Source organism: Hylobates moloch, unplaced genomic scaffold, assembly GCF_009828535.3.
Source record: "Hylobates moloch isolate HMO894 unplaced genomic scaffold, HMol_V3 SCAFFOLD_6, whole genome shotgun sequence".
In the NCBI taxonomy this organism is placed as follows: domain Eukaryota; kingdom Metazoa; phylum Chordata; class Mammalia; order Primates; family Hylobatidae; genus Hylobates; species Hylobates moloch.
The window spans coordinates 58,944,517-59,016,605 of NW_026652281.1; positions in this window are offsets into that span (position 1 = coordinate 58,944,517).

Here is a 72,089-nt window from a genome sequence, read left to right on the forward strand (position 1 = left end):
ATATTGGAAGAATAGCTCCTCAATTTTTATGCTATTCATAATGTAATGAACACAAACGAGGCACTGAAATTTAACCTGCCAGGTTAACATTTTCTCCACCATTTTCTTAAGAGTTTGTACAATCAACAAAACAATAATTCAATCCCCAATTATTAACATTTAGTAATTTTCATGGTGTAAACGCTACCACCATGGCTGATTCAAACTACTGATGTGGCATCAATGGATAAGGAATTATGAAGACATACACAATAATACATCATTGTTCAGTATGTCCACTATGATATAGTCAATGTAAATAATCGCAAAGGCAAAGGTAACAGTAAAAAGCAGTAAATGAATTAGGAAATAATGTATTTAAATACATCTTTTTCTTTCAATATAATTTATTTAATTGTAAGCTTGCATTACAAATATATATATATATATATTTTTTTTTTTTTTTTTGAGACGGAGTCTCGCTCTCTCACCCAGGCTGGAGTGCAGTGGCGCGATCTCAGCTCACTGCAAGCTCCGCCTCCTGGGTTCACGCCATTCTCCTGCCTCAGCCTCTCCGAGTAGCTGGGACTACAGGCGCCCGCCACCACGCCCGGCCAATTTTTTGTATTTTTAGTAGAGATGGGGTTTCACCGTGGTCTTGATCTCCTGACCTCGTGATCCACCCGCCTCGGCCTCCCAAAGTGCTGGGATTACAAGCGTGAGCCACCGCGCCCGGCCACAAATATTTTTAATAATGGCCTTGAGGGCAGATCACTTAAGCCCAGAAATTAGAGACCAGCCTGGGAAACATAGGGAGATCCTGTCTCTATAAAAAATGCAAAAATTAGCCAGGCATGGTGATGCATGCCTGCAGTCCCAACTATTTGGGAGGCTGAGGTAGGAGGATCAATTGAGCCCAGGAGGTCAAGGTTGCAGTGAGCCATAATTGTGTCACTGCACTCCAGCCTGGGTGACACAGCAAGATGTGCCTCAAATGATGATTGATGATGATGATGATGATGATGGTGGCCTTCAACAACTGGCTTGCAAAATTAGTGAAAATTTAACAATTAGCTCTGATGAGTTGGTGAAAGTTTGCTCCAGCACATCTTTTGATATTCCCCTGGGCTATTCCCAACAAATATCTTGTTTTCTAAAATGTTCACTCTGATTTTGTTGCTTGGGCCTCCTAAACTCTCTTACTCATGGAAATAATATTATTGATTATGGCTAGGTGGAAACAGGCCCTAAATAAAACTTTGCATTTGTAATAATTAAAATTCTTTGTAAAAGAACATTTAAACTTGAAGTCCATTTAATTGCAAAAGAATAAACATGAAGGAGAGTTTAATTAGGCTCAGTGACAACTTCGAAGGCTGTGGAATGTGCTCAGAAGTCGCCTTTGAATCACCACAAACATCTCTTTCACTTTTATTCTTTTCTAGTTAAACAGACTTCAAGTTTAAATGTCTTGCTTACTAAAATGGGCAAACATTTTATAGTGATTCCAAAGGTGACTTCTGAGCACAATCCACAACTTTTGAAGTTGATGTCACTGCTTCTAATTAAATCTAATTACACTGAAGAAACTGCTATGAGATAGGAAAAGGGAAGGCTGTATATTAAAAGCTAAATGTGAATTATCTCAATTTGGAAAAGTATGCTTAATATTTGCTCAGTTGTCAATATTCCCTCTAAAACTACCCACATCCAGGGGATCTTCTTTCACTTTTATGCTCTCTTAAAGAAGAAATGCTCTCAGACTACCTTGTCCTATGCAAATTGACTTTTTTTTTTTTTATTTTAATTTTTCCAGGCTTTTTGACCACGGTAGAGTAAACAGTACCTTCTGTACAGGGGTAAGAATTTTAGAAATCGTTACTAAATAGATTTTTTAATACTGATGTCTTGCCAAATCAGAAGACAAATAGTGTGAAATAGCTTTTAATGTTTATCTAAGTTGAGTCCTTAATCACAAAGCTTTAGCTTAGCATGAGCTTTTAGTTTACACTGAATGAGGAAGAAAGGTTTTAGTTTTTGCAGCATATATATTTCTAGTGCTTCTTTCTGATTTTATGGGCAATTCTGTCTTCATGCTTTCTTAATCTTGAAGCTTTTTCAAAGGCAACATACTGTGCCAAATATACAGCGATTATGTAATGTGGACAAAAATCCAGTGGGAAATGTGTAGAGCAGATCAAAATCATTCCACTTAAGACCTTTTACAGTCATTTGATCTAATGATGTTCACTAAAGTTTGATGTACTAAAAGGCAACCACTGTGTGAACATAAGGTTTGCGTCAACATGTGACTTCTCAGTGAAACCGAGATCATTGTGGTCTTTTGAAGACAGTTTTACATACAAAATAATAATATCTATACAGTCCCATGGCACACTTTATGAATCATTAAATTTTATGCCACTTCCTATGAAAAATTTTTCTCATGTCAACTGGTCATCAAAGCAGTGTCTTATATGCATGGGAAGCAAAATGGGGAATTTTACTGATTACCCAAATTGAAAGTATAGCTCATATAAATTTTTGGAGAAAAAGTAAATTGTTATCTAGTTTACTACTTTGATTGACACAGCCACAGATCAAAACTGTTCCATAAACTTATTTAAGCTAGAAAATACTTCCTCATTTCTTTTCATGTTCTACTCTTCAGTTACTTTTTTTCAAGGTTTACCAATACTGTGCACTTCAGGATTCAACTATACATGAGTAACTCTACTATAAGCTCAGACATGTAAAGAGCTTGGAAATCACCACTCCTGTTCTTACAATAAGGAAGAGCTGAACAAACAGAAATGCAATGACTTTTCTTGAGAGAACTGAGATTACAGGGTAAATTTCTACCTAGATATCTGGAAAGACAGCCAAATCCAGAGATTCACAGTATTCCAGGAAAGATTTGCTTACCTGGAGTAGAAGTCTCTGGAGCTCACAAAATGGTAGGAGCACTTCAATGGTAATTTTGCCACATTGCAAAGGCTGAATGGACTAGCATGAGAGTGTAAAATTCCTGGGGTCACAGACTTAGGGAGGCCCCACAATTTTGTTGGCTTTAACTCCAGGAATCCCACCAGATTCTCACAGCAAAGAGCCAACAGAGATACTTCAGCCAGAAGCAGGAGTTAAAGCTTCAAGGAAATAGGTTAGGAATGCTACAGCTGGAGAAGCAGAGAAGAGGCCGAGGGGAAACCTATACCACTGGCAAAACACTTACCAAAGTCATAGCCCTAAAACACAGGCCCACTGAAAGAGTAGTGTTTAATTGTAAGATTACAGAATTTTTCACCTCTTGCATTCCTTTGCACAGCAACAGGACTCTGGTATAACAACGGTGGACCATAGCTGAAAGAGCTTCAAGATGTCCACTGTCTTTGAGGAGGAACATTTAAGGATGTCCAAAGTCAACAGGAGAGAAACATCAAGGACACTAGAGGAATTTAAAGCTTCTGGCACATATTAGCTACAGCAAATATAAACACGGACCAACTCTTAGCGAAATTAACATAAATCCTTACTCTATAAGTCTAATTATGAAAGTTCTTATTATCCAATATATCAACATCAAGTTTTCAGCAAAAAAGTTACAAGGTATACTAAAAGATAAGAAGACACATAGTCTGAAGAGACAAAGCAAGCATTATCAGAACAGTCTCAGACATGACATTCCATGTTAAAATAAGACAGGAATTTAAAATAACAAATATGATTAGGGATTCAATAGAAAAAGTAGACAACGTGCAAAAATAGATGGGTAATGTAAGTAGAAACAAGAAAATTTAAAGAAAAAAACAAAAAGGAATAGTGGAAATTAAAAATGATAAAACAAATAAAGAATGTCTTTAATGACCCTGAGAGTGACATCAGCAAGAGGATGAGATGAGAGACCAGCACGCATCTCCTCACAGAAATATCAGTTTGAACAGCTTCCACCCACACATGGAAATAACTTCACAAGAGCTAAGAAATTCAGGTGAGAGATTACAGCACCTGACAGGTGCACATAAATAAGAAAAAGATGCTTTGAAGAAGGCAGAAAGGACAGTTTCACATTACCCTCATTATCCCTTCCCCTAGCTCAGTAAATATGGTATAGAAAGAGATACCCTGTGCTTGGAGGAAGGAGTACAAACTGATCACCTGATTTTGCTGTGAACCCCAGCACCAGACTGGTCCCTGAAACTCCAGGCTATAGGCCACTCCCTATAGACCCAGTCCCCAGGCCTGACCCAGCACAGGCTATAGGCTGGCCCAGGGCTGGATAGGCCTCATGAAGCCAGAACCCATACCTGCTCCCACAGACTCAGGCTCCAGGCCACACACCATGGACCCAGGCTCTAGGCATGCAATGGTGCCAGACCTGCCCTTGTACACCCAGGTTTTAGGCCCATGACAGCACCAGAACAACCCTATGGCCTCAGGTTCCAGGCCTACCCTAGCACTAGGCTAGCTCCTGAGAACCCAAGCTCCAGGCCAGCCACCATGGCCCCAGGCTTCAGGCTTGCTGCAGTCATTCTACATCAGCCCCAGTAGACCCAGGACCCATGCCTGCCCCCATAAACTCAGACTCCTAACAACCTCAGCATCAGGCCTGAGCAGACCCAGGCTCCAGGCCCACCCCCATATTTCTGGGCTACAGGTCCACCAGCATGGACCCAGACTTCAGGCCCATTCCGTGTTCCCAGGCAATAAGCCACATACATCTGTGGGCCACAGATCAAAGCTCCAGGCCCACCCCAGTGCCAGGATGGCACCTGTGTAGCCCCAGGCTCCAGCCCAGCCCGCATGAAACCAAGACCCAGGCCCTCCCCTACAGACTCGGGATCCAGGTCAGTTCGGCATCAAGCTAGCACCTGCAGAACCAGTTCTTAGTCCTACCCTATGGTCCCAGGCACCAGATCTGCCCCGTGGACTCAGACTCCAGGCCCACCCCAGTGTGAGGATGGCCCACTGGGACCCAGGTTTCAGGCCTACAGCAGTGCAAGGATAGCTTTGATAGCTCCAGGTTCTAAAGGAGTCCCTAAAGACCCAGGACCCAGGCTTGCCCCTATGAGCTCAGTCTCCAGGACTGCCTCAGTGGGTGCCAACACCAAACTGGCACACATGCCCCAGGCTCAGCCATATAGAACCAGATACCATGCCTGCATATATGCACCAAGGCTCCAGGCCTGGCCTCACCCTCATCACCATGCCCATCCTAGTGGACTCCAGCAGGAGGCCTGCACCTGCAGACTCAGGCTGTATTTCAGCCAAGCTCTAGACCCACACCACTGGACCCAAATGCTAGGCCTATCCCCAAAGATCAAGGCCCTGGGATAGTCTTTGTGGACCTGGAAGCCAGACCCTCCAGCCCACTGACCCAGGCACCAGGAAGCCTCCCTCCCCTGCACCAAGGACTTCAGAAGCAAGCATGTATGTACCCCATTGGCTGTCCTACCTAGTATCTCTAGAAGGGTGAAATGATGAAGGGCTTTCCATGCCAAAGCTGGTCTGTAAACACTAGAAGTGCCTACTTCTTCAAATGTGCAGATCCCAGTGCAAAGCCAGAAGGATCACAAGTACTCAGAAAAACATGACACCCATTAAAGGAACAAAATAAAGCACATGTATAGTCCCTAAAGAAAGAAGAGACCTACAAACTGTGGAATAAATAATTCAAAACAATCATCTTTAAGAAGTTCAGTTAGGCTGGGTATAATAGTTCACACTTGTAATCTCAGCACTTTGAAAGGCCAAGGCAGGAGAATCACTTGAGCCTAAGAGTTCAAGTCCAGCCTGGGCAGCATAGAAAGATCCCATTTCTTAAAATAAAATAAAAAAATAAAAAAAAAATTTTAATTAGCCAGGTATGGTGATGCTTGCCTGTATTCCCTATAGTGCCTATAGCTACTCAGGAAGCTGAGGTGAAATGATCGCTTGAGCCCAGAAGTTTGAGGCTACAGTGAACCATGATTGAGCCACTGCACTCCAGCTTGGATGACAAAGCAAGACCTTAACTTAAAAAAAAAAAAAAAAAAAGAGCTAAAAGAGAATACAGAAAGACAACTAAGTAAAATCAGAAGAAAACCAATACATCAATACATGAACTCATGAGTTCAACAAAGAAACCACAAAAAGAAACTAAACAGAAATACTGGAGCTAAAGAACACAATGACCGAGTCAAAACTTTCCATAGACTTCTTCAACAGTAGACCCAATCAAGCAGAAAAAAGAATCAGCAACCTTGAAGATAAGTCATTTGAAATTACCAAATGAATAATAATAACTAATTTTAAAAGAAGTAAAAAACAACCTACAAGGTTTATGGAACACCATAATACAAACCATTTTATGCATTATGGCCACGTCAGAAGAGGAAGAGAAAGAGAGAGGAGAAGAAAGCTTATTTATAAAAATAATGACAGAGGCCGGGCGCGGTGGCTCACGCTTGTAATCCCAGCACTTTGGGAGGCCGAGGCGGGCGGATCACGAGGTCAGGAGATCGAGACCACGGTGAAACCCCGTCTCTACTAAAAAAAAATACAAAAAATTAGCCGGGCGTGGTGGCGGGCACCTGTAGTCCCAGCTACTCGGAGAGGCTGAGGCAGGAGAATGGCGTGAACCCGGGAGGCGAAGCTTGCAGTGAGCCGAGATCGTGCCACTGCACTCCTGCCTGGGCGACAGAGCAAGACTCTGTCTCAAAAAAAAAAAAATAATAATAATAATAATAATGACAGAATATTTCTCAAATCTGAAAGGAAAGATTGTCATCCAGATCCATAAAACCTAAAGAATCCCAAATACATTAAACCTAAAGAGATCCTCACCGAGACATATTATAATAAAATTCTCAAAAGTCTCAGATCTAAGGGAGAATTTTGAAAATAGCAACAGAAAAGTAATCACATTCAAAAGAACCCTTATAAGAATATGAGCAGATGTCTCAGCAGAAACTTTACAGGCTAGTTTTGAGTGGGATGATATATTCAAACTACTGAAAGAAAAAAAGGGCCAAAAAAGAATACTCTACATGGCAAAACTGTGCGTCAGAAATGCGAGATAGACTTTCCCAGTCAAACAAAAGCTGTGGAATTTTATTACCACTAGACCTCCCTTACAGGAAATGCTAAAGGGTGTTCTTTAAGAATGAAACCATTGCTAACTAGCAGCATGAAAACATATGAAAGTTTGAAACTCGCTGTAAAGACTATAGTCAGAGTCTATACCCTAATACTGTAATGATGGCATGTAAATCACTTTTAACTCTAGTATAAAAGTTTAATTGAAAAAGTATTAAAAATATAGCTATAATAATGTGTTAATGGGTTTACAATAGAAAAAGATGCAAATTGTGACATCAATAAAATAAAAAATGAGATGAGAAGAAATAAAAGTGTAGATATTTTGGATATGGTTGAAGTCAATATCAGCTAAAAATAGACTGTAATAATTCTAAAATATTAAAATGTTTTATGTAAGGTTTATGGTAACCACAAAGAAAAACATATATAAGATATACAAAAGATAAACAGAAAGGAATCAAAGTATATCACTACAAACAAATCATCAGTCACAAAGAAAATCAGTAAGAAGAAAGAAATTTTTTAAAACTGCAAAACAGTGAAAAAACAATGAACAAAATGGGAATAATAAGTCTTTACCTATCAATAACTACTATACATGTAAATGGAGTAGATTATCCAATCAAAAGACATAGAGGGGCTGAATGAATACAAAACCAAAAACCAACTACATGCTACCTAAGAGACTCACTTTAAGAACACACATAGGCTAAAACTGAAGGGATGGAAAAAGATATTCCGTATAAATGATAATCAAAAGAGCAGGGGTGGGAATACTTATATCAGACAAAATTGAATTTAAGTCAAAATCCATCAAAAGACACAAAAAAGTCATTAATAATTATAAGGGATTCAATTTGTCAAGAGTATAGTTGCATATATATGACACAAGTGTATATATATATATATAATTGAGTATATGACAATTATATATGCACCCAAAAACAAAGCACTTCAATTTATAAAGTAAATATTAACAAAACTAAAAGGAAATGTAGACAGCAATACGATGATAGCAGGGGACTTCAATATGCTGTTTTCAACAATAGATAGACCATCCAGACAAAAAAAATATATATATATATACATATATATATATATATATATATAAGGAAACAGAGACTTGACAACATCATAGACCAAATGAACCTAACAAGTGAATACATAACATTCCATCCAATAGCAACAGAATAGATATTCTTCTCAAGCACACATGAAGCACTTCCCAGGCTAGATCATACATTAGGCCACAAAACAAGTCTTAACAGATTTAAGAAGATTGAAATTATATCAGTTATATTTTCCTACCACAATGATATAAAAATGAAATCAATAACAAGAAATAAATTAGAAAATTCACAAATATGTGCAAATCAAATAACATGCTACTGAACAACCAATGGGTCAAAGAAGAATTCAAAAGGTAGTCAAATAATATCCTGGAAAAACAAAAATGGAAATATAACAAGAGCAGTTCTGAGAAAGAAGTTTATAGTGATAAGTGCCTACATTAAGAAAAGACAATGATCTCAAATAAACAACTTAACTTTACACCTCCAGAAACTAGGAAAAGAAGGAAAAAGTAAGTCCAAAGTTAGCAAAAGGAAGAAAGTAGTAATAATCAGAGTGGAAATAAGTGAAATAGATACAAGAAAAAATAGAAAAGATCAATAAAATTAAAAGTTGGTTTTTTGAAAAGATAAACAACATTGACAAATTTTTAGCTAACTTAAGAAAAAAGAGAAGACTCAAATATGATTATAAATGACAGAGGAGACATTATGACTGCTACTACAGAAATGCAAAGGATCATAAGACTACTATGAACAATTATACACCAATAGGATAATTTAGAAGAAATGAATAAATTTCTAGACACATAACTTCCCAAGACTGAATCATAAAGAAATAGACAATCTGAACAGACCAATAACAAAAAACGAGATTGAGTCAGTAAAAGTCCCCCATCAAAGAAATCCCAGGACCTGATGGCTTTACTGCTGAATTCTACCAAAAAGGGACAATTTAACTTCTTCCTTTATGATTTGGGTCTTCCAATACTATGTTGAATAGACTCGGCAAGATAGGGCATCTTTGTCTTGTAGGATTCCTTCTTAAAGAAGAACTAATACTAATTCTTCTCAAACTCTTCCAAAAGAGTCAAAAAGAGGGAATACTTCCAAACTTATTTTACAAGATCAGGATCACCCTGATGCCAAAGCCAGACAAGGACATTATAAGAAAAGGAAGTTACAGGGCAATATTCCTGATGAACATAGACGCAGAAATCTTCAACAAATTGTTAATAATAGCAAACCCAATTCAAAAGGAACAGTCATCATAATCAAGTTGGATTTACCGCAGAGATGCAACAATGTCTTGACATAAACAAATATATCACATTAATAAAATAAAGAACAGAAACCAAATGATCATCTCAATAGACATATTTGACAAAATTCAACATCTTTTCTTGATTAAAAAAAGCTCTCAACAAATTTGGTATAGAAAAAATGTATCTCCACATAATCAAGGTCATATATTAAAAGCCCACAGCTAACCTATTCAGTGGTGAAAACTGAAAGCTTTTCCTTTAAGATCAGGAGTCCTCTAAGACAAGGATGCTCTCTCTTGCCAAGTCTATTCAACACAGTACTAGAAGACCTAGCCAGATCAATTAGGGAAGAGAAAGAAATAAAAGTCACACAAATCATAAAGGAAGAAGTTAAACTGTCCCTGTTTATAAAAGACATAATCCTATATATAGAAAGCCCTAAAGACCCCACAAGAAAATCTGTTAAGATTAATAAATAAATTTAGTAAAATTGCAGAACACAAAATCAACATACACAAATCATTTCATTTCTGTACACTAACAAGAAACCATAAGGAAAAAAATTAAAGAAATAGTCCCATTTATAATAGCATCAACAATACTTAGGAATAAATTTATCCAAAGAGATGAAAGGTCTATAAAGTGAAAACTGTAAAATATTGATGAAAGAAGTTGAAGAAGACACAGATAAACGGAAGCATATCCCATTTTCACATTTTAAAAATTAGTATTTTTAAATGTTCATATCACTCAACACTATCCACATATTAAGTGCAATCCCTATAACAATTCCAATGGTATTTTTACAGAAATAGAAAATAAAATTCTAAACTTCATATGGAACCACGAAATACCTCTAATAGCCATACCAATCTTGAGCAAGGATAACGAAGATGGAGACATCACAATACCTGATTTCAAAATATGCTACAAAAGCTCTAATGATCAAAATGGTATAGTTCTGGCATAAAAACAGACTTGCAACAAATGGAATAGAATAGAGATACCAGATATAAATCCACACTATATTTAGCCAATTGATGTTCAACAAAGGCCTCAAGAATACTTAATGGAGAAATGATAATCTCTTCAATAACTGGTGTTGGGAAAAACTGGATATCAACATGCAGAACAATGAAATTGGACTCTTGTCTCACACTATATACAAAAACACATAGAAATAAAGACTTAAATGTAAGATCTGAAATTAAAATTAACGGAAAAAACAGGGAAAAAATATTCTTGATGTTGAACTGGACCATAATTGTAAATGGGAGTTCACTCATGATTTGTCTCTGTTTGTCTGTTTTTGGTGTATAGGAACGCTTGTGATTTTAGCACATTGATTTTGTATCCTGAGACTTTGCTGAAGTTGCTTATCAGCTTAAGGAGATTTTGGGCTGAGACGATGGGGTTTTCTAAATATACAATCATTTCATCTGAAAACAGGGACAATTTGACTTCCTCTTTTCCTAATTGAATACCCTTTCTTTCTTTCTCCTGCCTGACTGCCCTAGCCAGAACTTCCAACACTATGTTGAATAGGAGTGGTGAGAGAGGGCATCCCTGTCTTGTGCCAGTTTATAAAGGGAATGCTTCCAGTTTTTGCTCATTCAGTATGATACTGGCTGTGGGTTTGTCATAAATAGCTCTTATTATTTTGAGATACGTTCCATCAATACCTAGTTTATTGAGAGTTTTTAGCATGAAGGGCTGTTGAATTTTGTTGAAGGTCTTTTCTGCATCTATTGAGATAATCATGTGATTTTTGTCTTTGGTTCTGTTTATGCGGTGGATTACATTTCTTGATTTGCATATGCTGAACCAGCCTTGCATCCCAGGAATGAAGCCAACTCGATCTTGGTAGATAAGCTTTTTGATGGGCTGCTGGATTCGGTTTGCCAGTATTTTATTGAGGATTTTTGCATCAATGTTCATCAGGGATATTGGTCTAAAATTCTCTTTTTTTGTTGTGTCTCTGCCAGGCTTTGGTATCAGGATGATGCTGGCCTCATAAAATGAGTTAGGGAGGATTCCCTCTTTTTCTATTGATTGGAATAGTTTCAGAAGGAATAGTACCAGCACCTCTTTGTACCTCTGGTAGAATTCAGCTGTGAATCCATCTGGTCCTGGACCTTTTTTTGGTTGGTAGGCTCTTCATTATTGCCTCAATTTCAGAGCCTGTTATTGGTCTATTCAGGGATTCAACTTCTTCCTGGTTTAGTCTTGGGAGGGTGTATGTGTCCAGGAATTCATCCATTTCTTCTAGATTTTCTAGTTTATTTGCAAAGAGATGTTTATAGTATTCTCTGATGGTAGTTTGTACTTCTGTGGGATCAGTGGTGATATCCCCTTTATCATTTTTTTACTGCATCTATTCTATTCTTCTTTCTTTTCTTCTTTATTAGTCTTGCTAGCGGTCTATCAATTTTGTTGATCTTTTCAAAAAACCAGCTCCTGGATTCATTGATATTTTGAAGGGTTTTTTGTGTCTCTATCTCCTTCAGTTCTGCTCTGATCTTAGTTATTTCTTGCCTTCTGCTAGCTTTTGAATGTGTTTGCTCTTGCTTCTCTAGTTCTTTTGATTGTGATGTTAGGGTTAATTTTAGATCTTTCCTGCTTTCTCTTGTGGGCATTAATGCTATAAATTTTCCTCTACACACTGCTTTAAATGTGTCCCAGAGATTCTGGTATGTTGTGTCTTTGTTCTCACTGGTTTCAAAGAACATCTTTATTTCTGCCTTCACTTCGTTATTTATCAAGTAGTCATTCAGGAGCAGGTTGTTCAGTTTCAATGTAGCTGTGCGGTTTTGAGTGAGTTTCTTATCCTGAGTTCTAATTTGATTGCACTGTGGTCTGAGAGACAGTTTATGTTTTCTGTTGTTCTACATTTGCTGAGGAGTGCTTTACTTCCAACTATGTGGTCAATTTTGGAATAAGTGCGATGTGGTGCTGAGAAGAATGTATATTCTGTTGATTTGGGGTGGAGACTTCTGTAGTTGTCTATTAGGTCTGCTTGGTGCAGAGCTGAGTTCAATTCCTGGATACCCTTTTTAACATTCTGTCTCATTGATCTGTCTAATGTTGACAGTGGGGTGCTAAAGTCTCCCATTATTATTGTGTGAGAGTCTAAGTCTCTTTGTAGGTCTCTAAGGATTTGCTTTATGAATCTAGGTGCTCCTGTATTGCGTGCATATATATTTAGGATAGTTAGCTCTTCTTGTTGAATTGATTCCTTTACCATTATGTAATGGCCTTCTTTGTCTCTTTTGACTTTTGTTGGTTTAAAGTCTTTTTTATGAGAGACTAGGATTGCAACCCCTGCTTTTTTTTGTTTTCCATTTGCTTGGTAGATCTTCCTCCATCCCTTTACTTTGAGCCTATGTGTGTCTCTGCACGTGAGATGGGTCTCCTGAATACAGCACACTGATGGGTCTTGACTCTTTATCCAATTTGCCAGTCTGTGTCTTTTGATTGGAGCATTTAGACCATTTACATTTAAGGTTAATATTGTTATGTGTGAATCTGATCCTGTCATTATGATGTTAGCTGGTTATTTTGCTCAGTAGTTGGTGCAGTTTCTTCCTAGCATCGATGGTCTTTACAATTTGGCACGTTTTTGCAGTGGCTGGTACCAGTTGTTCCGTTCCATGTTTAATGCTTCCTGCAGGAGCTCTTATAAGGCAGGCCTGGTGGTGATAAAATCTCTCAGCATTTGCTTGTCTGTAAAAGATTTTATTTCTCCTTCACTTATGAAGCTTAGTTTGGCTGGATAAGAAATTGTGGGTTGAAAATTCTTTTCTTTAAGAATGTTGAATATTGGCCCCCACTCTCTTCTCACTTGTAGAGTTTCTGCTGAGAGATCCGCTGTTAGTCTGATGGGCTTCCCTTTGTGGGCAATCTAACCTTTCTCTCTGGCTGCCCTTAACATTTTTCCTTGGTGAATCTAATAATTATGTGTCTTGGGGTTGCTCTTCTCAAGCAGTATCTTTGTGGCATTGTCTGTATTTCCTGAATTTGAATGTTGGCCTGCCTTGCTAGGTTGGGGAGGTTCTCCTGGATAATATCCTGAAGAGTGTTTTCCAGCTTGGTTCCATTCTCCCTGTCACTTTCAGGTACACCAATCAAACATAGATTTGGTCTTTTCACATAGTCCCATATTTCTTGGAGGCTTTGTTTGTTTCTTTCTACTCTTTTTTCTCTAAACTTCTCTTCTTGCTTGATTTCATTCATTTGATCTTTAATCACTGATACCCTTTCTTCCACTTGATTGAATTGGCTACTGAAGCTTGTGCATGAGTCACATAGTTCTTGTGCCATGGTTTTCAGCTCCATCAGGTCATTTAAGTTCTTCTCTATGCTGTTTATTCTAGTTAGCCATTTGTCTAATCTTTTTTCAAAGTTTTTTGCTTCCTTGCAATGGGGTTGAACATCCTACTTTAGCTTGGAGAAGTTTGTCATTACTGATTTTCTGAAGGCTACTTCTCTCAACTCGTCAAAGTCATTCTCCATCCAGCTTTGTTCTGCTGCTGGCAAGGAGCTGCGATCCTTTGGAACAGAAGAGGCGCTCAGGTTTTTAGAATTTTCAGCTTTTCTGCTCTGGTTTCTCCCCATCTTTGTGGTTTTATCTACCTTTGGTCTTTGATGATGGTGACCTACAGATGGGGTTTTGGTGTGGATGTCCTTTGTGTTGATGTTGATGCTATTCCTTTCTGTTTGTTAGTTTTCCTTCCAACAGTGAGGACCCTCAGTCGCAGGTCTGTTGGAGTTTGCTGGAGGTCCACTCCAGACCCTGTTTGCCTGGGTATCACCAGCAGAGGCTGCAGAACAGCAAATATTGCAGAATAGCAAATGTTGCTGCCTGATCCTTCCTCTGGAAGCTTCGTCTCAAAAGGGCGCCCAGCTGTATGAGGTGTCAGTTGGCCCCTACTGGGAGATGTCTCCCAGTTAGGCTACTCGGGGGTCAGGGACCCACTTGAGGAGGCAGTCTGTCCATTTTCAGATCTCAAACTCCATGCTGGGAGAATCACTGCTCCCTTCAAAGCTGTCAGACAGGGACGTTTAAGTCTGCAGAAGTCTCTGCTGCTTTTTGTTCAGCTATGCCCTGCCTCCAGAAGTGGAGTCTATAGAGGCAGGCAGGCCTCCATGAGCTGCAGTGGGCTCCACCTAGTTCGAGCTTCCCAGCCACTTTGTTTACCTAGTCAAGCCTCAGCAATGGTGGACACCCCTCCCCCAGCCTCTCTGTTGCCTCACTGTTTGATCTCGGACTGCTGTGCTAGCAGTGAGCAAGGCTCCATGGGTGATCCACCAAGCCAGGCGTGGGATGTAATCTCCTGGTGTGCCATTTGCTAAGACCGTTGGAAAAGCACAGTATTAGGGTGTGAGTGTCCCGATTTTCCAGGTACCATCTGTCATGGATTCCCTTGGCTAGGAAAGGGAATTTCCTGACCCCTTGCACTTCCCAGGAGAGGCGATGCCCCGCCCTGCTTCAGCTCACCCTCTGTGGGCTGCACCCACTGTCCAACAAGTCCTAATGAGATGAACCGAGTACCTCAGTTGGAAATGCAAAAATCACCCATCTTCTGTGTTGCTCATGCTGGGAGCTGTAGACTGGAGCTGTTCCTATTCGGCCATCTTGGGTGGTCCAAAATAGAAAATTTTCATGTGTCAAAGCATCCCATCAAGGAAATGAAAAAGCACAGAATGAAATAAAATGTTTATAATTCAAAAATAAAGAGACAGATAATTAATCAGTGAACAAAAGATTTGAACAGGCATTTCTCCCAATAAGTTATACATGGCTAATAAGTACATTAAAACATGCTCAACATTATTAGTCATTAGAGTAACACAAATCAAAACCACAATGTCTATTGAGTAGGATGGCTATAATCAATAAAACAAAACACAGAAAATAATCAATGGGACAAAGATGTGGAGAAATTATAACCCTCATACACTGGTGAAATGTAATATGGTCCAGCCACTATGGAAAACAGTTTATCAATTCCTCAAAAAGTCTAACATAGAGTGGCCAGGTGCGGTGGCTCATGCCTGTAATCCCAGCACTTTGGGAGGCCAAGGCAGGTAGATCATGAGGGCAGGAAATCGAGATCATCCTGGCCAACATGGTGAAACCCCATCTTTACTAAAATACAAAAAAATTAGCCAGGTATGGTGGCACATGCCTGTAGTCCCAACTACTTGGGAGGCTGTGGCAGGAGAATCGCTTGAATCCAGGAGGCAGAGGTTGCAGTCAGCCAAGGTTGTGCCACTGCACTCCATCCTGGCGACAGAGCAAGACTCCATCTCAAAAAAAAAAAAAAAAAAAAAAAGTCTAACATAGAGTTATGCAAACCAGCAATTCTACTCTTAGGTATATACCTAAGAGGATTGAAAACAAAAGTTCATAAAAAAAATTGTACGTGAATGTTTATAGCAGCATTATTCTAAATAGCAAAAACATGGAAACAACATAAGTGTCCATCAACTAACTAATGGATAAACAAAATGTGACATGTATATATACATTCCATTGTGTGTGTATATGTGTGTTCATATATATATACACATATTTACATACATACAATGGAATATCATTAGGTCATAAAAAGGAATTAAGTACTGACACATGCTACAACATGGGTAAACCTTGAAGCATTGTGCTTAACCAAAAAATAAGAAAAAAAAAGTCTACATGTGGTATTATTCCATTTATATGAAATATCCAGAACAGAGGATTCCAGACAGTGGGGTAAAAGGAAATGAGGAGTGCCTGGGAATGGATGCAGGATTTCTTTTCAGGTTGATTACACTGTTCTGAATTTAGATGGTGAAGGTTCTACAACCTTGTGAATATACCAAAACCCGATGACACATACACTGCAAAAAGGTGAATTTTATGGTATGTGAATTCTCTCCTTCTCCCTCCTGTACCAGTTAATGACTTGGCAGGAAGGAGATGACCTACTCAGATAACAGTGAGGTTAAAACAGAAAAATAGAGGGGTTTAAAATACACTAGACTTGGCAACAATAAGGAAGTATTACCATTCCTAGACCTGAAGGAGCAGGAAAGGGAGGAGTTCCCAGAATCTAGAAAGCTCTATAATTGTAACTGTAGCTGAAGGAGAGGGCAACACAGTCGGAACTAGGCCTCCAGTAGAGGCCTAGCATCCCTGCCAAACAGTGTCCTGGAAGTCCCCCTTCCTAAGTGATAAATACTCAAACTTCTTTTTTCTCCCACACACTGATCTCCTACTTGACCCTCCCCAGTTCACCAAATTCAATAGAAGCCAGAAGATAAGGAAGTCCATCTAATGCAGACAATAGCAGTTGGCACACAGGGGCACAGAAATGGAGAACAAAGGATATAAATTATATCCAGAGCAGGAAAAGATATAAATTATATCCAGAGCAGGAAAAGAGAAGATATAGTCGATTCACTCTAGTCACTGTCTGGAGAATGAATTTTGTGGGGTTTGGGGGGAAGGCAGTGAGCAAGAGTAGTTGAGTGGGAACAGTGGGAAGCTATCCCAGAAGTCCAGGGTAATGATGATGACTTGAATTGGGGTGATAGTAACAGAAATAAGAGATAAAGAGAAGCCTCAGAGGTCTTCCTTGATCTTTGCAAAAGTATGCAGGAACAAAACGTGGCAAAACATAGAGCAGAAATGTCAAATGACCTAATTTTCTAACTTTTAGAGGAGTATCCAAATCCAACCAAGTTCACTTCAACTCCTAATTCAGTGTCATCCAATGTAAAGATAACTTGTGAGACAAAGAGGCCCCACAGAACTGCTTTATGAAGTGGCCACCCAACCCTGGCTTCATATTTTACTGGGATCACAGTCTTTCTTTTTTTTTTTTTGAGACAGAGTCTTGCTCTTTCACCCAGGCTGCAGCACAGTGGCACGATCTTGGCTCACTACAAGCTCCGCCTCCCGGGTTCACACCATTCTCCTGCCTCAGCCTCCTGAGTAGCTGGGACTACAGGTGCCGGCCACCATGCCAAGCGAATTTTTTGTATTTTTAGTAGAGAGGGGGTTTCACCGTGTTAGCCAGGATGGTCTCGATCTCCTGACCTTGGTGGATCACAGTCTTGAAACCAAGACTGCAGTGGCTGAGAAAATGCAAATGATTATCTGAAGGACTTTGTCTCACAAGTTTTGGAACAGAAAAGACCCCTCCAATAACTTAGTTCAGCCTCAATTTATGAATGAGGAAACTGAGGCCCAACGAATTGCCATGCTTTGCCCATCCAAAATTGTCCAAGGCTATAGAATCTAGCTACTGTTAGTCTAATGTGTTTTCAGTGATATTTCTTTAACTGTGAGACTTCCAATGAAAATGTCGTGTCTTTCAGAAACCTCATTGTTGGAAAAGTGATCCCAAACATGATAGTTGCCTTTTGGTCTTCATTCCTGCTAGGCTGGAAGAGAAAAATAAAGCATGTGGTTTAAAGTTACGTTAAAAGTAAAAAAAGTTCCAAAATAATATCAATAGCTTAAGATGTTGGTTAAGAATGATCTTTTAGGAGTCATTTTTGGGAGCAGTGTATTTATTTTGCACCCAATTATGATTCAGCATGTCAGATTGTATTACTCATGTAGTTTTACCTTCTGATATCACAGTTATAGCTCAATATAGTAAGTACAGATTTCTGGAGTGAAAAGGCAGCTTTTGATTTAACTTTACTTTCACATATGGAGCACACATTGTGGTATCAATGCAACAGAAAATGAGTTAAGAAAATGCTGAAACCTCCGTAGAAATGTGAGGTTGGGCTCTACTGTAGTCAAAATTGAAAGTGTCATCTGAACAATGTATCTTGAGGGATTGTCATATTTGTGGCTTGTGTCATAACTTCACTTGTCTTACCTGGTGGCCAGAAATACCTTGAGAGCCCAAGATCATGTCTAGCAGCTGCCAAATGAAAATCAACTCTCAGCCCCATTCCACTTTTTTTATGCTTAGATCCCGTTATATTATACGATTTATTAGTTATTCATTTTATTTTGGGGTACCTAAGAATACATCAATGATCAGATGGACAGGACCACTCTTAAGTGTTTAGACCCTAAAAAATGTTTCTTGCAGGGCCCTATTTATATAAACAATTTGAATCACCCACAATCGGCACTGTCAGCACCATTCTGGCAGTCCCAAATCACAAGATACAGAAAAAGAAAATTCCACTTGGCCAGTGAGAACAATCTATTTGCCAGGCCTCCCTTTTGGAAATAGCTTGGCCTAGGACCCCAGGATGACCCTATAAATGCAAGTCCCAGAGTTAGTACCCTAGCATCTGGTTGGCTAATGTATGTAGGGGCTGGTGTAGAGTTGGAGAGTGCTGCCCAAAGAAGTGAAACAGGGACTGGACCCATGCACATTCCCGTCTGGGCTTGAATCTGGATAGGCACCAGATACAAGAGCAGGACTTAATAAATTTCAAGGAAGTCACTCCAAAAGAAGAGTCTTCTGAGGTTATTGTCAGGGCAGATGACTTGATTGCCAACACCTAAAGGAAGTTCTAAGGATAGATATAAGCTCTGGTGTTATGGATGTCATTATCATGTAATGGGAAAAGCAGCCATTGCCCAAGTACATACAAGTGAAATGATTATTACTAGTGTCATTGATGTGCTGTGGTAATCCCTAGCCCCAGCTTGAAGGGAATAAATGTTTTCCTACAGGAAAACATGCATAGAATGAGATTCAAGCATGGTCATGAGCCAGGTGATGAGTGGGGACTTTATGTGTTTTTTTTATCAGAGAGCTTGTGTGAAAGCCCTGAATAGGACCACCAGGATGTTGAACCAGAAACTAGAAGTCCAGAATCAACGAAAAGTGTAGAGTCAGGGAAGATGCCCACTGTCGAGAAAGAGTCAAATTAAGGCCATTTTTCCTTCTCGCTTATCATTCTCTAAGGCCTTGCTACTCAAAGTGCAAAACATGGATCAGCAACATTGACATCATCTGGGAGCTTACTAGAAATGCAGAATATCAGGTTCTTCCAGACTTACTGAAACAGAATTTGCATTTTAACAAGTTCCCCCAGTGATCCATATAGACATTAAAGTTTGAGAAGTACTGGTCTATGATGTCTAATTACCTAAGGCACTGTAATATAATCAAGAAGTTGCTATCCAAACCATCTTTGCTACATTTGACCCACACAAAGAGGGAACCAACTATGGTTTTAGAATAATGTAAGATCTCCTTGGAAGATCTGACTCCCAGTAGCACTATATGAATCTGCACTAATATAAACCAAGTTATAATGAAAAGTTACAATTTCCAAGAAAGAAAGGCTGTTCTTTGGCTTGGACAGGGATAGTGGAGACAGCAATTGACCTTCCCTGCCCTCTCAAACAGTGCCTGGAAACTTGAAACACAGCCCTACATTCATCTGTACCTCCCATTCAAAATTTTACATGTATTTAAGACAAAGTGTTATTCTCTTAAGGTTAGTATGCCATTTCAACATTATTTTAAAGGTTAACTTTCCCAGGAACCACTATCTTTAAAAAAAAACAAAAAACAAAACTTAGTTAAAATTAAGCAAGTATATATAGCTATATAAACCAGAAAAAAGATACCTATGCATATAAAAATGCCATAAAAATATCATTTCTACTAATTCTAAGAGAAAAAGTATATAAAATGCAGCACCAGACAACAGGAAGAATTGCAATTCTTAAAAATGAGAATATTAAAAAAGAATATATATTGAAAACCCAGGCTTTTTTGCTTTTCTTCATATGAGACAAAAATACTAGCTGCAAAAATTCATTTAACAAAACCTGTGTATTTATTCTTTCTATAAAAGTAGCTAAGAAGTATCAGAATAAATGTATTATTTAATGTTGATTTTTCAAATAATAAATATCTATATAGACTCAAGGATCAAAAAATAGCTCTGAATCTTAGATAAGATTTCTCTTGATGATAATTATTAACATATTTCTTTAATAAAGATATTTTTCTTTAGATAATTATTATTCCTCAATTCCCACAGCTAGTGTGAAAAAAACACACACACAAAGAAAATGAGACTCACTGACAGAGAAAAATGACAGATAGAGTCATAAGAGCCCCGTGATTTTAATGAGCTAGATCCAGTAATTTAGGATCCTTTAGGGCTATATTTAAGTGACAGCCAATAGTCTTAAATTTCTATGCATATTATTAAGCATAAATATTAATTTTTAAATGTTTTCTTTTTAATATAGTTTAGTAATTTCTCTAGGATAAATTGATATTTGCTAGAGAATCTATAAGACAACACATAAAACATATTTAGAACAGTGCCTGACATGTAACAAATACTCAATTCATGTTAGCTATTATTATCTCATTTCTTCATTATATTTTAACTAAGAATGTTCAACTATAAACAACATAGATGTTATATTTTGTCTCTCATAGAGTCTTTAAACACCTTCATGTCACACACTCCATTCAAGAATTTTCTGATTTTTTGACCCAATCAAAATGTAAGCAGTAATATACATACATACTTCTGCAAAAAATACCATTAGCTGTGCTTTCCATCTTGCTATTACTGGTCTTGGGGCTACCAATGTTATTCAGAACTTAAGTTACAAAATCCTGATCACATTTGAGTGCTTCTTCTTAAACAGCTAATGGGAAACAGAAAACCACTGTAATGCTACACTAACTTATGAGGGCTGTGGCTCCACTCACAGAAATCAGTCCAGCTTCCAGCTGGCACAGAGCCTACAGCTCAAACTCAGTCCCAGACAGAGAATCCCTGAAAGGCAAAAGAAAAAAAAAATTGACACAAGAGTTCAAGTAGCTTTCCTTTAATCTATTGAACTACATGAAGTACAGCATGCTTAAGGATTTAACAAAAAGAAAAGATTCTATGCAAACATTATCATTAAATAATATTTATGACAATCATAAAAGAACCGAGTGACCCTAAAGCATAATATTGAAAGACAATCACATAATAATGATACCAATTGAGGAGAAAATCGATATGAGAAAGAGGCTCCATAGACAAAAAATGAGTGCAGAATTATAATAAATTTACACTGCCATGGGTCTGAGAAACTTCCAACACAACTTAGACATGTACAGGTAAGTTATATTTGTACTACTTCTCAATCTCCTCCCTAATCCTCAGAATGGCAAAATCCATGTAATTACCTAAAGCACACAGATAGAGAAAAGGGACTAGTTCAATCGCCATCTCCAATGAATTGGAACTTATTGCCTAGAGCATGGTTTTGAGAAGAATTCTGAGATCATCTCAGTAGGAAAAGGAGGACCGTAATCCACTAGTGCCAGGTATCATGGAGGAAGGCAGGGACTAATGGAGAGTGCTTTATAATGTCCAACCCTCAGAGTCTTGTTGAAACTATACACTGGCTATTTACTTATTAATCAATTTAGATTTTTACCATACAAAATTTTATTTTTAAATTAACACAGACCTTCTTGGGAGGCCGAGGCGGGTGAATCGTGAGTCAGGAGTTCAAGACCAGCCTGGTCATGATAGTGAAACCCCATCTCTACTAAAAATACAAAAAATTAGCCGGGCACGGTGGCAGGCACCTGTAATCCCAGCTACTCGGGAGGCTGAGGCAGAAGAATCTCTTGAACTTGGAGGGCGGAGGTTGCAGTGAGCTAAGTTCACGCCACTGCACTCCAGCCTGGGCAACAGAGTGAGACTCCTTCTCAAAAAAACAAAACAAAACCAAACAAACAAACAAAAAACCACCTTCTTGCCTAATTAGTTTTTTTACTGACACTATGCATTTCCACCTTAAACCACTGTATTATTCCACATACATGAACATTTCAAAGATCATCACTGGCCTCTACACCATCAAATTCTTGGACCTTTTCTTAAGATTTAGCCCTTTGGCATCAATGAAGTTTTGGTAACTTTCACATTCATTATACGGAACTTTCTGTTCCTTTGCCCTTGTATGACTTTATCCCCTTGGTTCTCCTCTGTCTGGGCTTTTTCAATAAATGTCCTCTGTGTAGTCTTTGGCCTCAGTCTCTTCTTCTGCCTGTCCTGCTCCATTTTGCCTAACTAGTCTTAGAAGACATTTATTTCATCCTGCTGACCTTTTACTCAAAAGCCCCGTCACATTTATGAGATGAAAATTGAGCTCTTTAGCTTGGGCCATTAGTTGTTTGTGTTAGGTGGCTCCTACAATGGCCTTTTCAATGGTTGATCCCGATAGAAGTTTATTTCTCACTCATGCAAATTCCAATTGAAAGGAGGGAAGGCCCCCTGTTCCATATGGTGATAACAGACAGAAGTTCTGCCATTTTCAGCTTCGGCACCAAAATCAAATCAGCAAATAGGAAAGGGAGAAAGTGAAAGATTATACCAGAGGTTTTTATGAACCAGATCTCCCACCCACATTCCATTGGCGAGAATAAGTCATTCGGCCACGTAATCTGCAAAGGAGTTTGGCAATGTAATTTATCATCTTTCCAGGAACAAAAAGAAACAAATTTGTTGAATAGTTATGTAGTCTGTGTCACAGTTCTCCATGATTTGTTACACACTAACTTCCTAATGATTTTCAAGTCTCTTTAAAATGAAGTCTTCCATGTCTATTTATTTTCTTTCTTGCTATACTAAGCCTTTTTATATCCCTATTTCAGCCAGTGAGGCTGTTCTTTCCCTTAACTAGTGTCTCCCTTCTCTGTACACCCAAACTCTATATAACTTTCAAAGTTTAAGTTTCACATTACCCAGGAAATTTATCTCACTTTATATCAGCTTCTTCTAAATAGATAGCACTAGTTTTAAAAATTACTTATTGGCAGATATTACTTTAAATACTAGAAGGCATAGTGAGGAAACCATGTGTACACATCCAAGTCAGGGAGTGAATTGCAAGGCTAGCTGGACCAAAAGTTAGCTGCACACATCAACTGTCTTAGTCCATTCTGGGCACTATAACAAAATACCATAAACTGGATGGCTTATGAACAACAGAAATTTATTTCTTCTACTTTTGGAGGTTGGGAAGGTCAAGATCAAGGTGCTGGCAGATTCAGGTCTGGTGAAGGCCAATTTTTTGGTTCATAGTAACCACCTTCTCACTGTGTCCTCACATGGTTGAAGGGATGGAATGAGAGGTCTCTTTCATGCCTCTTTTATGAGGGCACTAATCTCATTCCTGAATGCTCTGCTCTCATGATCTAATCACCTCTAAAGGCTCCACTTCTCATACCATAACCTTAAGGGTTACAATTTCAACATATGAATTTTGGGAGGACACAAACATTCAGATTATAGCAGCACCCAAAGGAAACTGGTTTGTTTCAAAGTAAGAACCAACTATACGCATTCCTGTGAATTGTGTGCATTTCAAACCAACATAGGAAAAGAACATCTCTCAATCACACTAATGTGTGACTCTACAACTTTTGGAGTATTAATCCATTCCATGATCTAACAGTTCCTCATTCTTTGGAAACTCCTTGCAATTGACAGCAGTATAACCCAACTCTCATGTTAGTACAGGGCAGCTATTTTCCATAGATATTGGAAGCCAGGCTATTTTAAATAGGTTGGATGATGTGCAAAGGGAAAATTTCTGCCATATAACAAAATGGAGAAAGCCAGCATGCAAAAAGCAATAAGAAAGCACAGGTTCAGGAAGAAAAAGAGATACAACAAAGAGAGAGCTAAGAAAAGCCTGACGTAGTTGTAATTCCTGGTCCATCATTTTCTGAGGTCTAATTCCAGCTCCTTTTCTTGGTTCTGAAGTACACCCTTATATTCACATAGTGATCTTTCTTTTTCTCCTTTTCCATGTCAGCAATGTAGTCAAGTGGCCGAGAGTCATAGAGATCCAGATTTGAATTTTAGTTCTGCCACTTACCAGGCTTATGACTCTAGGCAAATTATGCACCTCTCTGAATCTCTGCTTTCTGGTATTTAAGATCTCAAAAGGTTAAATACATACTTTTTGTAAAAAGCCTAAAACAGTGGCTTAGACATAATATATGCTCAATAAATGGTAATTGTCATATTTTAAATACTATACTTCATCTAATATAAAGTGCAATTGACCATAAAGGACATCATGATTACAATGATGTTAAATAAAATGTGTAAAGATGTGATTCAAGATTGATGAAGTATGGTGTTATTTTTATTACTAAGCCTACGGAAAGTGTTATAGGGCCTTAACAGACTCTCTCATAGGTTGATTCTACTAGAATACAAATAGTTACCAGATCGGGAAGGCCCAGAGTTCTTTTGACTCTTCTCTCCTGCTAGAGATGTATTATTAATTTCCAGGTGATTTTCCTATCAGACGAATTCCAAATGCTAATTGTAAATTGAATTTTTGTCTTTGGAAAAGTAGCATTTCTCCATTTAGCTCAATGCTTCTCAGGTTGGGATGACAAGCAATAATTACTTAAGAATGAAAATTTTTTTTACACTGTATTTCAATTTCATGTGATAATTAATATGTGAAAGAGAAAAAAGGACATCTTCATTTTCATATGTTAGTTAGAAATAGCAATATTGACAAGATCAAGTAACTGTTTCGATCATTAAATAATTACAGATGCTATAGAATTTTGTAATGGAATAAAATACATGCAAATGCCAAAGTTTTGCATTAGCAAGTCACTGCCTTAAACATATGGAAATTTAATTTAAGACAAATGCCTGAAAAACATCTAATCATAGAAACAATACTAGCATGTAATGCATAAACAGTAGTAGGCAGAAAAAGAAAAATATATATACATAATGCTTTACTATATATTACATGAACAAAAATAAATTTTGTTAACTTTTAAAAAATCATGATATTGTATTGTCTATGTTTTCAGGAGTGCCAATAGCTTGTTCAGAGAGGAAAATAGTGATTTGTAATTCTTTGGAAAAATTAAAGTCTTAAGTGATTATACATTCTCTAAGGATGTAACAAAACATGCTCCAGCAAATTTGCTTCTATCTTTCCACTTGGAAGAACAAAAGAGTGCAGCGAACATTTTGAATATATCTGTAAAAAATGAAATTTATGCCTAACACCAAGATATTATGTCTATAAGTAAGAGGCAAGGGAAAGCCTCAGTGGCCTTGCATAACACAACTGTTTTAATTATTTCAACAAACATTTGTTGAACACCTATTCTGGGCCACCTGTTGGATATTGTGATTTCTGAGGTGAAATAAAGGGTCTTAGCAAGAAATGGAAACTGATCTTATTTCATTGGGGGGATAATAAGGACCTCTGTGCAAGAAAAAGAAAAACAAAACAGCATAATGAGTGAGACAAAATTCTAGCTATCCCAATTTAAAATGTAATTATGACCTCCAATACAAGACACAACTTGGAGGGCACAATTCCTTGGTGTTCTAGTTACAGCTGTTCACGGAGAGAGTCAGGAAATCCATTCACATATGAAGAGGGTGCTTTAGCACAATGGCACCGTCTGTTTTCTCTCTCCTCACTATGTTAAGTCCAATTTTTCCAATGAGCACATCAGATATGCATGTTACTCACTCAAGATCTATCTGAGGCTCTAATGCATCCACAATATAAAGTGAACAAGCTTTTATCTGAAAATGCTTGTTATGGAGAAAACAGACAACCATGGGTACAAAATAAGACATTCAACTGTGAGTCAAGTAGGAAGATAAACAAGAGCTGGAGTCTTGCTTATGGGAAAACAAAAGTAGTTTGGGAAGTTTTAAAAATTACAGTAGTAAGCAAATAATAGATGCTTAATATCTTATAATAAATATATTAAAATTTTGAGACAATGTCTTTCTATAGAACAGGGGTCAACAAATTATGATGACCTAAAGGACAAGCCTGGTCCTTTGTCTCCCACAGGTTTTGTAAATAAAGTTTTATTGAAACACAGCTACATTCATTTGTATATGTAGTCTATGGCTGCCTTTGATCTACAACAGAGTTGAGCTGTGGCAACACAGATCATAGGACCCACAAAGCCTAAAATAACTGGACTTTTATTGAAAATGTTTGTTTTAACCCGATGTAGAATTAGAAACTCTCGAATCCTCATGGCCAAACATATTAGAGTGTCCTCTCCCATCCCAATCTATTATTTTCATTCATTTTTCATTCATTTTTTTCAAGCTTGGAGTTGCTTGGAGTCCAGTTTCATCATCTAAGGCCTGGCTTGCTGAAAAGTAACACCTTTAGATCCAGAAGGAGTCTGCAGAATGACTGGTGTGTGTGTGTGTGTGTGTGTGTGTGTGTGTGTGTGTTGTGCTATCTTGGATGCACTGAAGGAATTGCTATCTTCTCTTTAAGGAGAAGTTTGTACTAGAGCAATTTCTTGGAAGAATCATGTGGAAGAAATAGATGCAATGGCATGCCATATAAATGGTGAAACAGGGAGTAAGATTGCCCAACATTCCCCGATCTTTGATGACAGTGAGAGAAAGAGAAGCAATATGAGTGTGCATATATACTGAAGATTTACAACAAATGTAAAGCACCCATTAATCATTAAGGTGGATCTGATTCTCTGCTTGAGGTCTAATGAAAAGTTTCAGATAATTTATAAGTGAATCTATTTGACATTCTTTTTTTTTTCTTTTTTTTTTTTTTGAGATGGAGTCTCACTCTGTCTCCCAGGCTTCAGTGCAGTGGCACAATCTCGGCTCATTGCAACCTCTGCCTCCTGGGTTCAAGCAATTCTCCTGCCTCATCCTCCCGAGTATCTGGGATTACAGGCACCTGCCACCACACCCAGCTAATTTCTTATACTTTTAGTAGAGACAGGGTTTCACCGTGTTAGCCAGGATGATCTCGATCTCCTGACCTCAAGTGATCTGCCTGCCTTGGCCTCCCAAAGTGCTGGGATTACAGGGTTGAGCCACCGTGCCCAGCCTGATATTCAATTATTCAGTAACAGTTTCACAGGTATCAAACTAGTAGAAGAAAATTTTAAATGTGTTTATTAAAGAAAGAGTATTTGTAAGAGGGTTAGGAAACCATGACTAAGTAGAAATAATGCTTACTTATTGAGCATTACACATGTAAGCCAGTAATTATTTTCCAACCACTAGTGGTAAGACACTTTAAAACTTATTTTGCCAATAAAAAAAGATTAATTAAGCAAGGAAGGGGTCATATGCTACACAAACATTTATTGAATATGAACCACATTCATGAATGTCTAATAGCTGATTTAAAAAAGAACACTCACTTCTTAGTTTTAGGATGCTTAGAATACACTGAAGAATGCAAGGCAATTAACCCCTCCCCACCTCCACACTGAGTTTTATAACAGAGACCAAAGCACAACTATTTTTTCCTCCTAATGAGACACACAACACCCCCTCTCACAGACTCAAGCTTAGGCAATGGGTTCCATCGAGCAAATATAGTGATAACCAATACTTATTGCCAGTCATTGTATTAAATGCCTTATTTACATTAATTCATTTAGTTCTCAGCAACACCTTATAAGGGAGTAATAATCATCATACTTCCTCACATTTAAAACAATATAGATTGTTATACATGCCATCATGGAATGTAGCACCAAGAAAAAAGGTGTTACCAATTAAATTATGATATTCCATCTATTGTAATACTCCACCTAACCTCAGAGAAGTTAATTGTGAAAATGTATACTTCTTAGATTCAGTTTTTCATGTGAGAAAACCAGAAGGCAAATAGGTAAATTTTCTTGCTTGAGGACACTAGGCTGGAAAGTGGCATAATAGTGAGTCTGAGTTCTTAAACACTGAGCTCCACTGCATATGATAGAAAATTGGGTGTCACATATTGGATTTTCCAGGAAATACAAAGGTGTTGGTTGCAGGCCCAAACAGCAGGGAGCAAAGTTGCAGAAAATTAATATTGCCACAAAGAAGTCCTTTTCTTCCTGTGCCTTATGAATTCTATCTGTACAAGCACCTGTTATTTTAATCATATCTGGAGTTTTCATACCTCCCTTATATTGCATTATAATCACGAGTTGAGAGAGATCAAGTGAGAGCAAGAGGGCAAGACCAGTCCATAAGTATGTGTCAATTTAGAACACATTGGGAAAATATTAATACCACACAGACAGCACTTCTATATAGCAAAAGCATCTGTGAATATATATGACACTAAAACTGATAATATTTAACTGGTAAGTACGTATTCATATATTTAGATTCTATAATAATAGAGTTATAAATTACACATTTTAATGCACATAAGATTATTTTGCAAAGGTCTTTGGGATGAGTATATTTAAGTAAGATATGGAACACCTGTATATATCTTATATATCAGGTCTTTTATAAGTCATTACTTATAGGGAAAAAGAAGAGCTGAAAAGCTGTCAACTATTAAGGGCCAAGACTGTGTGTTTGCCACTACTTAGTATAGCACTGTCCACAATAAGTTTATTTGAAGCAAATTTATGGCTTTTTATATCTTCATCATAAAAGTACTTGTTCTTCATTTTGAAAGTCCTTAAGTTGTGGTAAAAATATGTTATCATACATATCACATATAATAAATATCACACATGGCTGAATATGACTTCTCGGTGTGAAATGCAAGTTTCAGGATTTCCACTATAACTGTGAAACTAAAGTAAATTTTCAATTGTTTATGACCTCAGTGGGCCAGAAAACGAGAAGACCAACTTATCAGTATGAAAGGCAAGTTTCAGGATTCCAGTATAACTGTGAAGTTGAAGTAAATTTTCAATTGTTTATGACCTCAATCATCCAGAGAAAGAGAGAACCTTTACGTATTCCAGATACTCTTAACAATTAAACAGGTAGATCTACAATTTGTAAACTTGTTATTGACACAGAAGAACAAGAGATAGAACTTTGCAATTTATAAATAATTTGTTGTTGGCCCACACTTGATCATCAGTAACCATGTCTCTTGCAGTGAAGTTGGAAGTTGCTTGATGAGATCCACTTGGGATGAGACTAAGGCCACCCTAGATCATATGTTTTAGCTTATCCAGCCCCACAGAATTTGAACCAAATGAAACTTCATTGCCTTGCATCATGTTTAAACTGAATTTTCCTTTCTAAAGCCAGAATCGATTTCATTCTAATTGCAGTTATTTTGTCCTATCTCATCCCCTATAATCAAAGTATCATTTTAAAATGTTAAGAAACTATAGACGTCAAGAATAATTGGAAATGAAACAAAATGTAACAATTCGATCTTTCATGAGTTAGTCTTCATATCAAAATATAAACTGAAAAAGGATTTTATATCTGGCATGCTCTGGATGAAATGCTAGCAAAGTTATGGAACCAAAGTAGAAAAGTGGCAAAGGGCAGAAGAGGAAAAATTAAAAGTCTGTGTAGAACAATGATTGTTTACTTAAAATGCAAGGGATATTCTTTTGAAGTGAATATTGTCCTAAGTGTTAAGCCAAAACCAAAATTATATGAATGGAAAGAAAGTAAAGGCTTTGAGTCCCTGATGGATTTTTTAAATTCCTGTGGAAAGTTTGATGGGCTGTCTTTCTTCTTATAAATAAACTATTGTGGTTTTAAGACATGTGTTGTGTCTTGGTTTATTTAATTCTGAAGAGCAGAAAAAAAGAGATCACTTGGTGGGTAATACACAATATATTGGCATTCAGAGTAAATACAACACATCATGTTTAAATTAAAAAAGGTTTGCCTCAGAATAAAAGCCAAAAGGCAACATAAAAAAAAGACATTGTGGTTGTGAAGGAACTCCAATATCTATAAAAATGATTTCAACTAAATTGTAACGAGAAATGTTCCTCACTGAGCAGATAAACTCAACCTACTCAGTTTGATTTTAAAATTATTAAACATTTTCTCCATTACTAGAGAGGACAAAATGTCTAGCTTAATTTTAAAAATTATTAGAACAGAGGTGCTTCTTGGACATTTATTAGGTAGACTCTCATTCATATTCCAAAATTTTCCTCATAGGTTTTAACGACATACATCAAAGCAACTTCTGATAAAATTGACTCAAACAATAAATATAATATATGGTTGTTCGCTATTTAGAAAACATTTTGCTTTTTAGAGTTACAGAGGCTTTGGTTTCATTTAATTCTAAATTAATCTTTATATTAATAGTCCTTAGAAATATAGATATTTGAGAGATTTTCTTCAGTCATATTCATTTGACTTCACCTGAGCATTCCAATATACTATATATGTAAACAAACACAGTCATAGATATAAACTTTGTATATAAAGTCTGTATGTATATATACACACACATGACTTTCATGTCAAATTTGAAATGTTTATAACTACCAAAAATATGTAGAAAGAAGCTATGTAAAAAGAAGCAAAACGGGGTAGAAATTTTTTTTTAAAAATGATATTTAACTGGCCCTAAGAGTATGGTATCTCCAAATTTGTACCAATTTTGAAAGCCTAATAGAATCAGTATCTTACCTTATATGATATAGAATCCAGGTATCTTTATTGAAATATAACAAGGTATTCCTCATCGATATTATATTTTTTCCTTCATGGAGTCTCTATGAGGAAAAAAACAGTCTGCTTTTCCTCTGCTCTCACCCCACAACAATCAACACAGAAGACTTCTGTGAACAAATGTTTGGAGATTTTTCCCCACACACCAAGCAAGCAATCAATTATGTGGTGGACACCAGCTGGGTATCCTCCAATTTAATTCTGACACTATCTTCCCTGGAGAAAGTTTCAGATCCCACAAGATTGCCCCCAACTTCTGATGCCAAATGCAAGTCTCAGGTTGTTGTGTTTCTCATGGACAGGCTGTAAATTGGGGTTCCCATGACTCACTCATTGGATTCAATTAATTTGCTAGAGTGGTTCACAGAACTCAGGGAAACACTTATGTTTACTGGTTTATTACAAAGTGTATAGATGAAGAGATAGATAGGGTGAGGAGCTTCCAGCTCCCCACCCCACCCCACACCCCCACCCAGGCACATCATCCTCCATAAACCTCCATGTGCTCAGCTATTCTGAAGTTTTGAACTTTTGGATTTTAATAGAACATTTTTATGTAGGTTGATTACATCATTAAATACTGGTAATCAACTTAACCTTCAGCCCTTCTCCCCACCCTGAAGGTTGGTGGGGAGTGGGGCTGATAGTGCCAATCCTCTAATCATGCCTTGGTCCTTCTGGTGACCAGTTGCCATCCTGAAGCTGCTAGACATCAGTCAACTCATTAACATACAAAAAGACATCACCATCACTTTGGAGATTCCAAGGATTTTAGGAATGCCAGAAAACAGGAATGAAGACCAAATACATATTTTATAATGTCACAGATCATAGCCAATTATTCCACTAGTCATTCCAGGGGAGGGGGTGACAGGAATAAACAAAAGAGAAAATTTACACACAGACAGATTGAGAAACAAAGTTAGGACACTGGCTATCGAATATTTTTGATTGAAGTATCTTTGGATAAAAAGGTACAACATCTGCATTTATAACTAACATAGAAACCATCATGTTCATTCATACTCAGTTTTTAATGCATCTCTTCCATTTTACAAGGTGCCCAAATTAGAAGAAATTTGCCCCTATAAAAAAACCATTCCACTTTATCTTTGTAAGTGTTTGAAGTCACAGCATTGCAATATATTTCCATTGCTGTAAATTCCACATACCCATATCTGCAATATACCAACTTACTTTTTCATATCTTCCCTCCAGCAAAATTTCCCAGAATTGTCCTCAGAGGACTAACAGCATCAGAATTAATGGGACGCATTTTGAAAATACAGATTCTTGGGACAAAGCCCAAATTAGTAGAGTCAGAACCTCCCTAGGTGGAATCTAGAAAGCTAGAGATGTTTTATAAGTTGCCCAAATGATTCTTGTGGATACTCCATTTTGAGAACCACTTATAACAGTTATGCAGGGGCCACAGAGAAGGAAGAAATGAAGGGTACAAAAGCTAACTTTGTGGATACATAGAACAAGAAAAAGCATATAAAAGCAATTCAAAGTAATCAAGAGATCATAAATAAGGGCTAACATGCAGAACTCAAGTTCAGATAAGTGGTAGAAGATTAGGATGAATAAATAGACTGATCTAGAGAAGACAGATATTCCTGATGGATCAAGGCCATCAGATACCTAAGGAAAAAAAACAAGTTTTGGGGTAGGATACATTTCCTCTTCCAAATTACTTGCTTATAAGCTGTGCACATTATTTTCCTTGTTATTTATTGATTTTTTTTTTTTAAATGGAGTCTCGCACTGTCGGCCAGGCTGGAGTGCAGTGGCACCATCTCGGCTCACTGCAACCTCTGCTTCTCGGGTTCAAGCGATTCTCCCACCTCAGCCTCCTGAGTAGGTGGGATTACAGGCGTGTGCCACCATGCCCAGCTAATTTTTGTATTTTTAGTAGAGACAGGGTTTCACTGTGTTGGCTAGGCTGGTCTTGAACTACTCCTGACCTCAAATGAGTCACCTGCCTCAGCCTCCCGAAGTGCTGAGATTACAGGCGTGAGCCACTACTCCCAGCCTATCTTCCTTTTTATTATACAATTGTCAGTATTTTGCAAGACATTGTGGGATCTTGTCATAAAAACCTAGTTTTATTAAGCCAAACCTTTTGGTGTTATTTGTAATGATTTAGGCACTGAATTCTGAAGTTTAGTTTTTAATACAGGGGTTCCATGTGAGGTGGCTGCCCCACGGTGAGGTGATGGTTTCAACATATTAAATGAAAGAATAAATCACTTCTCTAAATTTTCTTAATCTGAAAACACAACAGCTAAACATCTCTCAAAAAAATGAGCTTAATGAGCTCAACTAGGGTAATAAAGAACCACCCCTTTACCATGCTTAGGATTCATATAGAATTTCAGTAATAAAATTATAGGTTTAACTTTGGACATAATTACTAAAAAGTATTAATTTCACTCAAAATATCACTATATTTCAAGCTATATTTGAAAATAATTTCTCATCAAGCAATCAAGATTTAATTTGACTTACCACTTAACACATGTTCAAAAACATCTTTGGATGGATGAATTAATTGATAAATTGCAATAAATCAATACATCAATGTACATTCAACCTTTGTCACTTAGGGAAGTGAAAAATCCTTGACATTTTAGTAGTTTAACATTGAGAAGTAAATATTCTAGTAACCTCCTTTAAATTATTCAAATTAATATAGTTAAATAGTATTCAGAGATTTCACGAAAATTATTTTTTTCCCCCAGTTTGATACTTATTTTTGTGTCAAGATTGCTACCAAGACTCTGGCAGCTGAGGCCATGGAGTCATGAAGACCAGACTGTAGTGGCATAGTGGGCACAGTGACTAGTTTCAAACTTAACTCTCCATTTTACGTGGGACTTTGGGTAATAAATTTGAGTATCTATGCCCAACTGCCTTTCCTATAAAATGGGGATTATTACGCTAACAGTAACTGCCTCTAAGACTATAAGGAAGTCTAAAGAGATGACTCATTCTTGGTGCATAGAATATCCCCAATAACAATTTGTTATGACTGAGACTTTTTTCAATTTTTATTTTCATCATAGCAAGCACATTTTGTTCATTGTTTACCTTCAAAAAACTTTTCTTTTTAATTTTAAAATTATTATAACAATATACTGCTTTCAATTGGTATATATGTATATGTATGTATGTTTTTTTATTATTATACTTTAAGTTTTAGGGTACATGTGCACAATGTGCAGGTTTGTTACATATGTATACATGTGCCGTGTTGGTGTGCTGCACCCATTAACTCGTCATTTAGCATTATGATTATTTTTTAATAAAATGGTTGAGGAGCAAAATTTAGTTTGAAAGCCAACAAAATATTTTTTTATTTTAATTAAGAAATCAAAGTATGTCCAGCTTACATATGTCATCTAGTTTGTTTTCTAATAATTCTGTAAAATATGGATTATTATTTGTATTCCCAATTATAGATCAGGTAAGTGAGCCTCAAAAAAGCAAGATTCTTTCCCTCAGCCACAAAGCTAGAAAACGGGCAGAGCCATGATTAAAACATTTTGAGAAGATAGCAGAACAGTACTCTCTAGCATTCATTCCCACATAGAAACATCAATCTGAACAACTATCCATCCACAAAAAATATCTTCACAAGAGCTAAGGAAAACAGGTTAGAGATCACAGCACCTAGGTGTAGCACAGAAATAAGAAAAGATGCATTAAATAGGGCAGAAAAGATAGTTTTACATTACCCACATCACCCCCTCCCAACCACAGGCAGCATAGCTCAGAAAGAAAGGAGTACCAGACTTTGCCCTGCATTCCAATGCCAGGCCCAATCCAGTAAAACCCAGTGCTGATCAGGCTTCGACAGCCTCAAACTTTAGGCCAGTATCCACAGTCTTAGTCTCCAAGCCCACCCAGCCCCAGGCCAGATCCCATAGGCCCTGGCTCCAGGCAAGCCTTGAAATCTTGGTCTCCAGGCTCATCCCAACACCAGGCCAACTGCAGTAGCCCGATTTTGGGTTTAACCCAGTGCCAAGCAAGCTAAGCTCAGTGACACTGGAATTCAGCTTGCTCTCCAGCTGTCCCAGACTTCTCACTAATCTGTTCAACGAATTCAAGAGCAATCCCAATCTTGAAACATGCCATATAACTTGCCCAGAATCCCTGGACAGACTGACTAGTGAAAGCCTTTCTCAGGCAAAGCCAGTCTTCAAAAACTGAAATAAATCCCTACTTCTTCAAACGTGTACTCGTTACCATAAGGCAACAAAAGACATAAAACATTAGGAGGCATACCACTGAAAAAACATAACAATCTCACAGTAGCTGATCCCAAAGAAATAGAGATATACAAATGGTCTGACAACTTGAAAAATTATTTTAAAGAAGCTCAGGAAACTTAAAGAAAATAAAAATAAACTACTCAATAAAATTAGAAAGACAATGAATGACCAAGGTGAGAAATGTAACAGAGATACTGAAATTATTTAAAAAAATCAAAATTCTAGAACTGAAAAATATAATGAATGTAATGAAAAATGCAATCGAGAGCATTAACAGTGAATTGACTAAGCAGAAGAAAGATTCTGTGAACTCAAAGACAGGTTAGTTGGAAATATACAGTTAAAGAAGAAAAAGAATGAAAAAGAAATAAAGACAGATGTGTGGAACAGCATTAAAAGGGCAAACGTTCAGGTCATAGCGGTTCACAAAGAAGAAGAGAAAAAGGAATAGAAAGGTTACTTAAACACATAATAACTGAGGCTGGGCGTGAAATAAAAAATGCAACTGAGAGCACTAACAGTGAATTGATTAAGGAGAAGAAAGATTCTGAGAACTCAAAGACAGGTTACTTGAAAATACACAGTCAGAAAGGGAAAAGAATGAAAAAGAAGTAAAGACAGACGTGTGGAACAGCATTAAAAGAGCAAATGTTCAAGTCATAGCAGTTCACAAAGGAGAAAAGAAAAACAAATGAATAGAAAGCTTGCTTAAAGACATAATAACAGGCTGGGCATGGTGGCTCATGCCTGTAATCCCAGCACTTTCAGAGGCCAAGGCAGGTAAATCATTTGAGGTCAGGTGTTCAAGACCAGCCTTGCCAACATGGTGAAACCTTGTCTCTACCACAAATACCAAAATTAGAAACAGATGATGGTGTGTGCTTGTATTCCCAGCTAGTTGGGAGGCTAAGGAAGGTGATTGCTTGAACCTGGGAGGCAGGGGTTGCAGTGAGCCGAGATCATGCCACTGCACTCCAGACTGGGCAACAGAGTGAGACTCCATCTCAAAAAAAATAAAAAGACATAATAGCTAAAAACTTTCCAAATCTGAGGAAAGATACAAATGTTCTGGTAAAGGAAGGCCAAAGATGTCCAGTCACATTCGATCCAAACGAGACTAAACCAAGATATAATCAAACCATCAAAAGTCAAAGACAAAGAGAGGACCCTAAAAGAAGCAAAAGAAAAGAGTTACATAACATATAACGGGGCTCTGATAAACCTAACAGCAGATTTCTCAGCAGAAACATTGCAGACAAGGAGACAGTGGTTATATTCTAAGTGCTGAAGGAAAATACTGGCAACTAAGAATACTGTATCTGGTAAAGCTGTCCTTCAGAAATGAAGGAAAAATAAAGATTTTCTCAGACAAACAAAAGCTGAGGGAGCTTCTCTAATACAGACCTGTATTAGAAAAATGTTAAAGAGTTCTCTTCAAGCTGAAAGCAAATGACTCTAACTGATAATCCAAAAACATAAGAAACTATAAAACTAACTGGCAATAGTAAGTACAGAGTCACATTCAAAATATTCTAATACTATAATGGTATTGTATACCCACTTACATCTTTAGTATGAAGTGGGTACTATGTACCCACTTACATCTTTAGTATGAAGGTTAGAAGACAAAACTATTTAAAATAATAATAGCTACAATAATTTTCTAAAATATATATAATATAAAAATATGTAAATATGACACCAAATAAATTAAAAGACACAGACTAGCAAATTGGATAAAGAGTAAGACACATTGGTGTGTTATATTCAGGAGACCCATCTTACACGCAAAGACACAAACAGGCTCAAAATAAAGGGATGAAGGAATATTTACCAAGCAAATGGAAAGCAAAAAAAAAGCAGGGGTTGCAATCCTAGTCTGTGACAAAACAGACTAAACCAACAAAGATCAAAAAGACAAAGAAGGGCATTACATAATAGTAAAGGGAAAAATTCAAAAAGAAGAGCTATTATAAATATATATGTACACAATACAGGAGCACCTAGATTCATAAAATAAGTTTATAGAGACCTACAAAGAGACTTAGACTCCACACTATAATAGTGGGAGACTTTAACAACCCAATGTCAGTATTAGACAGATCAACGAGACAGAAAATTAACAAGGATATTCAGGACCTGAATTCAGCTCTAAATCAAGTGGACCAAGTAGACATCTACAGAACTCTCTACCCTAAATCAACAGGATATACATTCTTCTCAGTGCCACATGGCACTTATTCCAAAATTGACCACATAATTGGAAGTAAAACACTCCTCAGCAAATGCAAAAAAATGGAAATCATAACAGTCTCTCAGGCCACAGTGCGATCAAATTAGAACTCAGGATTAAGAAACTCACTCAAAACCACAAAATTTCATGGAAATTGAACAACCTGCTCATTAATGACTCCTAGGTAAATAGTGAAATTAAGGCAGAAATCAGAAGTTCCTTGAAACCAATGAGAACAAAGAGATAATGTACCAGAATCTCTGAGACACAGCTACAGCACTGTTTAGAGGGAAATTTATAGCACTAAATCCCCACATCAGAAAGCTAGAAAGATCTCAGATTGACACCCTAATATCACAATTAAAAGAGCCAGAGAGGCAAGAGCAAACTAATCCAAAAGCTAGCAGAAGACAAGAAGTAACTAAGATCAGAGAAGAAGTGAAGGAGATAGAGACATGAAAAATTCTTCAAAAAATCAACTAATCCAGGAGCTGACGTTTTGAAAAAAATCACAAAACAGATAGACCACTAGATAGACCAATAAAGAAGAGAGAGAGAATAATTAAATAGACACAATAAAAATGATAAAGAGGATATCACCACTATCCCACAAAAATACAAAGTACCATCAGAGAATACTATGAACACCTCCACGCAAATAAACTAGAAAATCCACAAGAAATTGATAAATTCCTGGAAATATACGCTTTACCAAGACTAAACCAGGAAGATGTCGAATCCCTGAATAGACCAGTAACAAGCTCTGAAATTGAGGCAGTAATTAATAGCCTACCAAAACAAAAAAGCCCAGGACCAGATGGATTCACAGCTAAATTGTACCAGAAATACAAAAAGGAGCTAGTACCATTCCATCTGAAACTGTTCCAGACAATTGAAAAGGAGGAACTCCTCTCTGATTCATTTTATGAAGCCAGAATCATCCTGATACCAAAACTGGGAAGAGACACAATAAAAAAAGAAAACTTCAGCCAATATCCCTGACGAACATCGATGCAAAAATCCTCAATAAAATACTGGCAAACCAAATCCAGCAGCACATCAAAAAGCTTCACAATCAAGTCAACTTCATCCCTGAGATGTAAGGCTGGTTCAACACACATAAATCAATAAATGTAATCCATCACATAAATGGAACCAAAGACAAAAACCACATAATTATCTCAATAGATGGAGAAAAAGCCTTTGATAAAATTCAGCATCCTTCATGTTAAAAACTCTCAATAGGCACCTGGTCAGGAGCAGGGTATTCTTAATGCACACAGTGTATCCAACATGCGTGAATTACAAAGCATGAGGTTTTGCTTGTGCTGATTTGTGTCACAACCTCCTTGGCATTATTTAAACATAGTGTTTTGTATACAAATATAGATAACACCAAAAGTAACATCTAAACGAGAACAAAACAAGAACAATACATACTGGTTAAAAATAATTCCACGTGAGCCAAGATGGCTGAATAGGAACAGCTCCGGTCTCCAGCTCCCAGCCCCAGCGACACAGAAGACGGATGATTTCTGCATTTCTGCTTGAGGTACCGGTTACATCTCACTAGGGAGTGCCTAACAGTGGGTGCAGGACAGTCGGTGAAGCGCACTGTGCGCGAGCCGAAGCAGGGCGAGGCATTACCTCACTCGGGAAGCGCAAGGGGTCAGGGAGTTCCCTTTCCTAGTCAAAGAAAGGGGAAACAGACGGCACCTGGAATATCGGGTCAGTCCCACCCCAATACTGCGCTTTTCCAACGGGCCTGGAAAACGGCACACTAGGAGATTGTGTCCCGCACCTGGCTCGGAGGGTCCTGTGCCCACGGAGTCTCGCTGATTGCTAGCACAGCAGTCTGAGATCAAGCTGCAAGGCGGCAGCGAGGCTGGGGGAGGGGCGCCCGCCATTGCCCAGGCTTGCTTAGGTAAACAAAGCAGCCAGGAAGCTCGAACTGGGTGGAGCCCACCACAGCTCAAGGAGGCCTGCCTGCCTCTATAGGCTCCACCTCTGGGGGCAGGGCACAGACAAACAAAAACTCAGCAAGAACCTCCACAGACTTAAAGGTCCCTGTCTGACTGACAGCTTTGAAGAGAGTAGTGGTTCTCCCAGCACGCAGCTGGAGATCTGAGAACGGACAGACTGCCTCCTAAAGTGGGTCCCTCACCCCTGAGCAGCCTAACTGGGAGGCACCCCCCCAGTAGGGACAGACTGACACCTCATTCAACCGGGTACTCCTCTGAGACAAAACTTTCAGACAAACTATCAGACAGCTGAATTTGTGGTCTCACGAAAATCCGCTGTTCTGCAGCCACCACTGCTGACACCCAGCCAAACAGGGTCTGGAGTGGACCTCTAGTAAACTCCAACAGACCTGCAGCTGAGGGTCCTGTCTGGTAGAAGGAAAACTAACAAACAGAAAGGACATCCACACCAAAAACCCATCTGTACATCACCATCATCAAAGACCAAAAGTAGATAAAACCACAAAGAGGGGGAAAAAACAGAACAAAAAAACTGGAAACTCTAAAAAACAGAGCACCTCTCCTCCTCCAAAGGAACGCAGTTCCTCACCAGCAACGGAACAAAGCTGGATGGAGGATGACTTTGATGAGTTGAGAGAAGAAGGCTTCAGATGATCAAACTACTCTGAGCTACGGGAGGAAATTCAAAACAATAGCAAAGAAGTTAAAAACTTTGAAAAAATATTAGAAGAATGGATAACTAGAATAACCAATGGAGAGAAGGGCTTAAAGGAGCTGATGGAGCTGAAAGCCAAGTTTCGAGAACTACGCGAAGATTGCAGAAGCCTCAGTAGCAGATGCGATCAACTGGAAGAAAGGGTATCGCTGATGGAAGATGAAATGAATGAAATGAAGAGAGAAGGGAAGTTTAGAGAAAAAAGAATAAAAAGAAATGAACAAAGCCTCCGAGAAATTTGGGACTATGTGAAAAGACCAAACCTACGTCTGATTGGTGTACCTGAAAATGATGGGGAGAATGGAACCAAGTTGGAAAACACTCTGCAAGATATTATCCAGGAGAACTTCCCCAATCTAGCAAGGCAGGCCAGCATTCAGATTCAGGAAATACAGAGAACGCCACAAAGATACTCCTCGAGAAGGGTAACTCCAAGACACATAATTGTCAGATTCACCAAAGCTGAAATGAAGGAAAAAATGTTAAGAGCAGCCAGAGAGAAAGGTCGGGTTACCCACAAAGGGAAGCCCATCAGACTAACAGCTGATCTCTCAGCAGAAACTCTACAAGCCAGAAGAGAGTGGGGGCCGATATTCAACATTCTTAAAGAAAAGAATTTTCAACCCAGAATTTGCTATCCCGCCAAACTAAGCTTCATAAGTGAAGGAGAAATAAAATACTTTACAGACAAGCAAATGCTGAGTGATTTTGTCACCACCAGGCCTGCCCTAAAAGAGCTCCTGAAGGAAGCACTAAACATGGAAAGGAACAACCGGTACCAGCCACTGCAAAAACATGCCAAATTGTAAAGACCATCGAGGCTAGGAAGAAACTATAGCAACTAACGAGCAAAATAACCAACTAACATCATAATGACAGGATCAGATTCACACATAACAATATTAACGTTAAATGTAAATGGGCTAAATGCTCCAATCAAAAGACACAGACTGGCAAACTGGATAAGGAGTCAGGACCCATCAGTGTGCTGTATTCAGGAAACCCATCTCACGTGCAGAGACACACATAGACTCAAAATAAAGGGATGGAGGAAGATCTATCAAGCAACTGGAAAACAAAAAAAGGCAGGGGTTGCAATCCTAGTCTCTGATAAAATAGACTTTAAACCAACAAAGATCAAAAGAGACAAAGAAGGCCATTACATAATGGTAAAGGGATCAATTCAACAAGAAGAGCTAAATATCCTAAATATATATGCACCCAACACAGGAGCACCCAGATTCATAAAGCAAGTCCTCAGTGACCTACAAAGGGACTTAAACTCCCACACAATAATAATGGGAGATTTTAACACCCCACTGTCAACATTAGACAGATCAACGAGACAGAAAGTTAACAAGGATATCCAGGAATTGAACTCAGCTCTACATAAAGTGGACCTAATAGACATCTACAGAACTCTCCACCCCAAGTCAACAGAATATACATTTTTTTCAGCACCACACCACACCTATTCCAAAATTGACCACATAGTTGGAAGTAAAGCTCTCCTCAGCAAATGTAAAAGAACAGAAATTATAACAAACTGTCTCTCAGACCACGGTGCAATCAAACTAGAACTCAGGATTAAGAAATTCACTCAAAACCGCTCAACTACATGGAAACTGAACAATCTGCTCCTCAATGACTATTGGGTACATAATGAAATGAAGGCAGAAATAAAGATGTTCTTTGAAACCAACGAGAACAAAGATACAACATACCAGAATCTCTGGGACACATTCAAAGCAGTGTGTAGAGGGAAATTCATAGCACTAAATGCCCACAAGAGAAAGCAGGAAAGATCCAAAATTGACACCCTAACATCACAATTAAAAGAACTAGAAAAGCAAGAGCAAACACATTCAAAAGCTAGCAGAAGGCTAGAAATAACTAAAATCAGAGCAGAACTGAAGGAAATAGAGACACAAAAAACCCTTCAAAAAATTAATGAATCCAGGAGCTGGTTTTTTGAAAAGATCAACAAAATTGATGGACCGCTAGCAAGGCTAATAAAGAAGAAAAGAGAGAAGAATCAAATAGATGCAATAAAAAACGAAAAAGGGGATATCACCACCGATCCCACAGAAATACAATCTACCATCAGAGAATACTACAAACACCTCTATGCAAATAAACTAGAAAATCTAGAAGAAATGGATAAATTCCTTGACAAATACACCCTCCCAAGACTAAACCAGGAAGAAGTTGAATCTCTGAATAGACCAATAACAGGTTCTGAAATTGTGGCAATAATCAATAGCTTACCAACCAAAAAGAGTCCAGGACCTGATGGATTCACAGCTGAATTCTACCAGAGGTACAAGGAGGAACTGGTACCATTCCTTCTGAAACTATTCCAATCGATAGAAAAAGAGGGAATCCTCCCTAACACATTTTATGAAGCCAGCATCATCCTGATACCAAAACCTGGCAGAGACATAACCAAAAAAGAGAATTTCAGACCAATATCCTTGATGAACATTGATGCAAAAATCCTCAATAAAATACTGGCAAACCGAATCCAGCAGCACATCAAAAAGCTTATCCACCATGATCAAATGGGCTTCATCCCTGGGATGCAAGGCTGGTTCAACATACGCAAATCAATAAATGTAATCCAGCACATAAACAGAACCAAAGACAAAAACCACATTATTATCTCAATAGATGCAGAAAAGGCCTTTGACAAAATTCAACAACCCTTCATGCTAAAAACTCTCAATAAATCAGGTATTGATGGGACGTATCTCAAGATAATAAGAGCTATCTATGACAAACCCACAGCCAATATCATACTGAATGGGCAAAAACTGGAAGCATTCCCTCTGAAAACTGGCACAAGACAGGGATGCCCTCTCTCACCGCTCCTATTCAACATAGTGCTGGAAGTTCTGGCCAGAGCAATCAGGCAGGAGAAGGAAATAAAGGGTATTCAACTAGGAAAAGAGGAAGTCAAATTGTCCCTGTTTGCAGATGACATGATTGTATATCTAGAAAACCCCATTGTCTCAGCCCAAAATCTCCTTAAGCTGATTAGCAACTTCAGCAAAGTCTCAGGATACAAAATTAATGTACAAAAATCACAAGCATTCTTGTACACCAATAACAGACAAACAGAGAGCCAAATCATGAGTGAACTCCCATTCACAATTGCTTCAAAGAGAATAAAATACCTAGGAATCCAACTTACAAGGGATGTGAAGGACCTCTTCAAGGAGAACTACAAACCACTGCTCAATGAAATCAAAGAGGATACAAACAAATGGAAGAACATTCCATGCTCATGGGTTGGAAGAATCAATATCGTGAAAATGGCCATACTGCCCAAGGTCATTTATAGATTCAATGCCATCCCCATCAAGCTACCAATGACTTTCTTCACAGAATTGGAAAAAACTACTTTAAAGTGCATATGGAACCAAAAAAGAGCCCGCATCGCCAAGTCAATCCTAAGCCAAAAGAACAAAGCTGGAGGCATCACGCTACCTGACTTTAAACTATACTACAAGGCTACAGTAACCAAAACAGCATGGTACTGGTACCACAACAGAGACATAGATCAATGGAACAGAACAGAGCCCTCAGAAATGACGCCGCGCAGCTACAACTATCTGATCTTTGACAAACCTGACAAAAACAAGAAATGGGGAAAGGATTCCCTATTTAATAAATGGTGCTGGGAAAACTGGCTAGCCATATGTAGAAAGCTGAAACTGGATCCCTTCCTTACACCTTATACAAAAATTAATTCAAGATGGATTAAAGACTTATATGTTAGACCTAAAACCATTAAAATCCTACAAGAAAACCTAGGCAATACCATTCAGGACATAGGCGTGGGCAAGGGCTTCATGTCTAAAACACCAAAAGCAATGGCAACAAAAGCAAAAATCGACAAATGGCATCTCATTAAACTAAAGAGCTTCTGCACAGCAAAAGAAACTATCATCAGAGTGAACAGGCAACCTACAGAATGGGAGAAAATTTTTGCAACCTACTCATCTGACAAAGGGCTAATATCCAGAATCTACAATGAACTCAAACAAATTTACAAGAAAAAAACAAACAACCCCATCAAAAAGTGGGCAGAGGACATGAACAGACACTTCTCAAAAGAAGACATTTATGCAGCCAAAAAACACATGAAGAAATGCTCATCATCACTGGCCATCAGAGAAATGCAAATCAAAACCACAGTGAGATACCATCTCACACCAGTTAGAATGGCCATCATTAAAAAATCAGGAAACAATAGGTGCTGGAGAGGATGTGGAGAAATAGGAACACTTTTACACTGTTGGTGGGACTGTAAACTAGTTCAACCATTGTGGAAGTCAGTGTGGCGATTCCTCAGGGATCTCGAACTAGAAATACCATTTGACCCAGCCATCCCATTACTGGGTATATACCCAAAGGACTATAAATCATGCTGCTATAAAGACACATGCACACGTATGTTTATTGCAGCACTATTCACAATAGCAAAGAGTTGGAACCAACCCAAATGTCCAACAACGATAGACTGGATTAAGAAAATGTGGCACATATACACCATGGAATACTATGCAGCCATAAAAAATGATGAGTTCGTTTCCTTTGTAGGGACATGGATGAAACTGGAAAACATCATTCTCAGTAAACTATCGCAAGGACAAAAAACCAAACACCGCATGTTCTCACTCATAGGTGGGAATTGAACAATGAGAACTCATGGACACAGGAAGGGGAACATCACACTCCGGGGACTGTTGTGGGGTGGGGGGAGGGGGGAGGGACAGCATTAGGAGATACACCTAATGCTAAATGACGAGTTAATGGGTGCAGGAAATCAACATGGCACATGGATACATATGTAACAAACCTGCACATTGTGCACATGTACCCTAAAACCCTAAAGTATAATAAAAAAAAAAAAACTCTCAATAAACATGATGGAACATGTCTAAAAATAATAAGAGCTATTTATGACAAACTCACAGCCAATATCATATTGGATGGGCAAAAGCTGGAAGCATTCCCTTTGAAAACTGGTTCAAGACAAGGATGCCCTCTCTCACCACTCCTATTCAACATAATATTGGAAGATCTGGCCAGGGCAATAAGGCAAGAGACAGAAATAAAGGGCATTCAAATGGGAAGAGAGGAAGTCAAGTTGTTTCTGCAGATGACACAATTTTATATTTAGAAAACCCCATCATCTCAGTGCAAAAACTTCTTGAACTGATAAGCAAATTCAGCAAAGTCTCAGCATACAAAATTGATGTGCAAAAATCATAAGCATTCCTTTACACCAAGAACAGGCGAGCAGAGAGCCAAATCACGAATGAACTCCTATTCACAATTGCTACAAGGAAAATAAAATACCTAGGAATACAGCTAATGAAGAATGTGAGGGACCTCTTCAAGGAGAACTACTAACCACTGCTCAAAGGAAAAAGAGAGGAAACAAACAAATGGATAAACCTTTTATGCTCATGGATAGGAAGAAACAATATAATGAAAATGGCCATACTCCCCAAAGTAATTTACAGATTAAATGCTATTACCATCAAACTACAATTGACATTCTTTACATAATTAGAAAAACACTATTTTAAATTTCATGTAGAATCAATGAAGACCTGATATAGCCAAGACAATCCTAAGCAAAAAGAACAAAGCTGGAGGCATTACACTACCTGACTTCAAACTGTACTACAAGACTACAGTAACCAAAACAGAGTAGTACTGGTACCAAAATACACATACAGAAAAATGGAACAGAACGGAGACCTCAGAGATAACATCACACATCTACAACCATCTAGTCTTTGAAAAACCTAACAAAAACAAGCAATGGAGAAATGATTCCCTATTTAATCAATGGTGTTGGGAAAACTGGCTAGCCATATGCAGAAAACTGAAACTGGACCCCTTCCTTATACCTTACATAAAAATTAACTCGAGATGGAATAAAGATTTAAACATAAGACCCAAAACCATAAAAACCCTAGAAAAAACCCTAGGCAACACCATTCAGGACATAAGCATGGGCAAACACTTCATGGCTAAAACACCAAAAGCAATAGCAACAGAAGCCAAAATTGACAAATGGGATCTAATTAAACTAAAGAGCTTCTGCACAGCAAAAGAAACTATCATCAGAGTGAACAGGCAACCTAACAGAATGGGAGAAAATTTTTGCAATCTATCCATCTGACAAAGGGCTAATATCCAGAATTTACAAGTAACTTAAGCATATTTACAAGAAAAAAACAAACAACCCCATCAAAAAGTGGGCGAATGATATGAACAGACACTTCTCAAAAGAAGACATTTACACTGCCAACAAACATATGAAAGAAATCTCGACATCACTGATCATTAAATCAAAATGAAAATCAAAAACACACTGAGATGCCATCTCACACCAGTAAGAATGGCGATTATTAAAAAGTCAGGAAACAATAGTTGTTAGCAAGCCTGAAGAGAAACAGGAATGCTTTTACACTGTTGGTAGGAATGTAAATTAGCTCAACCTCTGTGGAAAACAGTGTGGCAATTCCTCAAGGATCTAGAACCAGAAATACTATTTGACCCAGCAATCCCATTACTGGGTATATACCCAAAGGAATATAAATCATTCTGCTACAAAGACACATGCACACGTATGTTTACTACAGCTCTATTTACAATAGTAAAGGCATGGAACCAACCCAAATGCCCATGAATTATAGACTGGATAAAGAAAATGTGGTGGCTGAGTACAGTGGCTCATGCCTGTAATCACAGCACTTTAGGAGGCCGAGGGAGGTGGATCATCTGAAGTCAGCAGTTTGAGACCTGCCTGGCCAACATGGCAAAATCCCATCTCTACTAAAAGTACAAAAAATAAAATTAGCTGGGCATGGTGGTGTGTGCCTGTAATCCCAGCTACTCAGGGAGCTGAGGCAGGAGAATCACTTGAACCGGGGAGGTGGAGGTTGCTGTGAGCCGAGATCACACCACTGCACTCCAGCCTGGGTGACACAGCAGGACTCCCTCTAAAAATAAAAAAAAAATAAAAATAAAAAAAGAAGATATGGTACATATACACCATGGAATATTATGCAGCCATAAAAAGAAATGAGATCATGTTTTTTGCAGGGACATAGATGAAGCTGGAAGCCATCATCCTCAGCAAACTAACCCAGTGGCAGAAAACTAAACACCTCATTTTCTCACTCATAAGTGGGAGCTGAACATTGACAACACATGGGCACAGAGAGAGGAAAAACACACACCAGGGCCTATTGGGGGATGGCGGTTGAGGAGAGGGAACTTAGAGCATGGGTCGATAGGTGCAGCAAACCACCATACCACAAGTATACCTATGTAACAAACCTGCACGTTCTGCACATAAAATAAAACAAAAATGGAATGTCATATGTATGGAAACCCTACAAACTCTACCAAAAACTATTAGAACTATTAAATAATTTCAGTAAAGTTGCAGGATTCAAAATCAACATATGAAATCAGTAGTGTTTCAACTAACAACGAAGTATCTCAAAGAGAAATCAAGAAAATAATTTCCTGTATAAAAAACACAAAAAGTCCATAAGAACAAAATTCTAAAATTTGTATGGAACCACACAAGAGTCCAAAAACCAAAGCAATCTTAAACAATAAGAACAAAGTTTGAGGCATCACAATACCTGACTTCAAAATATGCTGCAAAGCTATAGTAATCAAAACAGCATAGTACTGGCATAAAAACAGACACATAGACTAATGTAACAAAATAGAGAGAAATAAATTAATTAATTAATACATTTATGGCCCATTGATCTTCAACAAAGGCAGCAAGAACATATGGCGAAAGGATAATCCCTTCATTGACTGGTGTTGGTATATCTGCATGCAAAAGAATGAAACTAGAGCTTTATCTCACATCGTATACAGAAGCCCACTAAAAATAGATTAAAGACCTAAATGTAAGACTTGAATCCATAAAACTAGTAGAATAAAACATAGGAGAAAAACTCCACAGCATTGATCTAGGCAATAATTTTTTAGTATGAACTCAAAAGCGTAGACAACAATAGAAAAAAAACAAATGAGATTACATCAAACCTAAAAAATCTTCTGCACAGTCAACAAAATAATCAACAGAGTGAAGAGGCAACATACAGAATAGAAGAAAGTATCTCCATACCATATATATGATAAGGCTTTAATATCCAAAATATATAAGCTGGCCAGGTGTGGTGGCTCACACCTTTACTCCCAGCACTTTGGGAGGCCAAGGTGGTAGGGCACTTGAAACCAGGAGTTCAAGACCAGCCTGGGCAACATAGGAAGAGCCCTGTCTCTATAAAAATAAAAAATAAAAATAAAAATAAATAGCCTGGTGTCTCTAGCCTCAGCTATTCAAGAGGCTGAGATGGGAGGATTGCTTGAGCCCAGGAGTTTGAAGCTCCAGTGAGGTATAATTGTGCCAATGCAAACAGCTCAATGGTAAGAAAATCAACAACTCAATGTAAAAATGGGCAAAATATCTAAATTGACATTTCTCAAAAGAAGACATACAAATAGCCAACAGGTATATTTAAAAATGCTCAACATCATTAATCATTAGAGAAATGCAAATTAAAACCAAATTGAGTTATCCACTTACATATGTTACAATGAATATTACAAAAAAGAAAAAGAAAAAAATAGTGTTGGAGAGGCTATGGAGGAAAAGGATCCCTTAAACACTGTTGGTAGGAATATAAATTAATACAAACCATTATGGAAAACAGTATGAAACAGTGTGGAGTTTCCTCAAAGAATCTTAAAAGGAATATCACATGATCCAGCAATCTCACCACTGTGTATATAAAGGAAATTAAATCATTAAATCCAAGAGATATCTAAACTCTCATGTTCATTTCAACATTGTTCACAATAGTCAAGATATGAAATCAACCTAAATGTATATCAATAGATAAATAGGTAAATCAAATCTGTTACATAAACACAATGGAATACTCTTCAGCCTTAATAAAGATGGAAATCCTGTCCTTTGGGACAACATGAATGAACCTGGATGACATTATGTTAAGTAAAATAATCCAGGCACAGAAAGACATACTGCATGATCTCACTTATACATGAAGTATAAAAAGTTGAACTCACAGAAGTAGAGAGTAGAATGGTGGTTACCCAGGGCTGTTAGGGAGGGAAATTGGGGAAATATTGGTCAAAGACACAAAATTTCAGTTAGCTAGGAGGAATAAGTTCAAGAGATCCACTCTACAGCATGGTGACAATAGGCATTAACAATGTATGATATTCTAGATAAGTTGTCAGGAGAATAGATATCAAGTGTTCTCACCACAAAAATAATAATTATGTGAGGTAATACATATGCTAATTAGCTCAATTTTGCCATTTCATGATGTATACATATTTCAAAACAACATATTATATATAATTTTTTGTCAATTAAAAATAAAACATTTTGACTCTACCACTTATGGTTTAAAAATTATACTACACTGCTTTACATACATGCAGGATTTTAAACAAATAAGACATTTAAACAGCCTGGATATAGGAACTACCTTTAGATGCAGGTAAGGAGTGAACTAGAGCAGTAAAGGACATTAGGGAAAACCAACTGAGATAACAGGAACCAACTAAGATGGTGAGATGGCTGATAGCTGCGAATTCTGACCAAACTGACCGTCTACTCCAGATTACATTCTAACATGATTTTGACATGGTTTCCATTTCCTTAAATGACTGCTGTCTGCAGCTTCTTAAATCCATGTGGTAGCCATCCTGGAGAAGAATGCCTGAAATGAAACAGCTGCAAGGGTTCAGATGCCCCTGTCAATCTCATTTGTCATTTTCCATCAAAGCCATCTTAGTCCGACAGGCAGTTCTGTGGTATTCTTAGTTCAGGTCTACTTAGTTGGCTGAATCACTATGACCTTTCTTTTTATGGCAATCTATTCGAACTGCTTCACTTGCCAGGGACCTCCCATTCACACTGTTGTTCTCCTCCCTCTTATCTCAAATATTGCCTTAGGAGAGATATTTTCTAAGATCTAATACATTTCTAATCAATGTAGTTTTCTTCTCTTATTTTTTAAAAAAATGAACTATAAAAATATATATCACCAATAGTAGCTCCTGATGGTAAGCTATGTTCAAAGCTCATTTAGAGAAAAATTTGAAAGGTCGATGCCTGGTACAAGTTAGAATTATGTTGTATTGCTTGTGTATACATAGTCAGCTCCAGCATAAGAAGCTTAGAAACTCCCTTTACTTGGTGTTTCCTACCATTTCTGATTTAGTTTTTTTTTTACTGCATACCACAGGAAGCTAAAATTGCAGCAATTTCCAGGGTCAGATGGGGAGAGAAGTCCTGGATGAAATTTAGACAGAACCACACACTTCCCTTCCCCAAACCCCCCCAAGATGTGGCCCCTGGAAAAGGCCTTTCATAAAAAGGACCTATCAGTTAAACGTCTCCTTTGTGGGCAGATCTGGCTCTGGCTAAGTCTAAAGGTGTATATAGAGAGTGGAAGTTTTTACAGCAATTGCTCAAAATTGTGTTTTAATTTCCATACACACGTTTGGAATCTTGTGTTATTTTTAGTTTTTGCCATCACTGTTCAAACAAAGCAGCAGGTTAAAGCTTTTTTTCTCTCCTAAATCATACGAAAACCACATATAACAAAAGTCCAATGCTATTTTAGACCAAGTAAATACAGACAAGTAGACCTTAGACCTCCTCTTGCCTTTTGGCTCTGCTTCAGTTTGAAGTAAGAGAAGCTTTTCTGGAAAAAAGGAAAGAAAATTATAATTCTTAAAATGAGTCTAAATTTAGGAGACCTAACAAGTAATATTCCTGCATAGAGTTGTTTAAAATTCCATGTGGAACAACCTATAAAATACAAGACATTAGGTACCACGTCCTTTTGAATTTTTTTTTATTTTTAGGACAGTACATGTGGATGCATATTCTGACAGATGTTTTGAAATAATAACCATGGAGATTAATTCAGTCCTTTATTAACATAATCAGCAAATATTAAATGCGTACCATGTACAAAGGCTTAGGTTGGCTTGGGAGAGAAACAATGTCTTAGTCTAGAGCTGGCCCTCAATGAGCCACAGTCTAGAAGGGAGGTCAAATTATAAACAAATCATAAGAACACAATGTGGAAAGTGTTAATGAATGTATGTATAAAATGCCATGAGAACACTGAAGAACGAGCAAGTAACTGTGCAGGGGAGTCAAGAGAAAGCAATTAAGAAATTCTGACTGGGCGGAGTGGCTCACTCCTGTAATCCCAGCACTTTGGGAGGCCAGGGCAGGTGGATCACAAGGTCACGCGATCGAGACCATCCTGGTCAACATGGTGAAACCCCATCTCTACTAAAAATACAATAATTAGCCGGGCATGGTAGCACACACCTGTAGTCCCAGGTACTCGGGAGGCTGAGGCAGGGGAATCACTTGAACCCAGGAGGCGGAGGTTGCAGTGAGCTGAAATCATGTCACTGCACTCCAGCCTGGCCACAGAGCAAGTCTCTGTCTCCAAAAAAATAGAAAAAAGAAAAGAAAAAGAAAAAAAGAAAAGAAATTATTTACCAAAGAGATAGTATTTTATCTGAGTTATCACAGTCAGTCAAAGTATCCAATACAGTAAAAAAGCATAGGACTAAAGAGAACAAAACATACGTTACATTCAGACAACCAGAAGGGGTTTGTGTTAAATTTTAGGATCAATTTTAAAAGTAGGAAAGAACCGAAGTTTCTTGTTGGCAGCTGAGGGATTTGAGCTTATTCTGGAAGAAATGAGACTGAAAAACTTTAAACTATTAAGTAATAATTGTGCGACCTATTAGCAAGTGCAGCAGTATAGATGGCAAGAAAAAAAAGACCTGCAGGAATGGAGAAAAGGGCACAAAACCAGGAACTATCCCTGAGAAAGAATCAAAAGGCTTTGGCACCTGATTAGTTGAGGGCGCTGAGGGAGAAAATTGAACCAGAGATCATTTAAATAACCTCACAGGAGGCTTTTAGTTGCAAGCAATGGAACTCCAAGCTCAAAATGGCCAAAATAGTAAGAGTCTCATACAAATAAATTGTACAAGGTTAGAAGAGTCACAGGAAGGGTTTCATCAGGGCAGCTCTGCTTCTCTGCAACTTCCTTAAACTGCTTTCTTTCTTCCAAACAGTAGGTTTTCTACTAGGCCGGCCCTCCTCATAGCAAGAACATACTGCTAGACTTAGCTTGGGCCACATACTTTCTGGTTAACGCACAGGAGAGAGAGATAGCATCTGTGAGCTTTGTTATGAGCATCTCTGAAAACAACCTGAGCTTTGTCATGATAGGACTGGAAAAGGTCTTTTGCTCACCCTGAATCAATATTTGTGGGAGTGAGAATGTCATCTGCTAATTGGCTTAGCCCAAAGTTTCCAGATGTAATCACTATGGCAAGATATAGATTTATCCTAATTAATTTAGGCGTACCATGTCCCACCTCCTCAGCTGAGAACCAGATGCATTCCATTGAAAACATGTCTGCTACACAACTGAACCAAAGGCAGGATATATGCGTGGGAGACACTGCAATGTCTACCAACAGGCTGAGCAAAATCAATGTTTATACATATTACTTTGTAAACAAATGGTCAAGATTGACTTCTACAAGCATATTTCCAAGTTGAAAAATGAACTGCCTTATTACCTTTCGGTTCCTGCAAAATGACAATATTCTGTAACTGATAGGCCTCTCCCTGATATAAGAATAGACAGGTATTTAGATTTCTAATATTATCTTTCGTAGAAAGATAATATCTTGGAATATCAGCTAGGGAGTTCTAAAATTTGGGTAAAGTCTGCATTTCTCATTATTTTTATTTAGGAACAAATCAGTTAACAATTCTCATTTTTAAGCAATGCCCTAATATATGCTTCCAGTACAGTGACCAAGAAAACTTTTCTACCTATTTTACATTATTTCTTGTAAGTTTTCAACTAACTTGCATGCTTCTATTGGAATTATACTTATCCACAATATGTACCATGAATCTTCTATTACAAAGAATACATTAATATGTTTAAAATTCTAACATAAAATTGACATATATGTGAATTTTCTATCATTCAGTATAAGTAAAAATGCAGAGATTAGCTGTTACTTATTTTTTAAGTTGGTTGCATACCAATTTATCAGTAAGGTATCATTAACTAAAATTCGCCTGATTAACAAGACTCAAAAATTTGTTTGTTTGGTACTTTGTAAACTGGTGTTCAGAGGATTCAATAGGGAAATATATGTAGGGTCAGCCAGAGGGGTCAAATCCTGGTTCTGTCACTTATTAACCATATGATCTTAAGTATGTCAAGTATGTTATTTATATCTCTGGGTATCAGTTTCATCACCTGTAAAATGGAGTCTCATGACTTATGAGATAATAATAAAGATTATACATAATAAAATGTGTAATGAGCCTGCCCCACAAAGTGCTTGTGTTCTGCATTTAGTGCTTCACTACTATACAACAAACTCAAGTATATTTGAAAAATAGGACACAAAGTAAAAGTTCAGTAAACATCCTTATACGTTTTACAACATATGAATGGCAAGGTTTTTAAAAACATCTTCTATGGTTTTTTTTAAAGGTACAGGAAATGTTTAAAAGCTAGATAAATTATTGCTCTACTTAAGAGAGCTAATTGCAGAAAAAGAACACATTCACTGATTTTTTTTTTAATCCAAAATATTTGAGTACTTAACATGTGTTAGGCACTGCACTAGGCCCTGGGATACAATAATGAATAAGACAAACTCCCTGCCTTCATAAAGCTTACAATCTTGGCACAACCAACAAACAACTAAACAAATAATTAATTATGTATCATCAAATAGTGTTAAGTATAATGAAGAAGAATGAGATAGAGTGAAAACCTAGAAAGTGACCTGGCAAGGAGGGGAGTTAGCAGGCAGGGTTTCGGATTGAATAATGACAGAAGGCTTCTTGCTAACTCTACGTTAATGTCTACCATATAGGTTTTCTTTCAGTCTAACCAATAGAAATAACAGCTAAGCTCTCCTCGCTACAATTTTTATCAATGAAGTCTTAAAAAAATTCTGGCTTGATTTTCAAAATCAGTTTAACCTTACTGTTTGTTAGTTAATATGAAGAAATTATGAATTGGTTTAAAATTAAGGTAGATTGTCTTGGCAGTTGAAAGCATATGTCAACTTTTCAGAATACTAAGTTTTTAACCCAGTAAAGTAGCAAAAGATTTACTTTGTAAAGTTTAATATTTCCTTTGCTATCTGAGGACAACACATTTTTGGATTGTGTAAAGGGTACAATGCAGTTTTAAAGTGTGATTTAATTTACTTTGTAATTTAACAGCAGCTGATTTGTTTTTATTGTGATCCTTTTAAACACCTTCTTAATCAAGCAATACAATTTGTTACAGAGAACAATCTTTGAGCTTAGCTGGACGTAACCATTAAAATGAAAAGACTGTTTCACCATGCATTGTGTATTGTATTGCACTGAAAGTGTGTTGATTATAAAACTCATCAAAATGTTATCAATGTTTAATAAATATATGAGAAATAACCTGATCAATTATAACAGTATCTAAAGATGGGTGCAGACTGATATTTTATTATCAGCTTAACATAATAAAACTTTAAAAATTATCTCTAAGGATCCCTTCAAATTGTTTTTGAAAGAGTTTTATGTTCAAATACTGATTTCTATAAATTGAGGAGAAATATATACATGCATATTACACATAAATGTGTATGCATAATGCATGTGTGTAATTGAGTCATATTTCAATCCTGCTTTTTTCTAAAATCTTGTCTCCACTGCACCAAAATCTACATAGATATAGATTAAAATACCAGATATTGGTTAGAGAAAACAGAAATGTTCAAGTTTTCTAGTGTTCCTGAGCTTTACAGGTCTAGCACCTACCTAGTTAAACTCACCTGCAAAATATCTTGACTTACACAAAACTACAGGAGTTTCAATCCCTGGTGCATTTTCAGAATGCCCTCAAATGATACCATGGTCTAAACATTAATATGTAAAGATGAAATGGCTGCTGGGACAGGAGCCTAAAGAGTATTTGATCCAAAATCTTCTGCGACATTTGATATTTCTTGACCACACCTTCCTTCTGGATTGTTTCCCTTCTCTTTGGTTTCCATGACACCATTCTTGTGTACTCTTATAATTTGCTTCCCAATTTCCGTGATGCTTTTCTTTTGTCTCTTTAATTATCTCCCTTTCCTCACTGCAGAACTTAAGTGTTGCTGTTCCACGGGCTCCTGCACAACACACTTTGCTCTTCATTAACACCTATCTACCAACAATTACATATTAAGAACTGTTTCAGGCAAGGCAATGGAGAGGATGGGAAGAAAGGTTAAGCATAGACTCTGCTCCAGATAAGCTTGTAATATCATCAGCCAAATAGATAAGCTCGTAATATGGTCAGCCAAATAGATACTCAAGTTCATCTTAGGTTCTTACTGTATCAGAATGTTTAAATTTAACCACCAGAGTGATATAAATATACCATACCTGAGAACAGAACTTTGTAGTATAATTTTGTTCTTAGGAACAAATATAATGAAACCAAATTATTCATTTCCTCATTATTCCACAGATTCAGTTATGTATGCCCCCTACGATATCTAGAGAATTTTTTTTTTACTCAATCATGAAAATCCCCTAAGGTAGGTTAAAATTACATTCTAGGGAAAAGAGCTTGGGGTTTTGGATTTAGACACCCTCAGACATCATAAATAGCATATTTTTAACTAATGAAGTGAGTGAATGAGTTTGGCTATATATAAAATATATATAATATAACATATATATCTGTTACAAACACAATTTGTCATACACACCAATAAGCACACACACTGAGCATAAAGAAATATAATTAAATTCTACATTTCAAAATTTTAAATGCATGTCCATGTTCTAATTGATGATTTTCTGATTCTACTTATGTAGAACCCATACCCCAGTGTACCAAATAAAAAAAATTCTTAAAAGTCTTTAAATTTGAAAATGAAAATCCTGTGATTTCTAATTATAAACTATTTTATCTTTAAATTTAGATATTATTTTTCTTTGGTGATATTTTTGTTTTATAATTCTTAAATGGAAACAAACCATGGATGAATGACTTTTAAATAATTATTTTTAGTTGACAATATCTAATGAGTACAGATGACTATATTTTCATTGGTAAACACAAATATGCAAATTTTCTTAATATTCAGTTATTCCTACAGTTAGTGTCCTCTAGAAAGAAACAAGAAAGCCTCTGAATGTTATAATCCTTCAGAATCTCAAAAACACAGTAACGTAAGGTAATTACACATACTCTATTTTTGCTCTTTATTAATTTTCAGATAAAATGAGGCAAGACCAGAGTATCCATAGAATCATAAACCACACACTCCAGAAGCACCTGGTATCACTCTTCTCCATTCTTATTGTTTCACTCTTCTAAGAAAATTGTGCTGAGCCAAGCAAACAGCTTAACAATGGACTGTGAACACTACAAGAGGTTTTTACAGATTATCCCATTTCATTTTTCTTCCTTTTAATGTTAAAATTATTTCATTGCTTTTAAAATTATGAAATTACATGTGCTTATTGAAATTTTTTACAATATGTGGAGTAAAAAGCACAAAACCACCAAGGTCTTCTAAAAAGTAACTACTAATGAGCATTTTGTTTTGTTGTGTATCCTTCAAGACTTTTTAATGCATTTGTATATCTTTATTTCTTCATTGTCTTTAATTTTATCGTCATCACCTATGCTGATATCTCTATCAGCTTCTTCATTCATCATAGATGGCAAAACAGAAGCCCTGAGAATTCAGCCCTGAGAATTTGCCCAGAGGCACAGAGCTGTCCAGAAAAGAATGAAGTCTAGACCTGAGGTATCTAGAACAAGCTCCTACAAGTTTTCCCCACACCATAGATTTCTCACCACAATTCTGGATAGTCAAATCTTATTGTCATCCTCTACAAAAACACATACATTTCTGTAGAAATTACTATGACCTATTAAAGTTAGTTATTATATTAACTATGACCTATTAAAGTTAGTTAAAGGAAGGAGAATTTTGACTCGTACTAAAGGAGAAAGAAAAATCTTCAATTATTGGGCACTGCATTAGAATAGGCAGGATAATGTGTAGGTTCTGGTGTTGTGGAATTAGAGTAAGAGGGCAGGATTAGAGCAGAAGCTGAGAGAATGTGAAGATGAAATCTGCCAACCTTGAAATTTTACACGACGCCACATCAGAGGCTAGAGAAGGGAATGCTCTTTCTCTTCCTTCTGTGTTACATGATTCTGTGCTCGTCAAACCCACAATCCATACAGTAGTGTTAGTACTATGACCAAGTATATTTCAGATTCAGGGGCAGTGTAGTGTGGTATAAAACACTCAGGTTTGAATCCTGGGGAGACGTAGGTACAGATCTCACCTCGTTGGCTTCCTTATTTATAATCCAGAGTAATTATGCCAATTTGACAGGTTCGTTATGAATCCCAAATAACATTATATACTGTCTACACACACACACACACACACACACACACACACACACACACCACTGCTTGCAAAATAAATATTTATTAAATTCTAGATGCCATTTTACCCAACAAGAGTTTATAATACTGTATTTTATTCCTATTTCCAAATAATATACAGACATATGGGCTTTTGCAACATCTAAGATGGTTATTTTCCCAAATTTTAGACCAGAAATTGAAGGTGAAAATATCTCTTCAGAAATAATATTTTCAGTGAAACTTTTTTCCTCCATTTCACTTTATATTTGAAGAGAATCTAAATTATTATTACATTATTAGTTGCCTTTGCTCTTACATACATTTTTTTCAAGGTTTCACATGAGAGAATTACCAAGCTCTATCTATCTATCTATCTATCTATCTATCTATCTATCTATCTATCTATCTATCTATCATCTATCTATTTAATATATAATGTTGATAATAAAATCATTACTTGTGGCTTTAGATATACCACCTTTGGTTGTGTTGTATTAAACACAGGATCAATATCAAGACTCTATCATACAATTACACTCAATCCGGATTTCTCAAGGTCACTATTGACACATTAGACCAGATAAATCTTTGTTGTGGAGGGCTATCTTTTGCATTGTAGACCACTTAGCAGCATCCCTGGCCTTTCCCACTAGATGCCAGTAGCACACACACACACTCATAACAATTCAACTCAGTCATGACAATTAAAAATGTCTCCAGACATTGCCAAATGTCTCCTGAGGGCAAAGTCACTCCAGGTTGAGAACCACTGTACTACAGGTAGCATTGTAAAAAGACTAAATACCAAAACTAGTTTTATGCAAAATCTGTATTGGGAAAACAACAGAAACACCCTTATAAACATTGGAAGTATAGCATCTTAAAAAAAAAATCATTTCTTCCTCCTCAATGCAGACACAGTGCCACATCAGAAGTTAAAACAAAACATCCTGATTAGATTAGCACCAACTTCACTGGTTGCCAGAATTGACTCCCTAACAGGGTGGAGCATGAAAAGAAAGCTACTTGTCTCTTCAGACACAGACTGCCTGCAAAAGCCTTTATTTGGGCAGTAGCCTGAAGAAACCCAACCTTTATTGGAACCATGATTGGTGCAAGTTTATTGTTTTTCTTTGTGGAATCTCAAAGGATACAATGTTTATTGTTCATTTCCTCTACACAGTGTCCGTCTATCCAGCCTAAGTAATGCAGGGTCCAAACTTGGGTTTGGCAACCTTTAGCCTCCAAACTAAATCCCATAAGGATAGTACTGGTGAATGCCAGGTCTGGCTTAAAATTTAAGTATCCCCTTGGCCAAGACTCATAACATACATGGTTTGACCAGATGTTCGGAGTTATTCCCAAAAACTCAATCCTTCTCTAGACTAGAGGAAAAACAAACCCACAACATTCTTATTCTTCCTTATGTTCTTGAAGTTCCTGCCTTCAAACACATTGGCATGCTATCAAGAACGGTAGTGCTGTGGCAGGATTAGAGGTGGTTAATGGGTACAAAAATATAGTTAGATAGAATGAATAAAATCTAGTATTTGATACCACAGCAGGATGACTACAGCCAACAATAATTTATTGTGAATTTAAAAATAACTAAAAGAGTATAATTAGATTGTAACACAAAGAAAGCATAAATCCTTAGTAATAGATATCCCATCTGCCCTGATGTGATTATTACACATTGTATACTTGTATCAAAATAGCTCATGCATCTCATAAATACATATGTCTACTATGTACCCACAACAATTTAAATTTTAAAATAAAAAAAGAATCACGTACTTTGGATCTTTACAACTTTCACGCTGCCCAAAGGTAATGACTGTGTCATACAACAAGTGCTCTAGAAGAATATGGTGGATTGACTCTTGTCCCAAGTCAACACTATACATCAGTGTCCCACTAGAATATGTTATCTCCACTTTTAGATTTTTCTGAGATAATATTTGATTAAAATTCAGAGGCTGCTCACATCACAGTTTTTACTGGTATTTCTACATGCTGAATAAGCTGGTAAAAATTCTGCTCATTGCACACCATCCACACAAGTCTCACAGCATCTACATTACTCCATGAAGCCTAAGTATCAGTAGTAAACAAGTGAAAACAAGATCATCTAAGCTTCACTGTCTCTGATATCCTTGAGCCTTTCTTTTAAGTTATACACCCCTTCTAGCTTTTTCTTAACTCTAAAGTTGGTCTATTCTGATAATGGAATGAGAAGGTCAGGTCACAAACGTGCTATGTTTGTGCCATGGCTGCAAAAACCACCCTACTGACCAAGCTGGGGAATGTGAGTCCCTAGTGCCATCCCATGTGTCTGGCTCCAGGCCTCAAAATACCATCAGCGAGAAGCATCCAGTTGGCCACTATATCTCTCAGACATGCTCATAAACACACACCTATATATACCCACATATCACATTTCTCTGCCCAATGAGGTAAGGATGCCTTTTTTTTTGCCTTAAGTTTCTAGTAATAACCTAAACTATGGTAGGCTAAAATGTCATCTGGCTCATGGTCATACCCACAAGTGCTTTCTTAAGAGGTTTTCTGACACCGTGGCTTCCAATTTCACTATTTTTAAATCATTTTGCAGAGTAAAACCCCCATACTTCTAGTATTAAAAGTAAGTGTGAAGATAACACAGAAACACACTCTGCCCATGAACAAGGAGGCAGTGTCAAAATGTCATCTGTGCTGGTTTATATATATTTTAATTCTCTGGGAAAAAAAATTGTTTCTCTTCATCTGTTAAAAATTTAAAGTGAATTGAAAACTCCTTGGGAATGCAACCTCTGTGTGATTGACAGTGACAAGCACACATACCTTGAAAGCTCCACTGTAATGTTTATGCTTAATAAAAACAAATACTGTGGCATCTGAGAGTAGCCTAGTCAGCCATGCAGCTCTCTACCTGGCGTCTTGTAAATTAATCTGGGTGTTTATGCTGTAGATCATTCATGATGAACACATTGCTATAGCAACATGCATTTCTTCCATTTTTTCCTGTTAATTACACTGACATCACTATCAGCTACTAAATCTTTGAATTACTAATGAATGTATGTGAAAAGCAATGTCTTGATAACACGTTTTCAATATGTCCTTATCCTCAAAGAAAAGATGCATGTAATTTGATTACTTTTAATTTATTGTTAAAATTTGTCAATATAATGTTAATCCATACTGAAATTTGAACATGCTGAAGGATACAAGAGGTGTCTCTATAGAACGTATGTCTCAAGAAGACAGAATGTGGTGAACTGGTAGAATTCTTCCTCTGATCCCACACCATGTTCATTTGTATATATGTTAAATTAGCATTTGGCAACCAGGAAATATTATTTAAACCTATGAGATGCTCAGGCTCTTAAGTTTCTGTGGTTCAGCACTAAATATTAAAATCTATTTAGATTAAGGTTTTGGTAGAGCATCTAATGAAAGAGTACAGAATTTTTAGTTGATAACGCAGTATGTAGGTAAGACACTCTTAGAAAATTCATGTTCATCAACACTGTAAGATTGAAGAAGGACCTATCCCAAGTAATTCTCCAAATCACCGCATCTTGGAAAGGTCCCCTTTCAGTTGCACATTGATGTTTTGGGAAAAGTCTCTATTCTTTCAGGTCAATGTCTTTCTATTTAGGTCATCAAAGGAGATATTTCCCAGTCATCTACTGATGTAAATTATTAGTGCTTACTCCAAATATGTCTAAACACACCCACATTATTTAGGCCAAAAGGCGTGGCTCAAATCATTAGTAAACCTGGACATTTCTCAGAAGATCCAAATAGAGAATATTTCTATTCTCCAGAAAAGAATATTTCTATTCTCCAGAAAAGAATAGAAAATAGAGAAAATATCTCTATCTCTATTCTTTGAAAATAGATATTTTCACCCACTCAACACATACTTGAATGTCAGGGAAAGGCAAATGAAGAGCAAAGGTGGTGTGAAAGACAGCTGGAGTCTTTTAGCTAAAGAAACTAGTTCGATAAAATGTGATCATTTAGTGGCTGTTTTAGCCAGATTGCCCCTACACAATTTCCTCTTCCAGGTTTTGCTATCTATTCTAAGCTAACCAGAAGTGAAATGATAACCATCAAGAAGGGGAGAAAGGAATCGATCCACTGGAGCTTTACCATGCTGCCCAATATCTTAATTTTAATTTTCTTTTTCCTAAGCTTGAGAATTTTGGGGTATTCTCGTACATCTTTTCTTTGTAAAAATTATGATTATATAAGACTATTTCCAATGTTCACGTGTAGGAATGAGAAGAAAATACGAGGTTAAATAAGAAAATGAGGATCTATAATGATGATAATAATAGCAATGGCTAGCATTTTTAAAAGTAAAACTCTATGAGAAGTGCTTTACCCACGTTACTGTATCTGTAAAATAAACATGGGGTGTAGGTATTCTTACCTTCATCAGTTGATGAAGAAATGCAGCCACAGAGGCTATATAATTGCAGGTTGTCACACAGATCATAAATTGTACATGTGAGATTCAAACCCAGGTCTTTCTTTTGTCGAAAACCCAAGCTAAAGGACAATAGATAAAGACATATCTAAAGGAGGTTTTCTATCCACTAACTGCTAGGGAAGAACTGTAAAATAAGACAGACGCGAAGTTCATTTTAGCAAATGTCAAATAAAAGCTGAAATATACCTCTGGATGTGTCTACTTAACTGTTCATGTCTGGATGCTCTGTACCCAGTTTCTCCTATCATTATCTTACATTGGTATGGTTCATTTCTTACAATTAATAAACTAATATTGATACATCATCATTAACTAAAGCCTCTATTTTATTCCTATTTACCTAGTTTTTGCCTAATGCCATTTCTTCCGCTCCAGGATTCCATCTTGGATACCCCATGACATATTGTCATCACGTCTCCTCAGGCTCCTCTTGGGTATAACAGACTTTCCTCATCTTCTATGACTTTGAAAGTTTTGAAGAGTATTTGCTAAATACTTCATAGAGTGCCCCATAATGAAATTTTTCTGGTGTTTTTCCTCAATTAGATTGAGATTATGGACTTTTTTTTTTTTTTTTTTTTGAGACGGAGTCTTGCTCTGTTGCCCAGGCTGGAGTGCAGTGGCTTGTGATCTTGGCTCACTGCAAGCTCCGCCTCCCAGGTTCATGCCATTCTCCTGCCTCAGCCTCCTGAGTAGCTGACTACAGGCGCCCACCACCATGCCCGGCTAATTTTTTTTTTTTTTTTTTTTTTTTTTAGTAGAGACGGGGTTTCACCGTGTTAGCCAGGATGGTCTCGATCTCCTGACCTCGTGATCCACCCGCCTCAGCCTCCCAAAGTGCTGGGATTACAGGCGTGAGCCACCGTGCCCGGCCGAGGTTATGGACTTTTGAGAGATCACAGAAGTGATGCTATTCTCACCATGTCATATCAAGGGTACATGCTTTTAACATGACTTATCACAGTTGATACTAACTGTCATCTCCAGGCTGAGTTGATATTTGTCAAGTTCCTTCCCTATAAAATTATTTTCCCCTTTTCCATACTGGGAAAGAAATTAATATCTACAACCCACACACAAAGAGCAGAGAATTATGATCCACTTTCTTGAAGGCAGAGTATCTACAAAAAGTATTTGGGATTCTTCTGCAAGGGACATTTGTCCCTCTTCCCCTTTATTTAATCATATATTTACATCAGTATGGATTCATGGACATTTATATTTTTGTTATTGTTGCTCAAAGTTTTCCAGCTTTGACCACTGGGATCCTTTTCAGTTGGCTCCTGTGTCTCTTTGATGTATGTCATCTATGTGTGTGTATGTACATATGTGTGTTTGGAGGTGGGGACTAGTGTTCAACATTTCCTTACTTTCTGGCACTATGAGGTGCTATAGTCTCCTCTTGAATAATTTTTGCCAGTCTTACTATTCTTTTTAATTTGACAATTATTTGCTAAGTTCTAGCCAGTATGTTGAGATGATCAAGATTTGCTTTAGCTGGGTGCAGTGGCTTACACTTGTAATCCCAGTACTTTGGAAGGCCAAGGTGGGCAGATCTCTTGAGGTCAGGAGTTTGAGACCGGCCTGGCTGACATGGCAAAACACTGTCTCTACTAAAAATACAAAAATTAGCCAGGCATGGTGGTGCACACCTGTAATTCCAACTACTTGGGAGGCTGAAATTTGCTTGAACCCAGGAGGCGGTGGTTGCAGTGAGCCAATATCACACCATTGCACTCCAGCCTGGGTGACAGAGTGAGGCCCTGTCTCAAAAAAAAAAAAAAAAAAAAGACATGCTTTCATATCTCAAAGGAATTTAAAATTTTAAAATTTAAGTAGAAAAACAAACATGTAAACAAATCAGAGAAATAATCTTTAAGGTGGGAAATTGTAAACATGCAGTGAGTTTGAAATGTGTCAAGTTTCAAATTGCAATTTTGTAGAGAAAATGCTTATAAGTGCTCTTGTAGAAATTCACTAACAAAAGAGTGTTTTACCCAATTGTTGAGTAAGAGAAGTAAACCAGTTGGAGGCCAGAAGAGGAATTCCAGTATAGGTGTCATAAGGGTCAGAATGGTACAGAGCAAATACTAAGAAACATCACCACACAACATAAGCATATTAAATAACGGTCAATAGTATAACTTTATTCCCATAAGCACAAATATCGCTACACAGGTGTGATTACACTACAATAAAGACTGCAGCCATCCTTACTCTTTTAGCCAGAATCCGTGTATTTAAAACTGGGTATAAAATAGGATGACTAATTTCACATTCCTGGTTATCCGCTCTCTAATCGACGCTAGACTAAAGGCAGGTAGAAGAAGTACTGAAAATTATTAAAAGCAGATCAAAGTATTAAGAAGAATAATCTTATTGTAAGATTGTTTAATAATAATAATTGCTATTTATATAGGGCTTACTCTACATTAGACACTTCACATGTATGATCTTGTTAATGCCTACACATAAATAGTATTACACCCCTAGATGTCTGTAATTTTCTTCAGAACACTTAGAAAACGGAATTATATAGTTTTCTCTATCATTATCTTTTATGAGGCTATTAAATGTTGGAGCTCCTCCAGGTTCAATCCTCCAATCTCTTTTCTTCCAAATCTATACTCTTTCCTTAGGCAATCTCATCTAAACCCACCACCTAATCAGAGACGCATTAGATATATCAATCGCTAATACAGACTTTTCATCTGATCTCCAGACCTAAATATTTAAATATCTACTTGATAACTTTGGAGATCTCAAAGTTGCTTCAAACTCAAAAATGAAAACCCTTTCTTATAAAACATGCTCTTTTTTCAGTGGTCTCCAACTCAGTGAATGAGTACTGCCATATCTTACACTAGTATTCATTCCCTCCACAAGCCCTGTCAATCGTACTTCTTCATATCTTCACATTTTCCTAATATATTTCTTCTCTCCATTTGCCTCACCACTAACAAGCCATGATCTCTCCATCTGGACCAGTGTTTCTTAGCCTTGACACTATTGACATTTTGGACCAGATAGTCCTTTATTGAAAGGGGCTTGTATTAGCATTCTCTTAGAGAGACAGAACCAATAACTATATGTAAAGGGGAGTTTATTAATTATTAACTTACACAATCACAAGTTCCCACAAATGGCTGTCTGCAAGTTGAGGAGCAAGGAGAGCCAGTCCGAGTCCCAAAACGAAAGAACTCGGAGTTCAATGTTCAACAGCAGGAAACATCCAGCAAAAAGATGTAGGTTGGGAGGCTAGACCCATCTTACTTTTCACGTTTTTCTGCCTGCTTCATGTTCCCTGGAAGCTGATTAGATTGCACCCACCAGATTAAGGGTGGATCTGCCTTCCCAAGCCCACTGACTCAAATGTTAGTCTCCTCTGGCTACACCCACACAGACACACCCAAGATTAATACTTCATATCCCTCAATCCAATCAAGTTGACACTCAGTATTAACCATCACAGGGCTGTTCTCTACATCGCAGGATGCTAAGTAGTGTCCCTGATCTCTACTCACCAGATGCCAGTAGCACTCCTCATCATTAGTGACCATGAAAAATGTGTCCAGACATTGCCAAATGTCCCCTGTAGGATAAAATAACCCCCTGGGTGAGAACCACTACTACTGCAATAGCATCCTCATTGGTAGCCCACATCTATTCCTCTAATTTTTCTTCACAATGAAAGAAAGAATCTTTTTGAAATTCAAAACTGATCACATTGTCTCTCTGTTTAAAATCCTGAAAAGCTTCCGACTGCCCTTGTGGCAAAGGCCTAACTCCATAGAATGGTCAAGAAGGTGCTGTAGATTCTGGTCTTTCCCTGTCATTTCAGTCCATCACCCACAATACAGTGTGGGTTTTCTTTGCTCTAAGAAAGTGATTAGATCCTAATATTTGCAGTACTCCCTTCTGTCACCAAGCATTTTAACACACTGATACATTTCCAGAAATGTTCTTCTTTCCAGTATTCAATTGGTTGAATTTTATCCATCTTTTTAATCCAGCCCAAGCCGTCCTTCCTTGGGAAAGCCTCCTCCAGCCTACCAGAGTAGACCAAATTTCCTTACTATAACTCTCATGGCATTATGCTTCTCTCCTTCCTCGCAGTTTTTTCAATTGCAATTATACACTTATTTTTTAGATTATTTTAATTATCCTCCACATTTAACTGTAAGCTCAATGACGGCAACAACTGGGGAAACTTTTGCTTACAATTTGAATGGACATTTCCTGATTGTGCTTCCTTAGAATTAACATTCCTCCTTTTGGAAACTGTATCCCCATTATGCTTTGAGGAAACTTCTCCCCATTTCACAGTGTATGCAGTGGAGTTATCCCAGACTCCAGGGATGGGACATATGACCTGGGCTTAAGCTCATCTAGTCATTCCATTTTCCTGACCAGAAATGAGCATGGGATTCAATATGGGCTAATGAGAGAGAGTGAACACCAGGGCTTGTATGGACAATACCTTAACAGGCATTTTCTTTTTGAGTATTATTATGATGTGAACATGAAGATGCCATAGAAGAAAGAGCTTGGAAGGAAGACAATCCAGAGGAACAAGAGTGAAGGAATGGACACTAAGGAGATATTTTGAGCCCTGAATCAAGCTACACCTGAAACATACTATCCACCAAATATACATTTTCCACCACATGAGCCAATATATGCCTCACAAGTTTAAGCCCATGTGAATTAGATTTGCTGTCACTAAAACCTGAAAGTTTTCTGATCTGTCACTGGCTTGCTGGTTTCTAGCACAGTGCCTAGCAAATACTTGGCATTCAGTAAATATTTGGAGAATGAGTATATTATCATCATTAAGAAACTAAGCCTTAGGGAGGAGCTAAGTTACTCTACAAAGGTTGCTAAACTAAAACATAGTAAAGCTGAAATTTTAGACTTAAGATCTGTCTGATTCCTGAATGGTGAACGTTGCTGCTGAATGCTAACAGCTACTAAATTGTGGGAGGTAAACGCTCCCATACATCCAGTTCCCTAGATGCTAATACAGTGGCAAAGTTACAGGAGAACGGAAGCAAGAGTGGACCTGAGATACACCTATGCGGGGATAGGTGTCCTTCTACACAATCCCATTCTTGCCACTATAGCCACCTCTTCATGCCTCCCAGAAATACTGAGTTGTGAAGTACTGTGTATGACCCCTCACCTAAGTCTAGTACTTCTTTGACCCTTCTCTCTCATCTTGGCCTTTTCCATTCAGATATTAGGTCTCCTAATCCCTACCTACTCTAACACTCTGAGGATGTGCTAAACAAGAACAGTCCCTCTTCCCTTTTGTCTACCACTTTAACCACCTTCTTCTGAATCTATGTAGGATCTTCAAACCTAACACCTAAAAGTTGTGTAATTTGTTGAAGTGTTTTTATTTGAAATTATAAAATATTTTTAAATAAAAGACTATATATCATGAACCAGCGTATGTAAGGTGCACATAGTAAAGCATGCATTTGTATACACGCCACTCCTTTTGAAAATAGAACATACTAGGAGCTTTTAAACACAAACATTCCCCCCCTCCTACTCCCCAAAAGTTCTCTCTCACCTAAATTTTGAGTTAAAATTCCTTCTTTTTACTTTCTTTCTTCTTTTTTTTTTTTTTTTGTTGTTGTTGTTATTTTGAGATGGAGTCTCATTCTGTTGCCAGGCTGGAGTGCAGTGGCGAGATCTCAGCTCACTGCAACCTCCACCTCCCAGGTTCAAGTGTTTCTCCTGCCTCAGCCTCCTGAGTAGCTGGGATTACAGGCACACACTACCACATCCAGCTAATTTTTTGTGTTTTTAATAGAGACGGGGTTTCCATGTTGGCCAGGATGATCTCGATCTCCTGACCTCATGGTCTGCCTGCCTCAGCCCCCCAAAGTGTTAGGATTACAGGCGTGAGCCACCATGCCCAGCTTACTTTTTTTTATTTAAATATTTATATATATCTAAGTAGGGTGTTGAGTTTGGCATGGTTTTGAACTTTATAAAAATATTATTTGCATATTCAATGTTTTCTTCTGTAACTCATGTTTTTTCTTCTTAACATGATGTTTGTGAGGTTTGTCCATACTGATAGAGGTCATTAATTTTCACTTCGGTATAACATTCCATTGTATGAATAGTTCATAATATATTTTTAAATTTTTTTAGTCATGCATCTCCAGTTTTTGCTGTATAGAACAATGGTATTATGAACATTTTTGTGAAAATTTTTCTCCGGGATATATATCTATGTTAGAGATTCTGAGTCTGAGTCATAGAAGTGTGCATCTTCAACTTTGCTGGATAATACCTTTTTTTCCCAAAATTTGTTGACCCAATTTATATTTCTACTAGTAGGGTCTGAGAGCTTATTTTTGGACACCTTTACTTTTCAGTAGATAATATATACATATATATATACATATATATGTATATATATATATATATGTATCTAACACAATAATTGAGACAGAGCAGTAAACACTGAAGAGATGAATAAAAAAGATTCTTCTCACTTTAAGAATCCATGAGGATATCACTGAAGATGGCACATCGCAGCAACTGAGGTTCTAGAGATGGCCTCAAGTCAGTAAAGTAAAATTGCATACAGATAACTTTTTTTTAAAGGCAAAAGCCTATATAATTCGTTTTAGAAAAAAATTAGAAATATTAAAGTGTAAATTTTCTGCTCTTCGCAGTGAGTTGTTCAACAGGAAATTACGTTTAAATGAAGATTTCCAAAATGCTAGCTAAATGAGAATTTTATTTTATTAATTTAATAAACATTGTGCTAATAAACAAACATATGTATACATAAATGTGACAGACACATGCTAAGTGATTTATGCTCTTATCAAATTCCCTTCCCTTGAGTGTGGGTGGAAACTATGACTTGCTTCTAGCCAATAGAATATGGCAAAGGTGATGAGATTTCATTTCCGTTACTTTGTTACATTATATAAGTCTCCATCTTAGCCGACTACAGGGAGAGACACTCTCTTGCTGGCCTTAAAGAAGCAAACAGCCATGTTGTACAGAGGGTCATATGACTAGGAACTTCCTGGTAGCCCAGGAGCTGAGAGCGTCAGTACTACAACCTCAAGGAACTGAATTCTGCCAACAACCAGTGAGTTAGGAAGAGGACTGCAAGCCTTAGATGGAGTCACAGTCCTGGCCGACATGTTGATTGAAGCCTTATGAGACCATAAGCAAAGGACCCAGTTAAGTCACACACAGACTTCTGACTCAGCCGCAGTCAGATAATAAATGTGTGTTGTCTTAAGCCCCTAAGTTCATCGTGCATCAACAGGAATTTCACACAATAAATTAGCCATCAAAGGAATTAATCAAAGCAATTACCATTCATTTTTTGAGATCACTATTATTATTTCTCTTGCCACTTATCCTGGCTCACGAAAATAAATCCTGATAATTTTGAAATGATGGGTTCATTAAGTATGTGTCTGCCCCAACAAAACGCTTTCTCTGTCTGTGGTCATTTGGGGGCTGTGACACTTTCTTCTTACTAAGAAGAGAAGAGAGAAGTATCTAGAAAAGATTTGCATGTTGTGGTCAAAACACTGATTGTTACTTTTAAGACATGGAGTTCAGTAGAAACCACTGAAGTTAGATTGGCTGGGGTAGTGAGTCTCAGCAGTTTTTCTGTGCAGGAGAAAGGAGCATCCAGACTCAGTTCACGGCTGGTAGGATTGCTGTGCATCTCTCACATGGCCGTGTGCTGCCCTCAGGATGAAAGGACATGAAGAAACTGATACGAATGTGAATGGGTTTAAGGGAAATTATTTGAGAACAAATAATTCAAGACAATAGTTCATTATTTTTATTACTTAACTCTGGATTTATTATATGTAAGCAATTTATCCAAAGAAAGTTTACAAGGATGAGTACTTCTTGGTCCATCTATTGGTCTTGGCAGAAAAAAATTCTGGCTTTATTACTAGGGTAAGATTTAGAAGAATTAGGCTGGGCATGGTGGCTCATGCCTGTAATCCCAGCACTTTGAGAGGCCGAGGCAGGCGGATGGCTTGAGCTCAGGCATTAAAGACTAGCATGGGAAACATAGTGAGACCCTGTCTCTACAAAAATTACAAAAAAATTAGCCAGGTGTGGTGACACAGGCCTGTAATCCAAGCGACTTGGGGGACTGAGGTGGGAGGATCACATGAGCTCAGGAGGTTGAGGCTGCAATGAACCAAGATCAACACACCATTGCATTGCATTGCATCCAGCCTAGGTGGCAAAGTGAGACCTTGTGTAGAAAAAAAAAAAAAAAAAAAAAAAGTTTAGAAGAATTAAGTTCAAATTTGACTTCTTTTATGTAGTAAAAAAATAAAAATATACATATTTGTATAAATATAAGGAAATGTATAGAAGAATGCACAATTAAAGTAGGTATCAGGTAGGTGGGATTATATAAGAAAGGAGCAGGTTTTCAATAATTTCTTTAAACAGCATTGTGTTATTTAACATCTTAAAACAAGCATAGTATCTTTTTAAATTTAAAAAAATGCAAATATACTTTCAAAAGGAGCCCTCTACCTGATGAGAAAGGACATTAGATGTAGAAATAAACTGTTTCTTCTTTTACTTCTCATGCTTCAGGAATTTTCCCTTTCAGAAGGGAAGCCCAGGCCTAAGATTTTTTGTTAAAGAAAAACTCAGTTACAAAGCAATACAGAGGAAGGCTTTTTTTTTCTTGTTTCTTTTTATTTTTGTAGAAAATTTGTAAAAGAAAATTGCTTCCTAGCTGAGACCTTGAATGGCAAGTTGCAGCTGAGAATAAATTTTTAATACTTAGTTAAAAGTCCTTGATAATAGAGGCTTATTATACAAGTGTTAACAAATCCTTAATTATACCAGTGTTTGCAACAAGTCCAACTGCATTATCCCAGTGGCTCAGCACCTTATGTATATATTATGTCTATCTGATTCAATTAGATCTCCAACATAATCAATACAGAAAAGACTAAAACAATTAGCTTCATTTTCACACTCTCAAAGTTGGTCAGAGAGTAGCTTAGAAATCTTTATGCTCAACAATTTGGATTGTATGGGCTGCCATGTTTCCAGTATGGTCCAAAAATCATTATTATTGTGTAATTTAAGTTTATTCATGTTCATTCTGGGTGCTCCTTTAAGAATACTAAACGAGAAAACTCACAACTCCAACTTGAGGCAACAAGAACTGTTACAAACATTAGAATATGATTAAAATATCTCTGAGCTCCCGTTCTAGAAAATTAGAAACTAGACATGCCAGTTGTTTTATTTCTTTACTGAATCCAACTATGGTTTGATTGAACCAGGATTGTTATTGTTCTGTTTTTGGCCGAAAACCATTTGCCTCAAATCTGCTTTTACCATATAAGCAAATATAATTATTCAAATATTTAAATATGAATAAAATCTCATTAAATATCTGTACAGAAAACCATGGCTTCTTTTTAATGAAAATGCAAAAACCAAGGATGCCTTATTTAGAGCCCGCCTGAAATGTGCCTCTGAAATGTGATTTGAATTCACATCAGAGAAAGCTCATAACAGGACAGCTTTTGTCAACTAACATTTTCTTTGCACCAACCATGTACGGTTAAGGAAGCAGAGCAATTTTATGCTAGAATACGAGGTTTGATTTGGGTCAGGGCTGCAGAGTGCAGGGAGCAGTAGCACAGGGGGACTGCTATTCTAACAAGCAGCTGTGTGACCTCAGGGAAAGCATTTCACCCAATAGAAAACATCTTCCCTCAACCATCAAAAGCAGATAACAATGCTCGCCCTCCTTATCTCTAAGCAGTACAAGAGGGCTCAAACAACATATCAAAATTAGTAGCATCTTCATCTTTCCTATCGAGTTAATAGAACTTAGCATGCGTTATTGTATTTTAGCATATTTATATGTCTATCT